At 46.2% G+C, this 66,051-nt stretch overlaps 1 protein-coding gene across 1 annotated transcript; it reads left to right on the forward strand.

The window, feature by feature from the left end:
- The first annotated feature begins 201 nt into the window (after positions 1-201).
- ADGRG5 (adhesion G protein-coupled receptor G5) lies at positions 202-36,649 on the forward strand. The gene is made up of 12 exons (XM_025370876.1): positions 202-478; positions 20,398-20,499; positions 20,726-20,801; positions 21,460-21,616; positions 22,219-22,365; positions 23,579-23,695; positions 25,141-25,293; positions 26,031-26,152; positions 26,408-26,676; positions 29,858-29,975; positions 34,269-34,546; positions 34,900-36,649. The coding sequence occupies exons 2-12, from the start codon at positions 20,436-20,438 to the stop codon at positions 34,998-35,000; spliced, it is 1,602 nt and encodes a 533-aa protein (XP_025226661.1). The 5' UTR covers positions 202-478; positions 20,398-20,435; the 3' UTR covers positions 35,001-36,649.
- Positions 36,650-66,051: the final 29,402 nt, after the last annotated feature.

Below are 66,051 nucleotides of genomic sequence, written 5' to 3' on the forward strand. Positions count from 1 at the left end.
TCCTTGCCATCATCAATATGCCATCGATTGTCGGATCAGAAAGGGATCATTTTCCCTTTTCTATAGGTGGGAAAACTGAGCCCCAGAGGGGCGACATCTCTTGCCCAAGGATGCGGAGCTCAGGTGGGTCTTGAGCACTGCGTAAGGCCATTTTGCCATGTCCTCGAGCACCTCCACAGAGGAGCCGCCACCCCAGGAAGTGCTGCAGACTCTACGGGGTGATACCATCAAAGGGTGACCAGGGCATGACCACCGGCTTGGAGGAAGCAAAGAGGATGCTGTTAGTGAAAGGAGAAGTGAAGTGAGAGTGTGATGCCTGGGCCTGGGGTGGAGGGAGCAGAGAGAAGTGCAGTGGGGGTGCAGGTGTGGGGCGAAGGGAGAGGCCACCCACAGACGCCTCCCAACTTCCTCTTCTTCCTGCAGAAGCAACAAGACAGCAGCCGAGACAGCAGCTGAGACGGCAGCGGCAGCTTCACAGGTCAGCCTCCTCTGGGCCTCTCCCCACTCTCCCCTGCCCGGTTCTCTGTCCTTATCCACAGGCCCCTCAGTGGGTACTGGGCATACCCACACCTAGGTGGGCACAGGCCTGGGGACATCCTGGGTGAGCAAGCTGGGGACCCACCCTCCTTCCCTTTCTGGTTGGCAGCTCCACATCTGGGGGAATGTAGAGAACTATGCTTTTGGAAGGAAGGGCGATTTAAATTAAGAAGTGGTTAGGCATGGGGCTCGAATCTTAACTTCCCCACGAGGTCTGGGACAAGTGAAGGGTGGTTTCTTTTTTGGACCTCAGTTTCTCATCTGTAAAATGGGGTGAGTCTGGGAACCTGCACCGTGGATGGCTGTCAGGGGCTCAGTAGAGGGCCTGGCACATACTTTGTGCTTGGCAGACTGGAGCAGGTGCAGCTCCTTTCAGAGCGACCTAGATTGGATCCTGGGGACAGCATGTCTCAGGGAAATGGCTCTGCTGCTGGCTTGGTCACAGACTTCCTGTTGGGCTCTGGTGGGGGCCTCTCTTTCCCAGCCTGTGAAATGGGGTCACTAATAGCATCTCTTAGGGCTTTTTTTTTTTTTTTTAGAATCTTGTTCTGTTGCCCAGACTGAAGTGCAATGGCGTGATCTCAGCTCACTGCAACCTCCACCTCCCAGGTTCAAGCGATTCTCCTGCCTTAGCCTCCTGAGTAGCTGGGATTACAGGCGCCAGCCGCAACGCCTGGCTAATTTTTGTAATTTTAGTAGAGGCGGGGGTTTCACCATGTTGGTCAGGCTGGTCTCAAACTCCTGATCTCAGGTGATCCATCTGCTTTGGCCTCCCAAAGTGCTGGGAGTACAGGTATGAGCCACTGCACCTGGCCTCTTAGGGCTTTTTTTTTGCAGAGACCACAGGTTGGTTGATTCCTCACCCAGGCCAGAGGCAGGGGCTCCAGACTGTGGTTGGCAGGGGCAGGTGGGGCTGTGTGTGGAGAATGGCTGGCTCAGTAGGCCCTCATGCCGCTGGGGAGAGGTGGGCTTCTGGGGTGCATGGTCAGCTGCAGGGAGGAAGGCAGGGGTTCCCAAGCCTTGTGCTCAGATGTATTCCTGACCAAGGACTTTGGCCAGAGCCCTGGACCTGGCTCAGAGCCTGATTCCAGTAGAGGATCAGGGAAATTGTTGTTGGAGTTTCTCTTTCTGGGAAATAGGTTTCCTTGGCCTCATTTTACGGATGAGAAAACCTGAGACACAGAGAGGTCAAGTGCCTTGTCCGGTGTCACACAGCCTAGGCACTGAATACTGGCACTGGTTATCAGATTCTCATCTTCCAAAGGCTCTGTCCTGTGCTCCACAGCTCGTCATTTGTCTATTGGCCTAAATAGAGTCTTACTTGTCTACACAGCAACTCAGCTGCCCAACCATCTTTGGGAGGCTGCAGTGTGCAGGGGGTAGCGCCTTGGACCCTGGAGGCCTGGGTTTGAGTCCCAGCTTGCCCACTGGCCTGCTGTAGAACTCAAGCAGACTCCTCTGTGCAGTAATTCAGTTTCCCCACCATCAACTGGAACCATTCTGGAAGTCAGGTAAGGAAGGGATTGCTATTTCCTAGAAGGCCCCAAATAATGAATTGCAGGGTGGAAAATGAAATGACTCAGCATGTGAGACGATGGTGAAGGGATGTGGAGGGGAATTTGGAGGTTGCAAGCAGAAGTGAAGACGGTGGTTTGCTCCTGGGAAAGGGGGTGGAAACCACAGCTTCTATCTGGAGTGCCTGGGGGAGGTATCACTTCTGCTTTGGCCTCAATGTCTTCAGTTGTGTAGTAGGGTCAGGCTTGTCTTCCCTCAGTGCCTGCCTGGAACCAGTGTGGGTAAGAGCCTGGTCTTAGGGTCCACACCCTGCAGGTCAAATCCATCTATCTGACTGGACCTCGGTTTCACCAACAGTATAGTGAAGGGGCAGACAAGTTGGCCCAAGATCCTTTCTGTGCTATCAGGTCCTCCACTACTGAGCCTCAGTTATCTCTCCTAAATGATTTCTTTCAGTAGCTCAGTAGCTTCTTTTGCCTCCCCAAATCTTTTTTGTTTTTTTGTTTTTTTGTTTTTAGACAGAGTCTCACTCTGTCACCCAGGCTGGAGTGCTGGAGTGCAGTGTCACAATCACGGCTCCCAGGCCCAAGTAATCCTCCCATCTCAGCCTCCTGAGTAGCTGGGACCACAGGCTCATGCCACCATGCTGGGTTAGGATTTTTAATGTTTAATTTTGTAGAGATGGGGTCTCCTTATGTTGCTCTGGCTGGTCTCAAACTCCTGGGCTCAAGTGATCCTCCTGCTTCAGCCTCCCAAAGTGCTGGGATTAAGGCATGAGCCACCGCAGCCAGCTCCCCCAAATCTTGTCCTTTGTCTTTTCTCTGAGGTTCTGAGAGGGTAAGTAAATAACACAGCCAAATAGCCAAATAAATAAGAACCCAGCCTTCTGTGACTCCAGAGTCTCTATTTCATGTTTAAAATAAACATATATATTAAAAAATTATGTTAAGAAAAATGGGTGACCACCTGGAGAAAAAATGAAATTGGATTTATATTTCCCACTGTACCCCATTATCAATGCAAATGGACTGGAGATTTCAATTTGAAAAATGAATCTATAAAAGGACTGGAAGAAACGGGCAGATTCCTTCATGACATTGGAGTAGAGACCGGGCTTGGTGGCTTCCTCCTGTGATCCCAGCCCTTTGGGAGGTTGAGGCGGGAGGAGGGAGGATCGCTTGAGCCCAGGTGTTTGAGACCAGCCTGGGCAACATGCTGAAACCACGTCTCTACAAAAATAAAAACATTAGCTGGGCGTGGATGTGCCAGTTGATACAAAAGTGCCCCAGTTGATACAAAAAGTTGTATACTCTACATACTATTCTGCATTTTGCTTTTTCACTTGAAAATACATCTTGGAGAGCTTTCCATGTCAATAAGAGGAGAGCGTCCACTTTGTCATCTGCATATTCTAATGTTGTAGGGATAAGCTACGGTTTATTTAACTAGTCCCCTATTCATAGACATTTGTGCTGATTCTATTTATTTGCTCTTACAAACAATGTCGCTATGCTTATATTATTTCTCACATGTGTGAGTTCACCATTTATTTATTTTTCTTTTTTGAGACGGAGTCTTGCTCTGTCACCCAGACTGGAGTGCAGTGGTATGATCTCTGCTCACCTCAACCTCCGCCTCATGGGTTCAAGCCATTCTCCTGACTCAGCCTCCTGAGTAGCTGGGATTACAGGTGTGCTCCACTGCGCCTGGCTAATTTTTGTATTTTTAGTAGAGACAGGGTTTCACTATGTTGGCCAGGCTGGTTTTGAACTCCTGACCTCAGGTGGTCCTCCTGCCTCGGCCTCCCAAAGTGCTGGGATTACAGGCATAAGCCACCACGCACGGCTCTATTTATTTATTTCTGATACAGGGTCTCACTCTGTCACACAAGCTGGAGTGCAGTGACACCATGATAGCTTACTGAAGCCTCAAACTCCTGGGCTCACGTGATCCTCTCACCTCAGCCTGCCAAGCAACTGAAACTACCAGGTGCGTGGCACCACACTCAGCTAATGTTTTTGATTTTTAGTAGAGTCAAGATCTTGCTATGTCACTCAGGCTGGTCTCGAATTCCTGAGCTCAAATCTTCCTCCCGCTTTGGCCTACCAAAGCGCTGAGATTACAGGTATGAGCTACCACGCCCCGCCATTTGCCCATTTTTATATTGGGTTCGACTTTTCCTTATCAATTTCTAGAAGCATTTTATGTAATAGGAAAATCAGCTCTTGTCTGTTATACATAGATAAAAGTATTATATGCAAATAGTTTTCCTAATTTGTTATTTGTCTTTTAACGTTACATATGGCCTTCTTTTGGCCAGGTAGAAGTGTCTTTTTAAACAATTTTTTTTGTTTGTTTTTTTCTAAGATGGAGTCTTGCTCAGTTGCCCAGGCTGGAGTGCAATGGTACGATATCAGCTCACTGCAAGCTCTGCCTTCCGGGTTCACACCTTTCTCCTGCCTCAGCCTCCCAAGTAGCTGGGACTACAGGCACCTGCCACCATGCCCAGCTAATTTTTTGTGTTTTTAGTAGAGACAGGGTTTCACCATGTTAACCAGGAGGGTCTCGATCTCCTGACCTCGTGATCCACCCACTTCAACCTCCCAGAGTGCTGGGATTACAGACGTGAGCCACCACGCCTGGCCTTAAATAATTTTTATGTAATAAAATGTATCTGTATTTTCTCTTTTGGCTTCTGGATTTTGAGTCATAGCTAGAAAAACCTTCCCCACTTCATTGTTTTCTTGTTTTGTTTCTGTTTTTTGTTTTTGAGACAGGGTTTTGATCTGTCACCCAGGCTGGAATTTAGTGGCACAATCATAGCTCACTGAAGCCTCGACCTCCTGAGCTCAAGCGATCCTCCCACCTCAGCCTCCTGAGTAGCTGAGACTACAGGCATGTGCCACCAAGTCCAGCTAATTTTTTGTATTTTTTGTAGAGATAGGGGTCTTGCTGTGTTGCCCAGGGTGGTCTCGATCTCCTGGGCTCAAATGATCCTTCCACCTTGGCCTCCCAAAGTGATGGGATTACAGGTGTGAGCCACTGCGCCTGGCCTGTCCAGATTTTGCATATAATAAAATATATGATTTTTTTTGAGAGAATGGAATTAGATTGTTTTGCAATGTGCTTTCTGTCTTTTATGAGCAATATGTCACTATTATTCCTTCCGTATTGATAGTCACTTGGAGCATTTAAAAATCCTAACTATTAAAATATTTGTTTTTTTTTGTTGTTGTTGTCATGAAGGTAATATGTTGTAAAAAAAATTAAACAATACAGCAAATATAGAAGGAAGTTTAAAAAGAAAAACCTCTCCCCTCAAAAAAGCATTATTAACATTTTGGTGGCCATCCTTCTAGATCTCCCAATATGCTTCAGCATGCATACAAACATAATTTTTCGTAAATGAGATTTCGTGTGTTATTTTCAACCTGCCCTTTCCACTCAATGATATGCTGTGCTCTTCTTTTACTTAGCTTTATTTTTTTGTGTTATTTTTTTGAGACGGAGTCTCGCTCTGTCGCCAGGCTGGAGTGCAGTGGCGCGATCTTGGCTCACTGCAACCTCTGCCTACTGGGTTCAAGTGATTCTCCTGACTCCGCCTCCCAAGTAGCTGGGATTACAGGCGCCCACCACCAAACCCAGCTAATTTTTTTTTTTTTTGGTATTTTTAGTGGAGATGGGGTTTCATCATGTTGACCAGGATGGTCTCAATCTCCTAACCTTGTGATCCGCCTGCCTTGGCCTCCCAGAGTGGTGGGATTACAGGCGTGAGCCACTGTGCCCAGCCTTTTTTTTTTTTTTTTTTTGGAGAAGAGTCTCACTCTGTCATCCTGGCTGGAGTGCAGATGTGCCATCATAGCTCACTGAAGTCTTGAACTCCTGGGCTCAAACAATCCTCTTGCCTCAGCCTCCTGAGTAGCTAGGATTACACATGTGCCAACATGCCTGGCTAATTTTTATATTTTTAGTAGAGATGGGGTTTTGCCATGTTGCCCAGGCTGGTCTTGAACTCCTGACCTCAAGTGATTTGCCCACCTAGGCCTCCCAATGTGCTGGAATTACAGGCGTGAGCCACCACACCTGGCCTCAAAATTTTTTTTAGAGAAAGGGTCTTGCTATGTTGCCTAGGCTGGTCATTAACTCCTGGCCTCAAGCAATTCTCCTGTCTTAGTTTGGGATTACAGGTGCAAACCATGGTACCCGGCTATATGCATCTTTTTTTTTTTTTTGAAAGAATACACATAATTCTTAATAGTGAAATGACAATCTGTTGCATATTTTAACTTTTAATTTTGAAAAAAATTATAAATGCACAGAAGGTTGCAAAAAATAGTACAGAAGGTTTTGTATACCCTTCACTTATTCTCCAGTAGTAACATCTTGCATGCCTACAGTGTAATATCAAAGCCAGGAAATTGTCTTTGGTATAGTTCACAGACTTCATTCTGTATTATAGACACTCATTTATGTATGCTGGTTCTTTGGTAAGTGTGTTTTAACTTTATAAGAAAGTGCCAGACCGTTTGCCTTGCAATTTCATGACATAAAATAAAAGATTCCTGTAAACAGCACCACAATCAAGACACAGAACTGTTCCATCGCCACAAGGATCCCTTGTGCAAGACCTTTAAAGAAACAGACTCCCCCTCCCTAACCCTTTGCAACCACTAATCTATTCTCCATCTCTATCATTTTGTCATTTCAAGACTGTTGCATAAATTGAATCACACAGCCGATTTTCAGATCGGCTTTTTTTTTTTTTTTTTTTTTTGGCTCATGATAATTCCTTTAAGATCCGTCCAAGTTGTGTGTGTCAGTAGCTTTTTTTGAGAAATTCATTTTTTTAACTGCTGAGAATTGTATTTCAGAGGGCAAATGTATCACCATTTAACCATTTTCACCCACTTTGAGGCTATTATGAATAAAGCTGCGATGACTGTTCATATACAGGTTTTTGTGTGAATACGAGGTTTCATTTCTCTGGGATAAAAGCCCAAGAGTGCAATTATTGGGTCATACGATAGGTACATGTTTAGTTTTATAAGAAACTGTCGAACTGTTTTCCAGAATGGCACTGGAGTGTAATTTATTTATTCTTCTATTGATAGATGTTCACATAGCTTTCAACTTTTCTTTATTAACAATACTACTCTAAATATTCTTGTATGTGTATAATCCTGGCTTGCCCTGTTCTTTCCATAGGATAAATTCATAAGAATGAGTTTCCTGGCTCAAAGGATATTCAGAACATAAAGTTCGAATGTGTTGCTAAGCCGCCCCCTTGCAGATGATGCTCAGATCTTAGACGGAGAGTGCGGGAATGTGCCTGTCCCCACAGACTCACTGGTGCTATCATATTTCAGATTTTTGCAGATCCAGTGGTGGAAAAATGAAAACTCATGTTCTTAACTACTTTCCTCTGCCACTGCCATCAAACGGGTGTTTTGAGTTTTGTGGCTCTCCCTCTTTGAAGCCTTGCAAGTTTTCATTGACTTTCTTTCTTCTAAGAGGAGGATCATCAGTTCTCTTGCCCTCCTTCCCCTATTTCCTCTTCTTCATCCTCTTAATATGTTTTTTTAGTTGGATTTCTAAAGTCTTGTCTATAGAGGTATACATACAATAAAATTCACCCTTTTGGAGAGCAGTTTGGTGCATTTTGACAGATGTGTACCGTCATGTATACATGTATATCACAATCAAAATATAGAACATTGTTGTCCCCTGAAAAGTTATCTCGGGCCCTTTTGTAGTTAATATCTTTTACCTTCTCCCTGGCAACTACTGATTTGTTCTCTGATCCAATAGTTTTGACTTTTCTAGATTCCACTTCCATGTTACATTCCCTCCAGGAGTGAATGAGACTTCCAGCTGTTCTGTATCCTCGTAATACTTTGTATTACCAGTCATTTTAATCCTAGTCATTCTAGAAGGTGTGTAGTGATACCTCATTGTGGTTTTTATATGCATTTCTCTAATGACTAATGATATTGAGCATTTTTCATGTGCTTATTTGCATCTATAGGTTTTTTTTTTTTTTTTTTAAACATGTAGGTCCAGCTCTGTCACCCAGGCTGGAATGCAGTGGCATGATCTCAGCTCACTGCAGCCTCCTTCTCCTGGGTTGAAGCAATTCTCCTGCCTTAGACTCCCGAGTAGCTAGGATTACAGGCACCTGCTACCACACCTGGCTAATTGTTATATTTTTAATAGAGATAGGGGTTTCATCATGTTGGCCAGGCTGGTTTTGAACTCCTGACCTCAGGTGACCCACCTGCCTTGGCCTCCCAAAGTGCTGGGATTACAGGTGTGAGCCACCATGCCCGACCCATCTGTACATCTTCATTGGTATAGTGATTGTTCAAATCTTTTCCTATCTTTATTGGGTAGTTTGTCCTGTTATTAGTTGTGTAAGCGTTCTTTATATAGTCCACATACAATTTTTTAAAAACATCAGATACGTGTTTGTAAATGTTTTCTCCCAGTCTGTGGCTTATCTTCTTATTTTCCTAACCATGACCTTCAAAAAGCAGAAGTTTTAATTTTGATGAAATTCAGTTTATCAGTTTTTTGTTGTTGTCGTTGCCATGGATCATGTTTTTGGTGTTGTTTCTAAGAAATCTTTGCATAACCTAAGTCAGAAGGATTTTCTTTTTTTGTTTTTTTCAAGGAGTTTTACAGACATATCTTGGAGATATTGTGGGTTTGGTTTTAGACCACCACAGTAAAACAAATATGGTAATAAAGTGAGTCACACAAATTGTTTGGTTTTCCAGTGCATATAAAAGTTATGCTTACGGCGGGTGCGGTGACTCATGCCTGTAATCCCAGCACTTTGGGAGGCCGAGGCAGGCGGATCACGAGGTCAGGAGATCGAGACCATCCTGACCAACATGGTGAAACCCATCTCTCCAAAAAATACAAAAATTAGCTGAGCATGGTGGTGTGTGCCTGTAATCCCATCTACTCAGGAGGCTGAGGCAGAAGAATCGCTTGAACCCGGGAGGCGGAGGCAGAGGTTGCCGTGAGCTGAGATCGTGCTACTGCATTCCAGCCTGGGCGACAGAGCGAGACTCTGTCTCACACACGAAAAAAGTTATGTTTACATTATACTGTAGTCTATTTAGTGTGCAAAAGCATTATGTCTAAAAATGTACATACCTTAATTAAAGGACACTTTATTGCTAAAAAATACTAACAATCTATCTGAGCCTTCAACAAATCACACACTTTTTGCTGGTGGAAGATCTTGCCTTGATGCTGATGGCTGCTGACTGATCAAGGTGGTGGTTGTTGAAGGTTGGGGTGGCTGGCTATTTCTTAAGACAGCAGTGAAGTTTGCCACATCAATTGACTCTTTCTTTCATAAGATGTTTCTCTGTAGCACGTGATGCTGTTTGATAGTATTTTACTCGCAGTAGAGCTTCATTCAAAATTGGAGTCAGTCCTCTCAAACCCTGCAGGGGCTTTATCCACTACATTTATTTAATATTCGGAATCTTTTGTGGTCATTTCCACAGTGTTCACCATATCTTCACCAGGAGTAGATTCCATTTCAAAAAACCACTCTTTGTTCATCTATGAGAAGTGACTCCTCATCCATTCAACTTTGATCATGAGACTGCAGCAAATCAGTCACATCTTCAGGATCCACTTCTAATTCTAGTTCTCGTTCTATTCTCATCACATCTGTAGTTACTTTCCCCACTGAAGTTTTGAACCCCTCAAAGTCATCCATGAAGCATGGAATCAACCTCTTCCAAACTCCTGTTAATGTTGATATTTTGACTTCCTCCCATGAATCACACATGTTCTTGCAGCATCTAGAAGGGTGAATCCTTTCCAGAAGATTTTCAATTGACTTTGCCCTCATCCATCAGAGAAGTCACTATTTATGACAACTATAGCCTTAGGAAATTTGTTTCCTAAATAATAAGGCTTGACAGTCAAAATGACTCCTTGATCCATGGACTGCAGAATGGATGTTGTGTTAGCAGCACAAGAACAACATTAATCTCCTTGTACATCTCCGTCAGAACTCTTGGGTGACTAGGTACATTGTCAATGAGCAGCAATATTTTGAAATAAATTTTTTTTTGAACAGTAGGTCTTAACAGTGGGTTTAAAATATTCAGGAAACCATGCTATAAATACATTGCTGTCATCCAGGCTTTGTTATTCATTCGTAGAGCACAGGCAGAGTAGATTTAGCATAATTCTTAGGAGACTTAGGATTTTCAGGATGTTAAATGAGTATTGGCTTCCATTCGAAGTCACCAGCTGCATTACCTGCTAACAAGTGAATTAGCCTGTCCTTTGAAGCTTTGAAGCCAGGCATTGATTTCTTCTCTCTGGCTATGAAACTCTTAGATGGCATCTGCTTCCAATATGAGACTATTTCATCCACACTGAAATTCTGTTGTTTAATGTAGCCACCCTCATGCATGATGTTAGCTAGTTCTTGTGGATAACTTGCTTCTCCATCAGCACTCGCTGTTTCACTTTGTACTGCTATGTCATGGAAATGGCTTTTTTCCTTCAACCTCATGAACCAACCTCTGCTAGCTTCCATCTTTTTTTCAGCTTCCTCACCCATCTTGGCCTTCATAGAATTGAGGAGTTAGGGCCTTGCTCTGAACTAGGCTTTGGCTTAATTAAGGAAGTGTTGGCGGAGGGGGCTGGTTTGATCTTCTATCCAGATCACTGAAACGTTCTCCATATCAGCAATAAGGTTGTTTCGCTTCATGTGTTCACTGGAGTAGCACTTTAAATTTTCTTTAAGAGCTTTTCCTTTTCATTCATAACTTGGTGAACTGTTCGGTGCAAGACGCCTAGCTTTTGGCTTATCTGGTTTTGACATGTCTTCCTTACTGAGCTTAACATTTCTAGCTTTTGATTTAAAGTGAGAGATGTGCGACTCTTTCTTTTACTTGAACACTTAGAGGCCATTGTAGAGTTATTCATTGTTCTAATTTCGATATTGTTGTGTCCTAGGGAATGGGGAGGCCCAAGAAGAGGGAGAGAGACAGGGGAACATCGCTGGTTGGTAGAGCAGTCAAAATGTATACATTTATTGGTTAAGTTTGCCATCTTATATGGGCGCAGTTTGTGGTAGTCCAAAACAATTACAATAGTGACATCAAAGATCTCTGTTCACAGATCACCACAGCAGATATAATCATGATGAAAAAGTTTGAAATATTATGAGAATCACCAAAATAGGACACAGCCATTAAGTGAACACGTACTATTGGAAAAATGGTGCAGATAGACTTCCTTGATAGACAGTCTTCAATTTGTAAAAAAACCCACAAGATCTGCAAAATACAGTAAAGCCAGGTATGCCTGTACAGTTTTAGTCTTGTTATTTGTGTCTGTGATCCATTCTGAGTTAAATTTTGTATATACTTCAAGATATGGATTCAAGATTTTTTTTTTTTTGGCGTGAGATATCCAATTGTTCCATCATTAATTGTTGAATCAATTATCCTTTCTCTACTGAATTACCTTTGCATCTTTGTCAAAAATTAATTGACAAAAAATCAATATATGAACAAATTTTTGGACTCTCTATTCTGTTATATTTATCTCTATATCTGTGCTTATGGCAGTAACACACTGTCTTGATTATTGTAGCTTTATAGTAAGCCTTGAAATCAAGTAGTGTGACTCCTCCAACTTCATTCTTCTTTATCAAAATTGTTTTGTCTATTCAAGATCCTTTGTTCTTACATATACATTTTATAGTCAGCTTGTCATTCTCTACAAAATATCCTGCAGTGATTTTAATTGGGATTGGACTATATTCATGAGAGGTGTTGGTCTGTGTCTGTGGCTAGTTTTGGTACTACGGTAATATTAGCCTTCTAAAATGAATTTGGAAGCATTTTCCCTTTTATTTTCTAAAGGAATACATTTAGGACTGTTATCATTACATATTTTGTCTCGTACTTTTTTTTTTTTTTTTTTTTTTTTGAGATGGAGTCTTGCTCTGTCGCCCGGGTTGGAGTGCAGTGGCACGATCTCGGCTCACTGCAAGCTCTGCCTCCCATGTTCACACCATTCTCCTGCCTCAGCCTCCCAAATAGCTGGGACTACAGGCGCCCGCCACCACGCCTGGCTAATATTTTGTATTTTTAGTAGAGACGGGGTTTCACCATGTTAGCCAGGATGGTCTCGATCTCCTGACCTCGTGATCCACTCACCTCGGCCTCCCAAAGTGCTGGGATTACAGGTGTGAGCCACCGTGCCCGGCCTTGTCTTCTATTTTTTTGTAAGAGTTTCTATAGACTTGATATTATAACTTTTTTAAATGTTTGGAAGAATTAACCAGTGTGGCCATCTGGGCCTAGTGTTTCTTTGTGGGAAGGTTTTTAAATTACAAATCTAATTCCTTTAATCAGTGAAGGACTATTCCTATTTTGTACTTTTTCTTGAGTATGCTTTGGTAGTTTGTGTATTTCAAGGAATTTTTAAAATTTCACCTAAGTGATGTAATTTTGCCATAAATTATTAATAATATTCTCCTAATTTTGATACCTGCAGGTTCTGTAGTGATAGCCCCTCTTTTATTGCTGATAACTGGTCATTGTACCTTGTCTTTTTTTCCCTTTTGTCATTCTGGCTAGAGACTTATCAATATTACTGAGCTTTTCAAATAATCAGCTTTTGGTTTCACTGATTTTTCTCTACTCCTTCTGCATTTTCTATTTTATTGATTTATAATTTTATCTTTATTATTTTTCCTTCTGCTTATTTTGTGCTTAGTTTGCTCTTCTTTTTATATTTATTAAGGTGGAAGCTTACATCACTGTCTTGAAATCCTTCATCTTTCCTAATGTAAGCATTTAGTGCTATAAATTTTTCTCTAAGCTCTGCTTTAGCTGCATCCCACAAATATTATGTTGTTTTCATTTTTATTCGGTTGAATATATTTTATAATTTCCCTTATGATTTTGTCTGTGACTCATGGGTTAATAGTGTATTATTTAATTTCCAAATATTTGGAGGATTTTTTGAGACATCTTTATGTTTTTGAATTCTAGTTTAAGTTCCTGGTGGTTACTGAACTTACTTTGTGTGCTTTTAATCCTTTTACATTTATTGAGATTTATTTTATGGCCCAGAATATGGTCTATCTTTGTGAATGTTTCCTGTTGTAATTGAAGAGAAGATGTATTTTGATGTAATTAGCAGAGTGTTCTATATAAAGAAGATAGTTAATAGTGTCATTCATGTCTTCTGATATGGTTTGGCTGTGTCCCCATCCAAATCTCATCTTGAATTGTAGTTCCTGTAATCTCCATGTGTCACAGGAGGGACCTGATGGGAAGTGATTGGATCATGGGGGCAGTTTCTCCCATGCTGCTCACATGATAGTGAGTTCTCACGAGATCTGATGGTTTTATAAGCATCTGGTTTTTCCCTTGCTAACTATTCTGTCTCCTGCCACCCTTTGAAGAGGTGCCCTTCCTCCGTGATTATATACCCAGTCTTGGGTATTTGTTCATAGCAGCGTGAGAATGGACTGATACATCTTCTATATCAATTTTTGTCTACTTTTGTCAATTACTCAGAGAGAAATATTGTATTTTGCAACTGTAAGTGTTGCTTTGTCAATTTCTCCCTTTAGCGTGATCAATTTTTGCTTTATTTTTCAAAGCTCTGTTATTAGGTGCATATACATTAAAGATTGTTAAATTTTCTTGATGAATTAGTCTTTAGCACTGTATAATCTTTATCCCTGGTAAAATTCCTTATCCTGAAGTTTACTTTTTCAGATATTAATATAGCTATTCCATCTTACTTATTGATATGGTTTGGCTCTGGGTCCCCATGCAAATCTCATGTTGAACTGTAATTTTTCAGTGTTGGGGAGGGACCTAGTGGGAGGTGATTGGATCATGGGGACAGATTTCGCCCTTGCTGTTCTCCTGATAGAGAGTGAGTTCTCACAAGATCTGATGGTTTAAAAGTGTGTGGCACTTCCCCCTTCTCTCTCTGTCTCCCCTGCTGCCATGTGAAGACATGCTTTCTTCCCCCTCACCTTCTGCCATGATTGTTAAGTTTCCTAAGGTCTCCTCAGCCATGCCTGTGGAACTGTGAGTCAATTAAACCTCTTTTCTTTATAAGTTACCCAGTCTCTGACGGCTCTTTATAGCAGCGTGAGGCTGGACTAATACACTTATGATTGGTATATCTTTTCCCATCATTTTACATGTAATTTATTGATGTCTTTATATTTGATACGTGTTTCTTGAAGATAGTATATAGTTAGGTTTTGCTTTTATAATCCAGTCTGACAATTTCTGCCTTTTAATTGGAGCATTTAGACTATACTTAATGTAATTATTTATATGATTGGGTTTATATCTACCATCTTGCTATTTGTTTTCTCTTTATTCCATCTGTTCTTTGTTTCTTTTCCTTCTTGTCCTGTCTTATTTTGGATTGAGCAGTTTTCATAATATTCTTTTATCTCTACTATTGCCTTACTAGCTATATCTTATAATTTTTCCTTGTTTGTAATGACACTGTAGGATTTAAATACACATATTTAACTTTCCACAATTTACTTTCAAATAACATTACAATACTTAAAATATAGTTTAAGAACCTCACAACCAAATACTTCCATTTCTGCTCTCCTGCCTGTTGTGCTATTTTTGTGGTATACTTCTACTTCTACATACGCTGTGATCCCCACAATGCATTGTTACTGTTTTTGCATTAAACAGACATTAAAACCAAGGAAATTTATTTTATATTTGACACATTTTTGCCAATTACAATACTCTTCATTTCTTTGTTTAAGTCCAAATTTCCAACTGGCATAATTTTTCTTCTGCCCTAAGAATTTTCTTCAATATTTATTTTAGTGCCAATCTGCTGGCAATGAATGCTCTAACTCCTTGCTCATCTGAAGAAGTTCTTATTTTGTCTTCATTTTTTTTTTTGATACAGGGTCTTTCTCTGTCACCCAGGCTGGAATGCAGTGGCATGATCATGGCTCACTGCAATCTTGACCTCCTGGACTCAAGTGATCCTCCAGCCTTAGCCTCTTGAATAGCTGGGACTACAGGTGCATGCCACCATGCCTGACTAAGTTTTGTATATTTTGTAGAGACAGGTTGAACCCCTGGACTCAAGCAATACACCCACTTCAGCCTCTCAAAGTGCTGGGATTACAGATGTGAGCCACTGCACCCAACCTTGTCTTCGTTTTTGAAAGATATTTTCCTTGGGCATGGAGTTTTAGAATGACAGATTTTTATGGAAAGATATGGCTGCATTATCTTCTGGTTTTGATAGTTTCTGATAAGAAGTCTCTTGTTGTTTGTATCTTTCATTTTCTGTGTACAATGGCTCTTTTTTTCTGGCTGACTTCAAGATTTTATCTTTGGTTCTGCAGCAGTTTGACTAGGATGTATCTAGATGTGTTTTTCTTTGCATTTATTCCATGGGGTTTTGCAGAGCTTCTTGGATCTGTGGTTTGTTGTCTTTTATTAGTTTTGGGGAAAAAGTTGGCCATTTTAAAAATTTTAATTTTCTATTCTTTCTGTTTCTATTTATTCTTCTCTGTTCTCTCTCCTTTAGCTAGGATTCCAATTACATATATACAGACCATTTGCACAGTTCTTGGGTAATCTGTTAATTTTTATTTTCACTCTTCTTACTCTTTATATTTCAATTTGGATAATTTATATTACACTATCATCAAGTTCAAGGATTCTTTACTTTACTGTGTCCACTTTGCTAATAAACTCATTGACAGAATTCTTCATCACTGATACCGAGTTTGTTTCTAACATTTCTACTTGACTAGTCTTAATAGTTTCCATTGTTCTGCTGAAATTTCCCATCTGTTCTTAGAAGTCTACCTTTTCCACTGCACCCTTCAACATATTTATCAGAGCTATCTTGTCTCTATCTGATAGTTCCAACATTTTGGCCATCTCTAAGATCTGGTTCTGTGTGTCTTAAAATCTTTGACTAACTACCAGGCATTGTGTGTAATGGAACAGTAGTAAAGTAAATGATATTTATGCCTAGAAAGAAATTGAAATATTTCTTATGTCATGGCTTTGGTATAGGCCTCAAGTCAATCTAATCTGTAGTTGATTTAGGTTTAAGTTTTATTTATTTATCTGTTTGTTTAGAGATGGAGTCTCACTATGTTGCCCAGGCTGATCTTGAACTCTTTGGTTGAAATGATCCTCCTGCCTCGGCCTCCCAAAGTGCTGGGATTACAGGCATGAGCCACAGTGCCCAGCTGGATTTAGGTTTTGTTGTTGCTATAGTTACCTTCGGTATACTACAGGCTCCAAATTTCTCCAGTGGTGGACTGTCCCTACATTGTGTTCAATGAGGACTTGAGTCCCCCAGGGTCCCCACTCTGCGCTCAGCATTGCATGCATGCAACACAGAGGAAATCTCTCTTCGTGTTTTAGTCCCTTCTCCAGCGGTGGACTGCTGTTACTTGTTGCTTGGTGCAAGGCTTGTGGTGGAGGCAGTGAATTCTTGATTATCCTGCTCTAGCTTCAGCCTTAGACAGTCTTGAGCCTGAGCCCCAGGAGTGGGGCTTTCTTAGTGTTCCTGTTTCTCCTCCAGTTTTTGACAACCTCAGCCTCTTATTCAGTGCAGGTACTAGAATTCAGGCTGACTTCCTCCCCTTCACCCCCGTGGGAACTAAACTCTGCCTTATTGGTTGGGGGATCTCGAGTGGGAGTGAGATGCCTGCTCTTTTCCCAGTAGTAGCAGCAGCCCTCCGTTTTATATCAATGCAAAATCCTGGACACTAATGGGTTGCCTCTTCCTTGCCAGTGTCCAGTGGCTTTTTTTTTGGTTTTCTTTTCTCACTCTGTTGCCCAGGATGGAGTACAGCGGTGCTATCACGGCTCACTGCAGCCTCCAACTTCCCAGGCTCAGGTGATCCTCACACCAGCCTCCTGAGTAGCTGGGACTACAGGCATGCACCATCACATCTGGCTTTTTTTTTTTTTTTTAGAGACAGAGTTTTGCCATGTTGCCCAGGCTAGTCTCGAACCCCTAGGCTCAAGCAATTCGCCTACCTCGGCCACCCAAAGTATTGGGATTACTGGCATGAGCCAAGGCACCCGGCCCTGATGGCTTTTGCTTGGTGTCACTGTAGCATTGTGGTGGGAGGGTCTTCTACTCCTCCAGCAGAGGCAGTCAACATTTGCTTTATAGCAGGTCAGGGACCTGTGGGATGGGCATCTTAAATCAAACCAAAGCCAGGGTACAGGTGTTTATCTCTTGGCAGCAGCCAATTACTACCTTGCACTCATGCAGAGCCCAGAGCACAGATGGGCTTCTCCAGGTACTCCTGCTCCACCCTCAACCCTTGGCACGTCTTGCATGGCTATGTTACCATGGGGCCTCCCTCGGGCCCTGTCCCACTCCACATCATTCTCATGAGTGTCCAGTGGAGGACTGTAGGAAGAAACTGTCTGCGGGTACAGGTTATCCTTGTGTCTGGGGCTCCCAGTAAACTGCCACTCTAGCTAATGCTCAGCCATTAAGATTTCATTAAGGTGTTAGTCATTTTCTCCTTATCTACTTTTGCGGCAACTACCTATTCCTCCATGCTCTGTCAAATGTGAAACAGATCATGTGTTTCATCCATCAAAGATAATGGGTTCTGGTTACCTCCAGAAACCAGTTTGCTTGGTGGCCTGTGACTTCAGCTCTCCAGTAGGCTAAAAAAAAAAAAAAAAAAAAAAAAAAAAAAAAAGATTTGGTACATTATTTAGTTTTTCCATTGTTATGATGGGAACAGTGCTCCCATCTGGCTGTCTACTTTCTAGGTGGAAATCAAAATCATCTTAATACGGCTTTACACAATTAAAAAAATCTCCTGTTTAACGTTTCTATTATGACTATATGCATTACATCCCATATCAAGTCATGTAGCAGCATTTCATTTTCTTGTACAACTTGGTTTTCTTGAAATTAATTGCTTCTTTTTATTTTTGCATTTACAAACTTTCTGTAAGACATCTCAAAAACAGTTTTTCTAGATGTTCAAACCTATTTGGTCGTCTATATACTCTCCTTTTCCTCTTCCTTAATTTTTTCTTGAAGAACTCCCTCCCAGGGCATTCTTTTCTCCTGCTCCCTCCAGGTGGGAAATGCCCTAGTCCTGCTGTTCTTCACAATTTTCTGGGGAGTAGCTTTACCTCTCCCATGGTAGAACACAGGATTTCCTGTACCCTGTGTCTTCTTTCATGATTTACTCTCTCATTTTGTTGGAGCACATCCTCCAGCAGCTTCTCAAGAAAGGGTGTGTGTTTTGAAATTTTCAGTAATCCTTGGTTGACCGTTCAAGAGAGGAGCACTAAAAACCTAATTGCTTGGCAGAGCTTGGTGACTGGTGAAATTTCACTGTAAGTTAGGTCTTGGCCATGACATTGAGGAACACAAAAATGGAAGCAGCTATAGGATACTATTCTGGGAATGGTTAGCTCTTCAGAGACTTTTCTCCTGCCTTGGGACATAACCCTGGCTGCTGCAGTCTTCCGGAATCTGAGTAGGGGAGGACATGGGGAGGGGATATTGTTTAATTCCCCCTTCTGCTCTGATTATGGTGCATCCTCTCTCCAGAGAGTAAACTTTGTGTGGAGCAGGATTGGGATGGTAGGATGGTGAGGAAACTCCTGAAAACTCGAGGTGGCAGGGGAGATCTGGGGACTGAGTTGGACATTAAAGACTTGCAACCAACGAATCTTGTTTTTATTTTTATTTTTTATTTTTTTGAGACAAGGTCTTATTCTGTTGCCCAGGCTGGAGTGCAGTGGTATGATTTTGACTCACTGTAGCCTCCATCTCCTGGGCTCAGGTGATTCTTCCACCTCACCCACCTGAGTAGCTGGGGACACAAGCGCAGGCCACCATACCTGGCTAATTTTTATATTTTTTTGTAGAGTCAGGGTTTTGCCATGTTGCCCTGGCTGGTCTGGAACTCCTGGTCTCAAGCGATCCTCCTGCCTTGGCCTCCTAAAGTGTTTTAGATCACAGGCGTGAGCTGCCATGCCTGGACAAAAATCCCTGTTTTTTTTTTTTTTTTTCTGAGACACAGTCTCACTCTGTTGCCCAGGCTGGAGTGCAGTGGCACCATCTCCGCTCACTGCAAGCTCTGCCTCCTGGGTCATGCCATTCTCCTGCCTCAGCCTCCTGAGTAGCTGGGACTACAGGCGCCTGCCACCACACCTGGCTAATTTTTTGTATTTTTAGTAGGGATGGGGTTTCACCATGTTAGCCAGGATGGTCTCGATCTCCTGATCTCATGATCCACCCGCCTCGGCCTCCCAAAGTGCTGGGATTACAGGCATGAGCCACTGTGTCTGACTAACAATCCCTGTTTTTAGCCTCTTCCTTCATCCCCACTTCAGAAGTTTCTGGTGCCTCCAGTTCTCAAGTGCTTCCAAGGTTGTGAGGCTTCTTGTCTCCCGCCAACACCACACCTCTCCCCACTGCAGGCACTTGGGTTCAACTTTTTTCAGTCTGCTAAATGTCTTACCAGGTGCCACCTACTTGTAGCCTCCAAAGTTTAGCTGACATCTCCCATCTCTGCAGTTGTTCTCTTTCCCATTGCTCTCTCTTTGTGCCTGTTTTCTAGGGAGTAGCTTTACCTCTCCCATGGTAGGGTACAGGGTTTCCTGTACCCTGTGTCTTCTTTCATGATTTACTCTCTCGTTTTGTTGGAGCACATCCTGCAGCAGCTTCCTGAGAGGCTTTGTGCCTCTTTTCTTCCCCATTGTACTGTTTTTCATGCCTATTTTCTTTCCCATTGTTCTGTGGCTTTATGCCTATTTTATTCATTCCCTCTCATGTTAATGGGGCTTTCAGGGGCACACATAAATTTGCTCTATTGAAGCAGAAGTTTATTAATTCATTTTAAAATGGAGGAAAATGAGGGCAGAGAGAGAGACAGATCCTACCCAAAGCCACATGATGAGTTAATAGCAGGGCTGGATGGAGTTTACATGTTGCTTTCTCCCAAACACCTTCCGTCTGGGTAGAAGCTGGTGTCCTGGGGAAGCCCCCAGATACACTGCTTTTTGGGAGGGGAGTGTATCAGGCAGAGCTGCTAATGGCAGCCATTACTTGGTGGTCAAGGATTCTGGAGTCTTAGAGACCTGGCTTTAGGCAGGTTTAAGTAAAGCAAGACCCTTTGCCCATCATCCTCAGCTTCCTCATCTGTGAAATGCAAGAGTGGTGAGGGTCAAATAAGATGCTGCATGTCCTACTATTGGGACATGCCAGACACCTAGAAGTTAGAGGCCGTTCTTTTATCATCATGATGATGGCATGTACCTTTTCCAGGGCCAGAGCCAGTTTTTGGAGGAGACTCAGCACAGGGCATGGATCACTGTGGTACTCTTTTCCTGTGCCTGTGCCTTCTGACTTTGCAGAATGCAACAGCAGGTAAGGGAGCTCTGCTGAACTGGGGGCAGCCCTAGCCCAGTCCTGGGACTATGATGCAAAAGGGGCAGGCATCAAACCCTGGGAGATTGAAAGGGGCCACTTAGGCTTCCTGGGGGCAGCAGGAGCTGCTTGTGAACTAGACTCTCAGGCTGGGATGGAAAGCCCAGAAGTGGTGGGGCCAGAGGGTAGCTGAGACACAAGCTGAGGGGGAGGTGTGTCCCCACAGAGACATGGAAAGAACTCCTCAGCTACATGGAGAATATGCAAGTGTCCAGAGCCCGGAGCCCGTTTTTTTACCTTCGGTGAGTTGGACGTGGCCTTCTCCTGTTTAGAGCCAGCTGTGTCTCCCACTCCAAGCCTGCACCTTGAATGAGTGGGTCAGAGTTGGTCTAGTATAGACTCTTAACTGTGCATTTTTTCAGTACTTTTATTGAGTGCCTACTGCATGCCTGACACTAGGCTCTGCGGATGCAGGGTGGGCGTGTCACTGCCCTCATGAAGTTTATCATTGAGGAATGGGTGCCCTTAATCATGGATATCATGAAACTAAGTGTAGAATTGTGGGTCTCCATGCATTTTCCTGGGAAGGGACTCTAAAATTCTGGCTGGGTTCTCCAGGGTCTGTGACCCAAAGACTGAGCAGCTCTGGGTGAGCAGACAATGCTGAAGACTGGTCAGGGATAAGAGCGGCTACTGGGAAGCTGTGAGGGAGCAGTCAGGGAAGGCGTCCTGGAGAAGGTGACAACAAACTGGGACCTGAACAGGAGTTAATCAAGAGGAGGGGATAGATGGGGTAGGGAGGTAACAGTGTGCCAAGGACACTGTGTATGCAGTGGTCTGGAGGTGGGAGTGGCAGGGGTGTGGGTGGGGAGGCCCTGCCCTCCCAGGCTGTCTAGAGCTCCCTCTCACCCTTACCCCACTCTGGGCTCTGGCCTCCCTGGCCGTCTCTCCGGGCTGCAGTCAACTTCACCAGCTGGAGCAGATGTTACTGAACACCAGCTTCCCGGGCTACAACCTGACCTTGCAGACACCCACCATCCAGTCTCTGGCCTTCAAGCTGAGCTGCAACTTCTCTGGCCTCTCACTGAGCAGTGCTACTCTGAAGCGGGTGCCCCAGGTCAGAGGCTGCAGGTGGTGGTGGTGGGGGCGTGGCCAGCTGCCCCTGCCCTAGAAGTCCTCCAGGGGTTTAAAGTCTGGACTTTCTTTAGGCTCCACCGTCCTCCTCCCCACACCCCCTAGTCCAGGCTCTGCCCTAACTGGCAGTGAGTTACCTCCTCTGTAAAATGGGGCTGATACTTGCTGTGTGAATTGTGGAAAGGGTGGTGCTTTATGGCCCCTCCAGGGCGGAGTCTTCTTCCTGCTTTGGCTGGAGGCTACCCCTGGGGGAGGCAGCTGTGAGAGAGGCCAGGAACCCTGGCTCCTTTTAGGACCCTGGGATGATTGGCTGGATCCCTGGCGGGGGCTGAGCTGGGGCTGAGTGCTGAGGTAGCTCCATCTTCAGGGGCCCAGTGGGTCAGGTAAACACCCCAAACTCAGGAACAGCATGGAGGGAAGGCCTGGGATCTCGGGAAGTTTGGGAGGAGATGCAGCCTGGGGGAGAAGGTTCTGTGGGTGGAAACCCCAAGGAAGGTTTCATGGGGAGTGGGAGGCAGTGAAGGTGTTGGGGTCAGGTCTACAGGTCCTGGTTGCCAGACTCAGCTTATCTGTGACCCTCTGCAGGCCCGGGGTCAACATGCCCGGGGTCAGTATGCCTGGGGTCAGCATGCCATGCAGTTCCCCGCCGAGCTGACCCAGGATGCCTGCAAGACCCGGCCCGGGGAGCTGCGGCTCATCTGTATCTACTTCTCCAATGCCCACTTTTTCAAGGTCAGTGTGATGGCAGGCCAAGGAGGGTGGGTGCCGGCCCCTTCTTGGGATCCACTGCAGGTGCCCATGTCACTGCCTGGCCTCTGGGTGACCAGCACTGAGTGAGACCAACCAGTCGGCTGTGCAATGCAAGCCAGCCATTGTCCCTCTCTGGGCCTCAGTTTCCCTGCCAGCTTTAGCAGAATGGTAGGAAGGCACAATTACAATCTGCAAATAAGACCTAAGAAACCTACTGTGTGCCTGTCGCTAGGCGGGAGACAGACAAGAAGACACTTGTTCCCTGCACTCAGAGAACTCTCTGTCTTCATGCTTAGACTAAGACCTTAGAGGTTTTTTTTTTTTTTTTTTTTTTTTTTTGTCAGAGTCTCGCTCTGTTGCCCAGGCTGGAGTGCAGTGGCATGATCTCGGCTCACTGCAACCTCCGCCTCCTAGGTTCAAGTGATTCCCCTGCCTCAGCCTCCCTGGGATTATAGGCATGCATCACCATGCCCAGCTAATTTTGTATTTTTAGTAGAGACCGGGTTTAACCATGTTGGCGAGGCTGATCCTGAACTCCTGGCCTCAAGTGATCTGCCCGCCTCAGCCTCCCAAAATGCTAGGATTATAGGCGTGAGCCACTGTGCCCGGCCCAACCTTAGAGATTTAATGTCAGCACAAGGTCGATTATAGCCATAAAGATCCAGAGCGATGGATGAGTCAGGGTGGGGTCAGGGCTCTTCCCAGTGGGCAGTCCAGGGGAGCTTCTGGGGAAGGTGCCTTTCAACCTTGGCTTTGAAAGTGTGTGAGGATAGTGGTGAGGTGGAGGGTGTGGGACTGGAATGCATTAAATGAATGGGAGGTGAAGCAGGGGGTGGTGAGAGGACAGCTTTCCACAGGGCAGGAACAGCATATGCAAAGGCTGGGAGGCTGGGAAGGCTGGGAAGGCTGGGAGGCTGGGAAGGCTGGGAGGCTGAGAAGGCTGGGAGGCTGGGACGCTGGGAGGCTGGGAAGGCTGGGAGGCTGAGAAGGCTGGGAGGCTGGGAAGGCTGGGAGGCTGGGAGGCTGGGAAGGCTGGGAGGCTGAGAAGGCTGGGAGGCTGGGAGGCTGGGAAGGCTTTCATGCTGCACACGTGAAACTCTTGCTGCTTGTTCTCATCCAGGGAAGCGGGGCTCAGACCTTACCCAGGGCCTCCCCATTTCCCCTCCACTCAACCCTTCTCCTGCTGCCCTTCCAGGATGAAAACAACTCATCTCTGCTTAATAACTACGTCCTGGGGGCCCAGCTGAGTCATGGGCATGTGAACAACCTCAGGGATCCGGTGAACATCAGCTTCTGGCACAACCAAAGCCTGGTACTGCTGGGGGCGCCCCCATTTCCCCTGCACCCTGCCCCTCTGTGACTCTCCTGTTGAACATTGGTTTGACCAGACCCAAACCTGTGGAACCATCTTGGAAATCCATCACACTTTGAAAATTCCTGCTCAAGAAATAAGAGAGAGAGAAGTTTTTACTCATGCATTTGTCAGGATGCTTTCAGTTGCAAGTGAGAAAAGACCACCTCAAGCCAGCTTGAGCACAGAGGGAACTGATTGGCACACATCAATGAAATGTCTAGGGGTGGTCCACCAGCTTCAGGCACAGCTGGATCCAGGGATGGATCTGATGCCCTCGTGGCTCAGTCTCTCTCCATCTTAGCAATGGTCTCCTGCCTTGGCTGTCCATTCTGTGGCATGATGGATGCTGAAGAGCCAGACTTCCTTTCCTTCTTCCCATCAGGCTCTTCCCCTCACTCCCCATCCCCACCCTGCCCCAGTGCAGATCAGGGTCTCAGGATCTTAAAGGTTCAACTGGGTCATGTGTACATCCCTGTACCTGTCACTGTGTCCAGGGGGATGGAAGGTGTGGATTGGCCAGGCCTGGGTCACACGGCCCAGGGACTGGGGTGAAAGAGTGAGCTCCTAGGGGAAGTGCAGATGCTGATCCTGGAACAAAGAAAGGGCTGCTCATTGGGGGTGGGGGCAGAGTGGGGTGGCTCACAAGCCTCAGTGCCTCCTTTTCTGGTTCCTGCCATTCCTGAAAAGCCCGGAGCCTTTGCTTTCTGCTCCATCTTCCCTTCAGCCTCACCAGGACTGCCCTGCACTCTACATTTCACCATCATCCTTTCCTTTCATCTCTGGGCTTTTGCCACTACGGTTCCCTCCACCTGGAATGCCCTTGCCCTACTCATATTGAAATCCAACACATCCTCTAAGGCCTCAGGGCGCCCACCTCCCCTTCTCCCTTTGGGTCAGCTCTGCCTGCCCTCCATGGTTTTCCGTGACTGCCTGTGTCATTTCCTCCACCTCTCCACCCACGTGACTTGGCGTTAGGGTTGTCTGTAGATGCGTCTCCCCCAACCAGGCATGGGTCTGAGCACATTGCTGTTCCCCACGGGGACGAGGGGAAGGGATCAGCTGGTTATGGAGTGCCTACTGTATAAAAGGCCAGAGCTGGACACTCAAGATTCCATGTTGCCCTTTGTTTTTCCACCGTTCTTGTAATATGGGTATGAATGATCCTATTCTGCAGATGACTAAACTGAGGCGCAGAGCAACTTGGCGTCTTGCCCAGGTCGCTCTGAGAGCCCACAGTGGAGATGGGACTGGAATCTGAGACTGTCTGAGGCCAAAGGCCAGCCAGTGCCTGGTAAAATGTTGGCGAATGGACAGTTGAGTCACCGTTGGCCCCCAGGACTCCCAGACACTGATCTGCAGCCTTTCCTCTGCACCCTATGACTGACTCCAGCATCTCCACCCAGGAAGGCTACACCCTGAGCTGTGTCTTCTGGAAGGAGGGAGCCAGGAAACAGCCCTGGGGCGGCTGGAGCCCTGAGGGCTGTCATACAGAGCAGCCCTCCCACTCTCAGGTGCTCTGCCGCTGCAACCACCTCACCTACTTTGCTGTTCTCATGGTATGTATGCATCCTGAGTGGGGCCCAGAGCTGTAGAGGGCCCTGTGTCTGTGGCAGAGGAGCAAGGAAAAGCTGGTGCAAGGGGCAGAAAACCCAACTTAAATGGGCTTAAGCAAAAAAAAAAAAAAAAAAAAAAAAAAAAGAAAGAAAATTTAAGGACTCATGTTCCTGAAAAGGCAGGGTTAGGCTTCAGGCATGGCTTGATCCAGGGGCTGATCACTAAGATCACTAAGATAGCACTCTATCTCTGTCCCTCAACTGTGCTTGTTCTGTGCTGGCTTAGCCCTCAAATAGGAACTCCTAATATGAGATAATAATATAGCTGGCAGCAGTTCCAGGCTCATGCCCTGCAAGCTTTCAGACCAGTGGAATAAAATCTTTTACCCAGTTCTGCTAGCCATGTGCTCATCCCTGAACCAATCACTATAGGCAGGAGGAGGGAGGGCCCTGCTTGACCAGGCCTGGCGCACCTTTCTGCACAGAGAGGACAAAGTGGTGGAACCCCCCAGGTGCATAGGGAGTAGGGGAAGGGAGGCACTCATAGCAGAAGAGGGAGATGGGAGCCGTGGCGGGGGCAAAACTCACTGTATCTGCCATGGCCTCGTTCAGGCCAGGTCCATGGCTAGGCTTATGGGGAAGGGGACTTGGAGAGGAGGCCTCAGGAGGTCTCTCTGACTGAGGCTGGGAGGGAGGGCGATGCTATGCTTCTGGCCTCCAGCCCCTCTTCCCTCCTGCAGCAATTCTCCCCGGCCCTGGTCCCTGCAGAGTTGCTGGCACCTCTTACATACATCTCCCTCGTGGGCTGCAGCATCTCCATCGTGGCCTCACTGATCACGGTCCTGTTGCACTTCCATTCCAGGTATTCCGCTGCCACAGTGCTGGGCCTGCCCCCAACTGTGGCACATCACCCTTCCTTGTGTCCCATTTAGTCAACTAGAACTGGGTGTGCTTCTCCAGAGGGTGGGGGCCAGGAGGTGGGAGACCAGCCTCTTGGTGCGACTGCTGTGGGATCCCTGCCCCTTCTTCACCTCATTTTCCCCATCGGCATGCACCAGTGGGTAGTGCTGCCTGGATGATGTCCCTGGGCCATGGAGGGCCATGCTGTCACCTGCAGGAAGAAGAGTGACTCTTTAGCACGCATCCATATGAACCTGCATGCCTCCGTGCTGCTCCTGAACATCACCTTCCTGCTGAGCCCCGCATTTGCCATGTCTCCTGTGCCCCAGTCAGCATGCACGGCTCTGGCTGCTGCCCTGCACTACGCGCTGCTCAGCTGCCTCACCTGGATGGCCATCGAGGGCTTCAACCTCTACCTCCTCCTCGGGCGCGTCTACAACATCTACATCCGCAGATATGTGCTCAAGCTTGGTGTGCTAGGCTGGGGTAAGCACAGCATCTCTCCTCTCCTTCTCAGACCTCCGGCGGGCAGGATATTGACCCCTTTTAGTCCTTTCTTTCCCCTCCTCCTCATCATCATAGTGGCCATTACATGACCACTAGCTGTGATCTCTGTCTACACCCACCTCTACTTTCTACATTACTAATTTTATCACTTCTTCCACCTCCATCATCACCATCATCACCTCCTCCACCTCCTTCACCACCATCATCACCTCCTTCACCTCAGTTATCAGCATCACTTCCTCCACCTCCATCACTACCATCATCATCTCCTCTACTTCCGTTATCACCATCACCTCTTCCACCTCCATCACCACCTCCTCCACCTTCATCACCATCATCACCTCCTCCACCTCTACCACCTCCTCCACCACCACCATCATCTCCTCCACCTCCATCACCACCTCCTCCACCTCCATCACCTCCATCATCACCTCCACCTCCATTATCACCATCACCTCCATCACCACCTCCACCTCCATCATCACCATCACCTCTTCCACCTCCATCACCACCACCTCCACTTCCATCACCTCCATCACCACCTCCTCCACCTCTATCACATCCATCATTACCTCCTTCACCTCCATCACCACCTCCTTCACATCCATCATCACCTCCTCCACCTCCATCACCTCCATCACCTCCATCATCACCTCCTCCACCTCCATCACCTCCTCCATCTCCTCCACCTCCATCACCACCATCATCATCACCTCTTCCACCTCCATCTTCACCATCACCTCCTCCATCTCCTCCATCTCCATTACCACCATCATCACCTCCTCACCTCCATCACCTCCATCATCACCTCCTCTACCTCCATCACCTCCTCCATCTCCTCCACCTCCTTCATCTCCTCCACCTCTATCACTACCATTATCACCTCCTCCACCTCTGTTATCAACATCACCTCCTCCATCTCCTCCACCTCTATCACCACCATCATCACTTCCTCCACCTCCATCGCCATCATCTTCACCTCCTCCATCTCCTCCACCTCCATCACCTCCATCATCACCTCCTCCACCTCCATCACCTCCTCCATCTCCTTCATCTCTTCCACCTCTATCACTACCATTATCACCTCCTCCACCTGTTATCAACATCACTTCTTCCATCTTCTCCACTTCTGTCACCACCATCATCACCTCCTCCACCTCCATTGCCATCATCATCACCTCCTCCATCTCCTCCACCTCTATCATCACCATCATCACCTCCTCCACCTCCATCATCACCTCCTCCACCTCCATCATCACCATCACTTCCTCCATCTCCTCCACCTCCATCATCACCATCATCACCTGCTCCATCTCCTCCACCTCCATCATCACCTCCTCCATTTCCTCCATCTCTGTCATCACCATCGTCACCTCCTCCACCTCCATCATCACCATCATCACCTCCTCCACCTCTGTCACCACCTCCTCCACCTCCATCGCCATCATCATCACCTCCTCCACCTCTATCACCACCATCACCTCCTCCACCTGCATCGCCATCATCATCACCTCCTCCACCTCTGTCACCACCATGATCACCTCCTCCACCTCCATCACCATCATCATCACCTCCTCCACCTCCATTCATCATCACCTCCTCCATCTCCTCCACCCCTATCATCACCATCATTACCTCCTCCACCTTCATCATCACCGTCATCACCTCCTCCACCTCCATCATCACCATCACCTCCATTTCCTCTACCTCTATTATCACCATCATCACCTCCTCCACCTCCATCATCACCATCATCACCATCACCTCCTCCATGTCCTCCCCCTCTATCATCACCATCATCACCTCCTCCACCTCCGTCATCACCATCATCACCTCCTCTAGCTCCATCATCACCATCACCTCCATCTCCTCCACCTCTATCATCACCATCACCTCCACCTCCTTCATCACCATCACCTGATTCATCTTCCACCTCCATCATCACCATCATCACCTCCTCCACCTCCATCATCACCATCATCACCTCCTCTAGCTCCATCATCACCATCACCTCCATCTCCTCCACCTCTATCATCACCATCACCTCCACCTCCTTCATCACCATCACCTGATTCATCTTCCACCTCCATCATCACCATCATCACCTCCTCCACCTCCATCATCACCATCATCACCTCCTCCACCTCCATCATCACCATCATCACCTCCTCTAGCTCCATCATCACCATCACCTCCGTTTCCTCCACCTCTATCATCACTATCACCTCCTCCACCTCCTTCATCACCATCACCTGCTTCATCTCCTCCACCTCTGTCACCACCATCACCTCCTCCACCTCCATCGCCATCATCATCACCTCCTCCATCTCCTCCACCTCTATCATCACCATCATCACCTTCTCCATCTCCATCATCACCATCATCAACACCTTCACCTCCTTCATCACCATCACCTGCTTCATCTCCTCCACCTCTGTCACCACCATTATCACCTCCTCTCCCTCCATCACCATCACCTCCTCCATCTCCTCCACCTCTATCAGCACCGTCACCTCCTCCTCCACCTCCATCATCACCATCATCACCTCCTCCACCTCTATCACCATCACCTCCTCTATCTCCTCCACCTCTATCATCATCATCACCTCCTCCACCTCTATCATCACCATCACCTCCTCCATCTTCTCCACCTCTGTCATCACCATCATCACCTCCTCCACCTCCACTATCACCATCATCACCTACATCTCCTCCACTTCCATCATCACCATCATCTCCTCTACCTCCATCACCACCATCATTTCCTCTACCTCCTTCACCACCGTCATCACCTCCTCCACCTCCATCACCACCATCATCACTTCTTCCACCTTCTCTATCTCCAACAGTACCATCACTGCTACCTTCATCACCGTCCTTGCCCCTTTCTTGCTTATTTCTATTTCCTCAGCAGTTCCCCAGTCCTCCCTCCCATTTGCTCCCCACCATCACCGTCCCGGTGTGACCACTCCTCCCTCCACCACTGTTCCATTGTAGAACTGAGCTTCCTCCAAACCACCAGGCTTATTGCTCTGAAGCTGGGGGCTCAGAACAGTCTCCTCCCAGTTGTCCCTTGCCCAGTGGAATTCTGTGTCAGCAGCCCCAGGGACCAAGGGCCAGCCCTCTCCCACATCTCCTGAGCCTTTGTCTCACCTCTCAGGGGTCCCAGCCCTCCTGGTGCTGCTTTGCCTCTCTGTCAAGAGCTCAGTGTACGGACCCCACACGATCCCCGTCTTCAACAGCTGGGAGAATGGCACGGGCTTCCAGAACATGTCCATGTGAGTGCCCTCAGGGCTGAGTGGGCTCCCTGGCTCTGGCAGAAGGGCCACATGGGCCTGGGACTCCAAATGGAATATTCTGTAGGCAAGGCACTGGCTGTGGGGCAGAGAGGGAGCTGGGGTTGACAGGGGAGTTTGCAGGGGGCTCCGTCACATCCCTTCCATGGATCCAGGTCTCCTGCAGAGGCAGCCTTGTATTCGATGCTGACAAAGTCTACGGAGCCACATCTGTTCGCCAACATGCCAGGGCAGCTGGGCCTCCCGTCTCCTCTGTCCTGCCCCGTCCTCCAGTGCCCAGGCCCTAAGGGTCTGGCTCAGCCTGCACTTGACTCTGTTCCCCTGCAGACCACCTTGCTGCACCTACCCAGGCTCCGACTCCTCCCGATCTGCCCTGGGCACTGCCAGGCCTCTCAAGCCCTCCTAGTCGGACAAGAATGCTGTGGGGGCTGGGCTTGGGGGAGGCAAGGAGAGGCAGCGAGGTAGGCCTTTGGGGGCCGGGGGACACGCTACTGCTTTTTTTTTAGCCCCTCCCTGCAGGCGAGGACATTAAGGACACTATTTATTATTATGCAGCATTTCTAACAGCCAGACATAGACTAGCCTAAGGAACCCCTGCCGGCCCGTCACTCACTTGCAGTTGGCTGTGGAACCTTCTTTTTCCTTCTTGGCTGATGAAGGCTCAGGATAGCTGGGGGCTGATTCTGTGGCAGGCCTTGGGTATCAGCCGGTTTCGTTTTCACAAGGGCAAGGGCTGGGTCCTGTTGCCAGCCCTATTTTACAGTTAGGGCCCTTGAGAAACAGGCAGCTTCAGAACTCTACCTGAGGAGCCCCAGCCAGTCAGGGGCAGAGCTGGGACGTGGTCTCTGGCAGGCTGGTCCAGAGCCTGGCCCCCAGCCCCTGAAGCAAGGCCGGGAGACTGCGTGGTACATAGGTGGGCCTGATCCCTCACAGTGAGGCTTGGGTGTATCAGAGGACATGTGACTTCAATTTACATGAATTGTTCTCCTTGACAGCCCATAAGGCAAGTGCATAATCATCCCCATCCTACAGATGAAGAAATAGAATCTCTGGCCTCAGTTTACATACTCTTTGAAGATGTATTTTCTTTCCTTTCTTTCTTTTTTTTTTTTTTTGAGATGCAGTTTCGCTCTTGTTGCCCAGGCTGGAGTGCAATGGCGCGATCTCAGCTCACTTCAACCTCTGCCTCCTGGGTTCAAGCGATTCTCCTGCCTCAGCCTCCCAAGTAGCTGGGATTACAGGTGCCTGCCACCATGCTCAGTTAATTTTTGTATTTTTAGTAGCGATAGGGTTTCAGCATGTTGGCCAAACTGGTCTCAACTGACCTCAGGTGATCCTTCTGCCTTGGCCTCCCAAAGTGCTGGGATTAGAGGTGTGAGCCACTATGCCCAGCCTATTTTCTTATGTAATAATGTGATGAGGACAAAGGAGCTATAGTGACACATCCACAGGACCCACTAATGCACAGATGTTAGAGAACACCCACCTACGAGCCAGCTTCTCCGTGGGTCTCCCTCACTCTCCCCTCTCCTCTCAGGAAACAATTACCTTGGGGTTTGTGACTTTTTTTCTCTTCAATTTAAAACATCTCTTACTATGTATATACACATTCCTAAACCCAAACATCAGTTAAAAACCAAAAACAGGCCGGACGCGGTGGCTCACGCCTGTAATCCCAGCACTTTGGGAGGCCGAGGCGGGCAGATCATGAGGTCAGGAGATCAAGACCATCCTGGCTAACACAGTGAAACCCCATCTCTACTAAAAACACAAAAAATTAGCTGGGCATGGTGGCGGGCGCTTGTAGTCCCAACTACTTGGGAGGCTGAGGCAAGAGAATGGCATGAACCCGGGAAGTAGAGATTACAGTGAGGTGAGATAGCGCCACTGCACTCCAGCCTGGGCAACAGCAAGACTCCAACTTGAAACAAACAAACAAACAAAACACATCCTGGCCAACTTGGAGAAATCTCATCTGTACTAAAAATACAAAAATTAGCCAGGCGTGGTGGTGTGCACCTGTAATCCCAGCTACTCAGGAGGCTGAGTCAGGAGAATCGCTTGAACCTGGGAGGTGGAGGTTGCAGTGAGCTGAGATTGCGCCACTGCACTCCAGCCTGGAGAGAGAGTGAGACTCCATCTCAAAAAACAAAACAAATACAACCCTTGAAAATCATTCAGATGTCCACTGACGGGATGCTGGCTGAATGGACTGTGGTAGAGCTGCCCCTGTGGGGATATTCCCTAACGGTGAGAGTGAGAGATCCCCTACCACACTCATCAGCTCGGAGGAATCCCAAAATAATGTCCTGGGACCCTTGTGACTGTAGGGGCAGGAGCCACGAAGCGAACCTGAGCAGGGGATTGTGACAGTTAGGGGCTCAGGCTCTGGGCCGGGGGCTTTAGGTTCCAGCTTTGCCTCTAACTGGAATGTGTTCCTGAGCCAGAGCCTGAGTTTCCTCATCTGCAAAATGAGGATGATTATGTACTTGCCTTATGGGTTGTCATGGAGATTGCAGGGGACAATTCACATAAAGCACATCATTACTGGTGGGGGGAGTCCAGGTTCTTGGCATCTTGAACAAAGAATTGGACAAGTCTAGGCATGGTGGCTCATGCCTGTAATCCCAGCACTTTGGAAGGCCGAGGCAGGTGGATCTGCTGAGGTCAGGAGTTCGAGGTCAGCCTCGACAACATGGTGAAACCCCATCTTTACTAAAAATACATAAAAATTAGCCGGGTGTGATGTTGGGTACCTGTAGTCCCAGCTACTCAGGAGGCTGAGAGAGGAGAATTGCTTGAACCCGGGAGGCGGAGGTTGCAGTGAGCCAAGATCACGCCACTGCACTCCACCCTGGCAGCAGAGACTCCCTCTCAAAAAAAAAAAAAAAAAAAAAAGAAAAAAGAAAAAGGACAAAGTGTACAGAGTGAGGAATGAATGAAGCAACAAAAGCAGAGATTGATTGAAAATGAAAGCATGTGCAGGAGTGGGCCAGAGCATAGGGCCTCAAGAGTCGTGTCACAGAATTTGTGGAGGTTTAAGTACCCTCTAGAGGTTTCCACTGGTTACTTGGTGTACGCCCTCTGTCAATGAGGAGGATGAAGTAGAGTTACAAAGTCATTTGACATATGCCCTATGTAAATGGAGAGGATATTTCCTGTCATAGCTGAAGTGTTTCCATTTGATTTATTTTTATTTATTTTGAGATGGAATCTCGCTCTGTCACCCAGGCTGGAGTGCAATGGTGCGATTTCGGCTCACTGCAACCTCTGCCTCTCAGGTTCAAGTGATTCTCCTCCCTCAGCCTCCCTAGTAGCTGGAATTACAGGCACCCGCCACCATGCCCAGCTAATTTTTGTATTTTTAATACAGACGGGGTTTCACCATGTTGGTTAGGATGGTCTCCAACTCCTGACCTCAAGTGATCAGCCCACCTTGGCCTCCCAAAGTGCTGGGATTACAGGCATGAGCCACTGCGCCTGGCCTCCATTTGATTTAGTTCTAGGAAGTCCTTATGTTCCTATCTCTGAACCCCATTCTCCTGCCTCAGCATGACATTGTGTCTGACTAAAAGGTGGCATCTGTCTTGAAGGTGTCTTGGGGAGGCAGAGGGTGGAGGCCTCTGGGAGGGCCCGGGATCAGGGCTGGCTTTGGTCAGTTCTCCATGGCTCTGTGCTCAGCCCTCAGTGAGCCTCCTGCTGCTCTGCGTGCTCTCAGGTTGACACTTGGAGGGCCCTTGTCCACAAGCCATGGGTTGGCAGCCTGCCCACTGTCCAGCGCAGGCCATGGTGGCCCCGTCTAGGTGGGGAGAAGCTCCTGGGGAGGGATGTCCCACTGCAGAGATGAAGATGAGGCGGCGACAACCATGTAGTGGAGTGGAAGGGGGAGTTTCCAGGAAAGAGGGCTCTGGGCCAAGCGTCCAATAGAAGATGGGGCACGCCGGCCTCGGGCTGGCCGTGGAAGCAGAGCGGAGTGAGATGTGGAAAGGAGACAGGAAGAATTTTCAGGGTGGTGAAGACACGGGGACATGAGAGAAACCACTGTGGCTGGAAAGGTGGGCATGAGGGAGCTTCAGATCGTTGACCAAGGCGGCAGATGCGTCTTCTGGTGGTGGCCTGGCTGGAAAGCCGGGTGAGGGGCTTCACCATATGTTCAGTCAGGCAAGAAACAATAGAGCCTGAGCCAGGAGACCGAGTGGGGCTTCAGGGAGTGACGCTGTCCTCCGCGTGGGCCTAGGAGCCACCGTGAGCCCGACACATCACCTTCCCCTGCAGGTGCTGGGTTCGGAGCCCTGTGGTACACAGTGTCCTGGTCATGGGCTACGGTGGCCTCACGTCCCTTTTCAACCTGGTGGTGCTGGCCTGGGCGCTGTGGACCCTGCGCAGGCTGCGGGTGCGGGCGGACGCACCGAATGCCAGGGCCTGCCATGACACTGTCACCGTGCTGGGCCTCACCGTGCTGCTGGGAACCACCTGGGCCTTGGCCTTCTTTTCTTTTGGCGTCTTCCTGCTGCCCCAGCTGTTCCTCTTCACCATCTTAAACTCGCTCTACGGTAGGGCTGGAGGGCGGCCTGGAGGAAGCCACCTGGCAGGGGGTGTATGACTGGTGGGATGTTCACTGCCAAAGGGGTTCAGGTGAAGGGGGCGAGTGGGGCACTGACATCCAACCCACAGCCCCATTAGCTAAGCTGGTGGGGACTACATCTGCATGAAGGTACTCTATGGTCTGGCCACAGCAGCTCTTCCAGCTCTGAGGCTCTGCCGCTGCTGGCCTCCTACAGTAAGAGATTGTGGGAGTTGCTCATGGGCCCCAGGGAGGCCAGCTTGCTGCAGCCAAGGAGACCCTGGCCTCTGGGGAAGCCCACGCTGCCCGTAGCACTCCCACCTACCAGCCTTTCTCTTGCAGGTTTCTTCCTTTTCCTGTGGTTCTGCTCCCAGCGATGCCGTTCAGAAGCAGAGGCCAAGGCACAGGTAGAGGCCTTCAGCTCCTCCCAGACAACGCCGTAGTCTGGGCCTCGTGGCCTGGAACCCTCAGCCTCTCTGGCTGCCAGTAGCCTGAGGCCATGGATTCCGCTAGAGGGTGGCAGGCTTGCTACTGGACCCCGGAGGCCACTGTGACCCTCGAGGGGCCTTTTCCACTTCCACAGCCTCTCCAGGCACTGAGGGGAAGGTGTTGCTCTACCTCTCCCTGACATTTTGCTCCAGGGCAGATCTAACCTCACCTGGGGCAGCAAACTTTGTCCTGGCACCTGGGCCCAGCTGGCCAGGGATGTGGGCAGAGCACCAGCCTGGGCATCAAGGAAGCTGAGTTTCAAGACCTGGTTCTGAGTCTGTATGACCCTGGGCCTGCCACTTCTCACCGACCCTGGGTATCCACAGCTGTGACATGGGGGCAAGTGGCTTTGTCCAGCTTAACCCGGGAGCTTAGTAAAGATTGCATAAGACCAGGGGGAAGAGTGTCACTATGGGGTGGGAATTCCCACAGCCTCCACCTGCTTGCTAGGGGCAGGATCTCATCCAAGCTGCCATGGAAGCACCTGCTCGGCCCTGTCATCTTCCTCCTGGGGAGGGCCAGACGGCATCTTGGCTTGGGGCAGGTGGGACCTACCCAGGGTCTGAGACTTTACTGGCCTATGCCTGAGGCCTCTTTTCGTTTAACTCCCTAAATTATGATGACTCCAAGTCCAAGCCCACCCTTCCCAAAGACTGGGAGGTTCAGCCCTTGCCAGAGGCTCCTCCTGCGTACTCCCAAGACTTCTACAGACCATTTGGACCAGTAGCCCATCCCACAGAGTTTTCTTGATGGGCAGAGGAAAACACTTCTTTCTCCTCCTGCTGAATCAGCTGGACCCCAGTGACCTGGCTATTTGGTGATTGGGCAGGATTGAATTTGCCCTGGTAGGCGTGAGAGTGTGGGTTTTAAATCCAAAGCTCAGGCCATAGTTGCAGAGAATCACCCTTACCCCAGACCTGTCAGACCCTGTGGGAGACAGCGCTCATGAAGCCAGTGCGTTTCCCCGGACGAACACGAGGGGGAGCCGCTGGCCAACACTCAGAGGCCCTTGGCGCCAAGACTGCATCTGGAATAGCTCAAACACCTGTTTGCAGACCCCATGCACCAGCTGGAGGGGCCGTAATTGCAGGACTGTGCCTGCTGAGTGACCCGCTTCCCTCCAGGAGGAAAGGCAAGACATGTTTACACGGCCATTTATCTCTTTTCCCAATGCGCCATTGCGCTGTCACTTTTGGGGGCTGCACCCCAGATATAGCTGGCACCAGAGCAGCGCTGGGGTAGGTGCTCAGGGCCCTGCCCCAGGCCATCGGGCAGTTTTGATGACCTTGAAGGTCACAGGCAGAAAATGGGAGCAGGATTTCCTCTGGAAAAGTTCTCCTGGGACATCTTCTGCTCTTCTGTACATTTCTAGACGCAAGTAACTCCTTCACCAAGCAGTGAGTGGCACAGGCTCTGGAGCCAGGCTGCTTGGGCTCCAGTGCCAGCTCTGCCACTTGCTAGCTGTGAGACTGTGGACAAGCCACTCAGCCTCTCTGTGCCTCAGTTTTCCTATTTGTAAAATAGAGGCCAGTGGTACCTATTTTGAGGACTAAGTAAAATAATTCAAATAAAGAGACTTGGCACAGAGTAAGTGCTCAGTAAACGGTTACTGGTATTATCATTAGTATTTTTGCTATTATTACTATTAACAGTGTTGGCTGAGTTTCAGAGGCCAGCCTGTCTAAGCCCCAGGCCCAGCTCTGCTCAACCTTGCAGGCACAACCCCTTCTTAGGCACATCTCACCATGCCTCAGTTTCTTTCCCCAGAGGGGCCTCTACTCCCACCTTGCTGGCTTTCTGCTGTTCTAGGAATAGTCCCCACACAGTGCAGCCTCCAGGCCGTGCCACATGTCCCCCGACCTCCCAGTTCCCCAATCTTCCAGTCTATTGAAATTCCTGGTGGTCATTTATCACATCTTCTACAAAATCGCCCCAGTGGTGGATAGAGAAGGCCTCTTTCCCACGCTAACTAACTCCAGGCAGAATCTCCCCACCCCCACCACCATCTGGGTGATGTGAGCACCCATCTAAGCTCCCATGGTTAAGCCCAGGCTCTCCAGGCCTTGGGGTGGGGGGTCCCCATGCTAATGAGGGTCCCGAGGAATCATGGGAACCTTTAGCTATTCTCTTGGGCAGCTCCAGGGGAGCTGGGGGACACAGGCTCCTGTTGTGGCTGGGTTTGCATAGAGCCCCCCAGCCCAGAGCCTGGCTCCAGACCTCACCAAGCCCAGGGCTGCCCAAGGGAGGATGTGGCCACAGTGACACGGGATAAGACTGGCAGTTCCAGGAAGCAACCCCAAGCTGGACCCGCTGGGGTCCAGGCCCTGGGCAGGGACCACTTCCTGGAAATGTCTCACCTGGGTGTGGGGGAGGGACTGAGGGAGATGGTGTGGAACCAGGGTCCCGTGTCCCCCTTCCTCTCCCTCCCAGCAAAGCCCAGATGGGGCCCGGGGGCCAGCTCTTGGGAGCTTCCAGACTCTGCCGGAGGATGGAATGGGGTGGAGTCTGGGGGCTGCTGTTCAGGGCCATGGACTCAGAGCAGGCACTTGGTGAACGGATGACATGTAAATGTCAACGGGACCACAGATTAGGAGATTTCTGTGTGTGGTTTTGTTACTGTTATTTCAGAAAGGGGTGTTTGCATGTATGTGTGTGCAGGGCTATTGAAAATAGGGTTGTCAGATAAAATACCAGATGCCCAATTTGGAAGACATAGTAAAACATTATTCGTTGTTTACCTGGATTCACATGTAGCAGGGTATCCTTTGTATTGATGTATTTTGATTTTTGCTAAACCTGGAAACTCTGATGAGAAGAGCATTGGCTCAGGAGTCTGGGGTGTGGACTCTTCACTCTCTAAATCCACCCAGGCTGTGCTGAGGGGGCAGCCCCCCGGCCCACTGGATGAGTCCCTCTCATTCACAGCCCACTCAGCTTGAGGTGTTCCTATTGCCAGTCAAAGCCGCCTCCAGAAACCCCAAGGGGTCTGCCTTGGGTGTCCCCACCCCTGCTATCAGCCCTGGTGCAGACCTAGCCTCCATCTCCTGCAGAGGCCCCGTGGCCTCCCTGCCTCCCCACTCCCAATTCCAACTTCATCCAGAAGCTAGAGGGTGTTTTCCATCCTGCAGCCTGCCCGTGTCCACCCCTGCGGAAGCCCTTCCACGGCACCCCCTCTTCATTGCCACACTCCCCACTGGAACTGGAAAGGCTCAGGGTCCGGCTTGTGTCCCCCTCTCCAGCTGTGTCTTACCACTTCTTCCCCCCTCCTCCTCGGTGCTGCCACACTGAACAGCTTTCAGTTCCCTGAACAGGTTCTTTCTCATCTCTGGGCTGTTCTCTGTCTGGAAGGCTCTCCTGTGCGTCTCGTTTGTGGAGTGATGGCGACACATCCTTCAAGTCTCAGCCTTGCACATCCTCATTCCCCTCAGTCCAGACTGGGAAGTGGTCCCTGACCTGCAAATCTAGGGTGGAGCCTCCTTTCAGCCCCACCACCCCCGCCCTCCCCCTCTGACAGACGTTCTTTCTCTGTGTTATGACTGCCCCTGTCTGTCTCAGCTGCCAGACCGAGAGCATTTTGGAGACAGGTGCTGTGTCTCATTGACTCATTCATTCACCCATCACGTAATTGTTAAACACTTGTTATATTCTAGGCACTGCACTAGTTGCTGAGGATATATAAATGAACAAGTCATCACATTCTTGTGGGGAAGGAATGTCTTACACTGAACAGTTTAACAAAGAGACAGACAGGACAGGTGGTCACAAGTGCTGAGAAGAAAAATTAAGGAGGGTGAGGGAATAGAGTGGCCAAGAGCCTGGGTTTCAACAGAAGGAGCTGGAGAATGAACCCAGGGGCGCTGGAGCTGGGGGCGTGGGAGAGTATCAGAGAGCTGGCATGAACTGGCTTATCGCCTGGAGGGGAGGGCTGGTTCCAAAGCCAGTCTTATAGCAAATTTTTCCATTTGGTGATAGTGAACTTTGGAAGAGCTAGGGGTGGGGAAGATGGGAAGTTGAATCTCCTCTGAGATACAACTCTCTGAGGGGACTGAGGTGGTCCTCGGTTGGGGTGCGCCCTGCTACTGGCAAGAGAGAAGCAAACTCAATATGGAGGAAAGCTTCCCTTGGTTAGGCCAGGAGGATGCCCAGAGTGAGATCAGGCAATGGGCTTCAATACAAAACTTACCAAATCACAAGAAAGTAAGCCACCGAGTGAGAGTCAGCAGAAAAGAAGGAAGTAACAGATTTAGACCCCAGGGATGGAATACAGAATAGCCATATATGACATGTTTAAAGAAACACAAGATGCAGTCGCAAAGATGAGCCTATAAATGAACAGGAATGAAGAGAGAGATATTTGGGGGAAAACAAAAGAACTTCAAGAAATAAAATATTATCTCAAGTTGGATATGGTGTCTCATGCCTTTAATCCTAGTGACTCAAGAAGCTGAGGCGGGAGGATCACTTGAGGCCAGGAGTTTCAGACCACCCTGGGCAACATAGCAAGACCCCTGTCCTATAAAAAAAAAAATAGCCACGCATGGTGGGGGCACACCTGTAGTTCTAGTTACTTGGGAGACTGAGGCGGGAGGATTGCTTGAGCCCAGGTGTTTGAGGCTGCAGTGAGCTATAATCACTCCACTGCACTCAAGCCTGAGTGACAGAACAAGACCTTGTCTCTACTAAAAAAAAAATAAAAATAAAAAATACCTCAAAATCTAAAATTCAACTAACAGTAAACAGTTGAATAGAGAGTTAATTAGCCCAGCGTGGTAGCATGTGCCTGTAGTCCCAGCTACTCAGGAAGCTAAGGTGGGAGGATGGTGTGAGCCTGGGAGGCAGAGGTTGTAGTGAGCCGAGATTGTGCCACTGCACTCCAACCTGGGCAATAGGGCCAGATCTTGTCTTTTTTTTTTTTTTTTTTTTTTTTTTTTTTTTTTTTTTGAGACTGAGTCTGGCTCTGTCGCCCAGGCTGGAGTGCGGTGGCCGGATCTCAGCTCACTGCAAGCTCCGCCTCCCGGGTTCACGCCATTCTCCTGCCTCAGCCTCCCGAGTAGCTGGGACTACAGGCGCCCGCCGCCTCGCCCGGCTAGTTTTTTGTATTTTTTTAGTAGAGACGGGGTTTCACCGTGTCAGCCAGGATGGTCTCGATCTCCTGACCTCGTGATCCGCCCGTCTCGGCCTCCCAAAGTGCTGGGATTACAGGCTTGAGCCACCGCGCCCGGCCCAGATCTTGTCTTAACAACAACAGCAACAACAAAAACAAACAAACAAAAAAACAAACAAAAAGAATTAGTAAGCCTGGAGTTATATACATAAAGCGTGCAACAGAGATAAGAAGATGGATAACATGAAAAGAGCTTAAGAGATACAGAGAATAAGAATGAGAAGATCTTATAAGAGTCCCAAAAGAAGAAAATAAAGGGAGCGGGAAAGAGGCGGTATTTGAAGACGAAATGGCTGCATGTTTTCCAGAAGCGATGAAAAAATAGTCTCAGAAGCAGGAAACACGAAGTATCTCAAGCATAATACATAAATCCATGTTTATACACATTTTATTGAAACTACAGGATGTCGGAGAGAAATGATGAAAGCAGGCAGAGAGAAAGGACAGATTGCCTATCAAGGACAACAGAACGTGAGCTGGCTTCTCAACCACCGTGACAAAAGCTAGGAGGTGGGAGTACTAGCTTTAAAGTGATGACAGCAAATAAATGTCCACTTAGAAGTGTGTCCAGCAGGGGCCAGGTGCTGTGGCTCACGTCTGTAATCCCAGCACTTTGGGAGGCTGAAGTGGGCAGATACCTGAGGTCAGGAGTTCGAGACCAGCCTGGCCAACATGACGAAACCTCATCTTTACTAAAAATACAAAATTAGCCAGGTGTGGTGGTGCACGCCTGTAATCCCACCTACTTGGGAGGCTGAGGCAGGAGAATCACTTGAACCCGGGAGGTGGAGGTTGCAGTGAGCCAAGATTGTGCCACTGCACTCTAGCCTGGGTGACAAGAGCGAAACTCCATCTAAAAAAAAAAAAAAAAAAAAGTGCGTCCAGCAAAACTGTTACTGGTGGAAGATACCCAAGTTACCATTGGTGAATCCGTTTGGATCTGCAGTAACCTCTTGCCTCCTCAGAAGAAAGAATTTGACTGAGGGGTATAAGGCAAAAGGAGAGACTGAGCGAAGTTCAGAGCAGGCGTCAAAGTTTATTGAAAAGCTTTAGGGCCGGGTGCGGTGTCTCACGCCTGTAATCCCAGCACTTTGGGAGGCCGAGGCGGGCGGATCACTTGAGGTCAGGAGTTTGAGAACCCCCTGGCCAACATGTTGAAACCACGTCTCTACTAAAAACATAAAAATTAGCTGGGCCTGGTGGTGGGTGCCTGTAATCCCAGCTACTCGAGAGGCTGAGGCACGAGAATTGCTTGAACCCAGGAGGCAGAGGTTACAGCGGCCTGGGCAACACAGCGAGACTCCGTCTCAAACAAAACAAAACAAAAGAAGGCCAAGCGGTTGACCTGAGAAACCGAGTGCACAGCTTGGCCTCTTGACTTGGGGTTTGATACCTTGGCATACGTCCATGATCTTGAAAGTAAGCTGCTTCCCACTCCTGAGATCTTACTGGGAAGCTGCTGATCGCTTGCAGGTGTTTTCTATTAGGAGACTGCCTTTCCCCCGTACTGGCTGTGACCAATTACTTTACAGAAACAGTTAACAACCAACTGACCACCACGTGATGGTCACCCAACACTCCTAGTGTGTGTGTGTGTGTGTGTGTGTGTGTGTGTGTGTGTGTGTTGGGGGAAAGTCCTTTCCTGCCCTGCTCATACCTAACTAGTTACCCACTGTAATAAAACTACCATTCAAGAACCAAGACAAAAAGGAAAAAAAATACATTTAACATATACAGGTAAATAAAAGCTGAGAATGACCCAAAGAAACTCCCAAAGGATGTACCTCAAGAAGGAAAATGATTCCAGGTCAGCCTAAGATGCAAGAAGAAGGAATGGTGAGATTAGAAAATGGTAAAAGTGGCAGGACACGGTGGCTCACGCCTGTAATCCCAGCACTTTGGGAGGCCGAGGCAGGCGGATCACGAGGTCAAGAGATCGAGACCATCCTGGCTAACACAGTGAAACCCCGTCTCTACTAAAAATACAAAAAATTAGCCGGGCGGGCGTGGTAGCAGGCGCCTGTAGTCCCAGCTACTTGGGAGGCTGAGGCAGGAGAACGGTGTGAACCTGGGAGGCGGAGCTTGCAGTGAGCCCAGATCGTGCTAGAGCGAGACTCCGCCTCAAAAAAAAAAAAAAAAAAAAAAAAGAAAATGGTAAAAGGCTGGGCACAGCGGCTCACACCCATAATCCCAGCACTTTGGGGGACCAAGGTGGGACGAGAGCATGAGTCCAGGAGTTCAAGACCAGCCTGGGCAACATGGTAAAACCTCGTCTCTACTAAAAATACAAAAATTAGCCAGGTGTGGTGGTGTGCACCTGTAGTTCAAGTTACTTGGGAGGCTGAGATGGGAGGATCACCTGAGCCCAGGGTGGTCAAGGCTGCAGGGAGCCGTGATTGCGCCACTGCACTCCAGCTTGGGTGACAGAGTGAGACCTTGTCTCAAAAATAAATAAATTTAAAAATAGTAAGTGTAGCTAAAGCCAATCCAAAAATCATCAGTATAAAATAATAATTTTATTTGCGATGTTAAGAAGAAGGAATGTGAAATGTTGGAGAATAATAGTGTATAAATAAGGAAGAGTAAGACTGGAGCTAGTGTCCTAAAGTGTTAGCTGGCATTTGTGGGGAGGGGTAGGGAGGGTGTTAAGATATTGTTTAATATGAGATATTATTAATTAAATACATGTGGTAAAACTTCAATGGTTTAATTGCCTTTAGGTAAAAAAAAAAAAAGCAACTTCAAGGGCAGTAGAGAGAAAAAAGTAGGATAGATAAAACAATCAAATAAAACTCAAAGAAAAAGAAACAAAAAGTGGAACTAACAGAAATCCAAAAGTAAGATAACACAAACATACCCAAATATATCCATAATTATAATAAATATAAACAGACTAAATGGATCAGTTAAAAGGCAAGAGACATTAAGATTGAATGCAAAAACAAAACCCAGGTATATGCCATTCATAAGAAACACAGCTCAAGTAAAAGGACATGGAAAGGTTGAAAGTAAAAAGATGAATCAAGGCTGGGTGTAGTGGCTCACACCTATAATCCCAACACTTTGGGAGGCTGAGGAAGGAGGATCGCTTGAGTCCAGGCATTCATTACCAGCCTGGGCAACACAGTGAGACCTCATTTCTAAAAAAAAACAAAAAAATTTGAAAATCAGCGACACATAGTGGTATGCGCCTGTAGTCCCAGCTACTTTGGAGGCTGAGGCAGGAGGATAACTTGAGCCCTGGAAGTGAAGGCTGCAATGAGCTGTGATCCTACCACTGCACTCCAGCCTGGGCAACACAGTAAGACTGTCTCAAAAAAAGAAGAAAACAAAAATGAATCAAGATATGTGAAGGAAAAAATAAACGAGAGCCTGTATAGCAATTTTGATATAAAACAAATTATGTTTTAAAGCACAATGCACTAATAGAGATGGTCACAACATAATGATAAAGTGTTCAATTAACCAAGAAGGTATAATAAAGTAGCCTTAAAAGGTATAAGGCAAAAATTGGGCCGGGCGCGGTGGCTCACGCCTGTACTCCCAGCACTTTGGGAGGCTGAGGTGGGTAGATCACGAGGTCAGGTGATCGAGACCATCCTGGCTAAATGGTGAAACACTGTCTCTACTAAAAATACAAAAAATTAGCTGGGCGTGGTGGCACGTGCCTGTAGTCCCAGCTACTCAGGAGGCTGAGACAGGAAAATGGCATGAACCTGGGAGGTGGAGGTTGCAGTGAGCCGAGATCACGCCATTGTACTCCAGCCTGGGCAACAGAGTGAGACTCTGTCTCAAAAAAAAAAGTATAAGGCAAAAATTGAAAGAAGTTTTTCAAGCTCGAAATAATTGGAGAGTTATGCCATATCCATGGATTGGAAGACTCAATATTGTTAAGATGAGAGGATTCTCTAAACTAGGGAGATTCAATGAAATCCCAAGCAAAATCACAACAGACTTTTTTCCCACAAAGGCACAAAGGCAATTGAATGGAGGTAAAGGATAATCTTTTCAACAAATGATGCTGGAACAAGTAAGCATCTATATGCAAAAAATATGAACCTTGACCCATATCTCACACCATGGACAAAAATTAACTAAGTGAATCATAGATCTAAACATAAAGTACAAAGCCATAATACCTCTAGAAGAAAACATAGGCAAAAATCACTGTGACCGTGGTTAGACAAACATATCTTAGGACACAAAACAGGCAAAAATAGATAAACTAGACCTCATTCGTAGAGAAACCAGACCTATTTATCAAAAATAGATAAACTAGACCTCACCTCTGCTCTTCAGAAGACACTCTTAAGGAGAAATAAAAGGAAAAACTAGAAGAAAAACTTTGCAGAAATACATACCTCACAAAGGACTTATATCCAGAATATGTAAGAACTCACATGCTGGGTGCGGTGGCTCACACCAGTAATCCCAGCACTTTGGGAGGCCGAGGTGGGCAGATCACCTGAGGTCAGGGGTTCGAGAGCAGCCTGGCAAACATGGTAAAATCCCATCTGTACTAAAAATACAAAAATTAGCCAGGTGTGGTGGTACATGCCAGTAATCCCAGTTCCTTGGGATGCTGAGGAAGGAGAATAGCTTGAACCCGGGAGGCGGAGGTTGCAGTGTGCCAGATCGCGCCACTATACTCCAGCCTGGGTGACAAGAGTGAAACGCTGTCTCAAACAAAAAAAAAAAAAAAAAAAAAAAAAGGAAAAAAGAACTCTTACATCTAAAAAAAATAATCAAATAAAAGATAGACAAAAGGTTTGAACAGACATTTCACCAGTGAAGGGATATGGATGGAAAAGAAGCACATGAAAAGATGCTCAACATCTTTAATGATAAAGGAGATGCAAATTAAAACCACAATAAGAATATGCTATACATCTATTAGTAAACTACATAAAAAACAAACGCAAAACCCCAAATTGACTATGCCAAGTGCTAACCAGGGTACAAAGCAGCTGTCACTGTCATATACTGCTGGTGGAAATACACATGGTACAGTCACTTTGGAAAACAGATCGACAGTTTCTCACAAGTTAAATATACACCGACTTTATGCTCTAGCAATCCCACTCCTAGATATTTATTCAGACAAATAAAAACACATGTCTGCACTGATACCTGTATGATACCTGCACTGATACCTGTATTTAAAGCATAACAGCTCTACTGAGACATAATTAATATACCATAAAGCTAACCGTTTAAAGTTTTCCGTGTAGTGGTTGCGGTTGTAAAACCGTTACCACTATCTAATTTTGGAGCTTTTTCATCATTCCGGAGAAAGACCTCATACTCATTAGCAGTAACTCCCCACTTCTCTCTCCTCCCAGACCCTGGCAAACTATTTATCTACTTTCTGTCTCTATGAATTTACCTATTCTGGACATTAATTATTCAATATAAATGAAATCACATCTATCACAAGTAGAATCTTTTGTTCGGAGATTTTTTTCTTAACTTAGCATGATATTTTCAAGGTTCATTCATGTTGTAGAATGTATCAGAATTTCATTCTGTTTTCTGGCTGAATAATATTCCACTGTGAATATACCACATTTTGTTTAGCAATTCATCTTTTTTTTTTTTTTTTTTGAGACAGAGTCTTGCTCTGTTGCCCAGGCTGGAGTGCAGTGACGCAAACACGGTTCACTGTAGCCTCGACTTCCTGGGCTCAAGTGATTCTTCCACTTCAGCCTCCCAAATAGCTGGGACTACAGGCACATGCCACCACACCCGGCTAAATCTTTTATTTTTTGTAGTGATGGGGTTTCATCATGTTGCCCAGGCTTGTCTCAAACTCCTGGCCTCAAGGGATCCCTCTGCCTTGGTGGCCCAAAGTGCTGGAATTACAGGTGTGAGCCACCAAATCCAGCTGGGACTTTTTTTTTTTTTTTTTTTTTTTTTTGAGATAGAGTCTTGCTCTGTCCCCTAAGCTGGAGAACAGTAACACAATCTTGGTTCACTGCACCCTCTGCCTCCCAGGTTCATGGGATTCTCCTGCCTCAGCCTTCCCAAGTAGCTGGGACTACAGGCGTGCGCTACCATGACTGGCTAATTTTTGTGTTTTTGGTAGAGACAAGTTTTGCCATCTTGGCCATTCCGGTCCTGAACTCCTGACCTCAGGTGATCCACCCGCCTCAGCCTCCCAAAGTGCTGGGATTACAGGTGTGAGCCACCGCGCCTGGCTGAGACTTTTTAAGCTATTAAAAATATAATATATTCTGAGAGTGGTGGTGATTGCATAACTATATATATAAAAACTCACAGAACTGCTCATTTAAAAAGTAAATTGTACTGTGTTTAAATTTACTCCAATAAACTTGACTTCTAAAAGTTGATAGAGGCCGGGCACAGTGGCTCATGCCTGTAATCTCAGCACTTTGGGAGGCTGAGGTGGGGCAGATCACAGGGTCAGGAGTTTGAGACCAGCCTGACCAACGTGGTGAAACCCTGTCTCTACTAAAAATACAAAAATTAGCTGGGTGTGGTGGCACATGCCTGTAGTTCCAGTTACTTGGGAGGCCAAGGCAGGAGAATTGCTTGAACCTGGGAGGGAGAGCGGTTGCAGTGTGCTGAGATTGCGCCTTTGTGCTCCAGCCTGGGTGACAGAGTGAGACTCCATCTAAAAAAAAAAAAAAAAGATAGAATAGGGAGAAACTGACAAATGTACCACCAACGTGGCATATTTAAAATGCTTCTCTTAATTATTGATAGCAAAGCTGAAAAAAATAGCAAAGATTTCAGCAACAAGATTAAACTTGATCTAATGGACAGTGATTCAATCCCACCTTCCACAGTTAGGCGCTCCCCAAGCAATCACGGACCATTTACAAAAATTAATTGTATGCCAGATTAGAAAGCAAGTTCCAAAACATTTCAAAGAAGAGGTACAGGTCAATTATCCCTTACCCATAATGCTTGGGATCAGAAGTGCTTAGGATTTTGGATTTTTTTTTTTTTTTCTTATTTGGAGTATTTGCATTGTATACGTACTGGTTCAGCATCCCTAACCTGAAAATTTGAAATCCAGAATGGTCCAATGAGCTTTTCCTTTCTTTTCTTTTCTTTTCTTTTTCCTTCCTTCCTTCCTTCCTTCCTTCCTTCCTTCCTTCCTTCCTTCCTTCCTTCCTTCCTTCCTTCCTCCCTCCCTCCCTTCCTCCTTCCTTCCTTCCTTCTTCTCTCCTTCCCTCGCTTCCTTCCTCCCTCCCTCCCTCCTCCTTCCTTTCTTTCTTTCTTTCTTCCTTTCTTTCTTTCTTTCTTTCTTTCTTTCTTTCTTTCTTTCTTTCTTTCTTTCTTTCTTTCTTTCTTTCTTTCTTCCTTCCTTCCTTCCTTCCTTCCTTCCTTCCTTCCTTCCTTTCTTTCTTTCTTTCTTTCCTCTTTCTTTATTACCTTTCTCTCTTTCTTTTCTCTCTCTCTCCCCTCCTTCTATCCCCCTCTCTCTCTGTTTCTTTTTTTTGGGGACAGAGTCTTGCTGTGTTGGCCAGGGTGGAGTACAGTGGCACTATCATAGCTCACCGAGTATACTGGGCTCAAGGGATCCTCCTACTTCATTTTCCTAAGTAACTGGGACTACAGGTGTGCACCACCACACCTGGCTAATTTTTAAAATTTTGCAGAGACAGGGTCTCACTATGTTGTCCAGGTTGGTTTCGAACTCCTGGGCTCAAATGATCCTCTCACCTCAACATCCCAAAGTGCTGGGATTAACGGCGTAAGCTACTGTGTCCAACCCCAATGAGCATTTGAGTGTCATGTCTGTGATTTAAAAGTTTTTAATTTTGGGCCAGGTGTGGTGGCTCATGCCTGTAATCACAGCGCTTTGGGAGGTTGAGGTGGGCACATCACTTGAGGTCAGGAGTTCGAGACTAGCCTAGTCAACATGGCAAAACCCTGTTTCTACTAAAAACAGAAAAATTAGCCGGGCATGGTGGTGCACACCTGTGGTCCCAGCTACTCGGGAGGCTGAGGCAGGAGAATCACTTGAACCCAGGAGGCAGAGGTTGCAGTGAGCCGAGACTGTGCCACTGCACTCCAGCCTGGGCGACAGAGTGGGACCCTGTCTTAAAACAACAATAGCAACAAACACAACAAACAAAAAAAAATAAAAGTTTTAAATTTTTGAGCATTTTGGATTTTGGATTTTCAGATTAGGGATACTCAACCTGTATTTGATAGAGGACATTCTTAGATCATAATGCAATGAAGTTAGAGGGTAATAACAAAAACACAATTTAAAAAATCCCCATATATTTAGGAATTTGTCATACGGATCAACAAACTGACCAAAGAAACAGAGAAGAAAGCCCAGAAGAAGATGCAGGCAGACGTGGAGCTCTGAGCTCTGCCAGTGGGAACACGTCAGATCAGTGTGCAAGAGCAACTATTCATTACTCAGAGTGGGTAAAGTTGGTTGTTCATGTGAGGGGAAAGTGCAGTTGGATTGCTACCTTATAGCATAACCAAGACGCAGTTCCAAATGGATTAATAATAGAGGTACAACTTTAACACCGTTTGGAGACAACATAGGTTAATATCTTTCTGCCTTCAGGGAAAGAATTCTTAAATAAAATACACCAAAAAGCATTAACTGTGATACAATAATTGATACAATTAAAAAATAACAATTTTGTTTCCCCAAAGATACCATTAAGCAAGTGAAAACACCAGCTAAATCTGCGAGAGACATATACACATATACATGTATGATCAGGATTGGTATCAAAAACCCCTATGGACTAGCAAGAAAAGGATAAATGGGCAAAAAAATCATGAACCAGCATTTCACCAAAGATGAAACAGCTATGGCCAAAAAAATATGACGAGATGCTTAAGCCCACTGGCGATCAGGCACGTGGAAATCAAGACCACAACGAGACATCATCTTCCACACGTTTGATTGGTAAACATTATGATGTCTGACACCGCTCAGTGTTGGCGAGGACGTGGTTCAACAGGAACTCTCAAAATTGTTGGTGAGAGTGTAATTAGTTCAAGCACTTTGGAAAAGCAGTTAGGCATTTCTCTTTGTATAGAGCAGGGGTCCCCGACCCCCAGGCTGTGAACTGGCTGGGGAGAAATCATTATCACCTGAGCTCCGCCTCCTGTCAGATCAGGGGCAGCATCAGACTCTCATAGGACTGAGAACCCTATTGTGAACTGTGCATGCGAGGGATCTAGATTGTGTGCTCCTTATGAGAATCTAATGCCTGATGATCTGAGGTGGAACAGATTCATCCTGAAACCATTCCCCGCTGTGCACCCTGAATCTGTGGAAAAATTGTCTTCCATGAAACCAGTCCCTGGTGCCCAAAAGGTTGGGGATTGCTGCTATAGAGGCACACTGGCACACCTATGCTCTGGCAAATCTACCTCCCTAATATATCTAAGGGGAAGCCTTGCAGTGTTCCTAGAGACACACCTGAGAATGTTCATAACAGCGTTGTTAGTAATCACAGAAACAGCCCAACTTCCCCTTGATAGGAGAGTGGCCTTGTGGTATCATCACAGAACAGAACATTCTAAACCTCTAAAGCGAATGGACCACAGCTACCAGCCACAGCGTGGGCGAAGCTAAGACACATAGGTGTTGATTAAAAAAAACAAACAAAAAAAAGTCCCAGAGACTACAGTTTCATACCTTTAAAAATTTTACTTATTTTACTTTTTTTTTTTTTTTTTTGAGACAGAGTCTTACTCTATTGCCCAGGCTGGATTCCAGATTCCAGTGGCATGAGCTCGGCTCATTGCAACCTCCACCTCCTGGGTTCAAGCAATTCTCCTGCCTCAGTTTCCCAAATAGCTGGGACTACAGGTGCACACCACCACGCTCAGCTAATTTTTGTATTTTTAGTAGAGATGGGATTTCACCGTGTTGGCCATATGATCCTCCCACCTCAGCCTCTGGAGTAGCTGGGACTACAAGCACACCCCCACACCCAGTTATTTTTATTTTTTATTTTTTGTAGAGACGGGGATCTCACTATGTTGCCCAGGCTGAGATTACAGGCATGTAATCTTGGTGGATATGCCTTTTTTGTGTTTTGGAGACAGTGTCTTGCTCTGTCACCCAGACTGGAGGGCAGGGGTGCAATCTCGGCTCACTGCAACCTCTGTATTCCAGGCTCAGGCAATTCTCCTGCCTCAGCCTAACAAGTAGCTGGAGTTATAGGCGTGTGCCACCATACCTGGCTAATTTTTTGTATTTTTAGTAGAGATTGATTTTCATGATGTTAGCCAGGCTGGTCTCAAACTCCTGGCCTCAAGTTGATCTGCCTACCTCGGCCTCCCAAAGTGCTGGGATTACAGGCGTGAGCCACCCGCCCAGCCCATACATTTTTAATAATGGTTTAATGCCAAGAAAAAGTAAGTAATACATATCTAAACACTTACACTGCACTGAACTTTACAGACAGAGCTGTAAAGGGTACATACAAAATTCAGGATGCCTCTGGGGTTGGGGAGGGGAGGTAAGGAAAGGTAGGGGAGACTCAGGAATTTGGATTTTATTTGCAGGCAAAGGAGGGAGCACTGTTTCTAAGATGAGTGATGATACCACCGTATTATTGAAAAATGATGAAAGAGAGCGTGGGGGAAACGGCTGTCTTCCATATTCAGGCTTTTTCTTCTCTGAGCCCATTTCCTCCCTAGCAATGATAAGAGGAAAACACTCCCGGTGAGTCAGATGCTCTCTAAATATGGTTGCCTGTTGAATGTTGACACCAGCCCTGTGTTTAGTGTCATCCTGGGAACACGCATGAGAAGCTGAAGCACAGACAGGTTAAGTGGCTCGCCCAGGGTCACATAGGTACTCAGCGCTGGAGCTGAGATCACACCAGGCTCTGCTTCCCCACCAGAACCGTGAGAGGTTAGGAGTGACCCTACTGGACAGGGATATCTGAGGTGGGGGGGCGCTGTGTGTGTGCTCATGCTGAGGCCGGCATGCTGAGAACATCAACCTCAATTTTCCTCCCCACAGGGTCCGGCGGGGAGGCAGGTTGCAAGGTGGTTAAGGATGGGCAGGGTGAGGGGGGGATTCCCTGACAGCCTGGGTTCTGCCCCTCACTCGCTACAGGCCCACGCAAGCCTCTTGGCCTCTCTGAGGTTCTGTATTCTCACCTGTCAAACGGGGGTTGTCCTGGGTGTTACTTCAAGGGCTGATGAGAAAGGGGTGAGTGTCCTGGCTCACTGCCTGGCGTGACAAGCAATGCATAAATGTATGCTGTATGAGTCACCTGTCCACGGTGGCCCCAGCAGCTCTCTCTAGCAGGGTTTGGCCAAGACTAGGTCCTTCAGAGTGCAAGCAAAGTCCTGGTTTAGTGCCTAGCACACTATAGATGTGGCAAACTGTGTCCAAGAGTGTTTTGATGGGAACCTGCCTGAATGACAGAAGATCAGAGTGTTCTGGAAGGTCCCACCCTTCCCAGCTTCTCACAGCCCCTACGGCCCCCAGCAGCCAAGCGAGGCTCTGGGGTGATCATTCCCATAGCAACCACCAGGGGTCAGGCTGGCCACTTCTGCCTTCTTCCCTTGTCCCAGCACCTGTGGGTGGCGATGACATCCCTGCCATCTATGAGGAGGAGCATTTCCAACAAGAGCAGATTTGAGGCCCTGGCTTGACTTTCCCAGTCCTGTTAAAGAAGAACATTGGTAAGTGTGTCCATCCATCTGTTGGACTATCTGTTGTTCTAACCCATCCATTTATACTTCTGTCCATTCATCCATTTATCTGTTCATTCTTTTGTCTGCCCATCCATCCGTTATCCCTTTGTCTTCTATTTCCTCAGCTATCCATTCATCTCTTCCTTCATCCAGCCATTCATCTGACTATCTATCTGTCCATTGTCCTCCACCCGTCATCCATCCATCCTTCCTCCTTCATCTACTCATCTGTCCATCTGTCCATTCTAATGTCTGTGCATCCATCTGTCCATCCATCCATCCATCCATCCTTCCTTCCTCCTTCATCCGCTCATCTGTCCATCTGTCCATTCTAATGTCTGTGGGTTTACCTCTCCATCCATCCATCCATCCATCCATCCATCCATCCATCCATCCAATGTTCAAACACCTGTCCATCTACCCTCTGTCTATCCAACATGCAGTGAGACCTTCTGTTGAGCCAGGACTTGCTCAGCTCCAGGGTACCCTATGAAGGAAGGAGACCTGGTTCCCGCTTCTGCCACTTCACTCCCCCACCTTTGGCTCACCATTTGCTGGGGCCTGGAGAGGTATTAGGCAGTGCTAACATAGTGAGATGTGTGTGGTCAAGCTTGGGAGTGCAAAAATGTCATATTTCTTTATTATTTTTTACATCACATTAGACTCCAAGGCCTTCCATCCCCTGCATGGGTAGGAAATTCAATTTGTCTTTTGTGGAGAAGGCCCTTGGGTTAAACAAAAATCTGGGTGGCTTAGGTTGCTTGCTCCTGGAAGGAAAACGGGGAAAGGGCCTGGGGTTAGACTTCGTGGTCTCATCGTGGTTCTCTGCACCCTCCAGGCTTGGTCCAGGGAAAGCTTTGCTAAGGCTGAGAAGCCTCCTTCTCAGAAGCACCCCGGACCTGCTTTCATGCTGTGCCTGGCACAGTGGGAGTCTCTGGTCTCAGACAGGCCCTGCATTTGTTCCCTTACCCAGGAACCCAGGCTGCAGGAACACAGACCTCTCTGGAGTGCCTGGAGCCTGTGGGCTTGGCTGCTTCCGCTAGTGGGTGTTAGAGTGGGGAGAGAGGTGTCAACCAGCCTGAGTCAGGCAGTGCAGGGCAGGAGGGTTTCCTATGGAAGGTGACTTCTACACCAAGACCACAGTGTTGAATAGGGTTAGGCAGGAGAAAAGGGAGGGGAAGTGGCACAGGCTTGCGGTTGGGGGTGATTGGGTGAGAAAGAGAATGCAGGAGAGTGGGCTTGGTGAGCAGAGTGGCGGTGGGAGGAGCTGGAGAGAAACTGGAAAAATAAGGAAGGGCCAATTATGGTGCTCGGGAAGTAAGGAGATACTGAAGGTCTTTGACCAGGGGAGTTCCTGATCCAAGTGGTGTTTCAAAAAGATCATTGTGGCAGTGGGTGGAGACAGGTTGGAGTGGCATCCAGGGAGGAGTAGCTGTCCTAGATTGTCCTTGAGCATCAGCAGCAGATGATGGTGAGCCACCCCACCTGGGTCATGCTGCCACCAGGAATGAAGGGAGGGGTGAGGCTCTGGGAGGTGTTGGGAGGTAGAATCCACACTGCAGGTCAGGTGAGGGTGGGGCATCATCAAGGCTGAAGTCTTGGACTCTTGTGTAGTTGGGGTGGCCTGTCTGTAACTAAGGTGGGGAACCCAAGGGAGGGAAGAGAATTGGTGATGTGTGTGGGTCGGTTTGGTTGATAGATTGATGGATTTTCAGAGACAGGATCTACTCTGTTGCCTAGGCTGGAGTGCAGTGGCACAATCAGAGCTCACTGCAGCCTCAAACTCCTTGGCTCAAGTGATCCTCCCATCTCAGCCTCCTGAGTAGCTGCAACTACCAGTGTGCATCACGATGCCCAGCTATTTTTAAATTTTTCTGTAGAGATGGGGGTCTTGCTTCGTTGCCTTGGCTGGTCTTCAACTCCTGGCTTCAAGTGACCCTCCTGTGCAGCCATCCAAAGCATAAGGATTATATGTGTGAACCACCATGCCTGGGCTAGTTATTTATTTTTAAGCATTAAAAAATGGTGAACTATGCAGAATACACAGGATATACCCATAGTTTAACAAAAATGATAAAGCAAATCCCTATGTAACTACAACCCTGGTAAAGAAAGAGAACATTGCCACCACCCCAGAAGCCCCCATCCCCAATCCTCCATCACAACCTCACTGTGCTGCAGAGGGAAACACTATTCCAACACTTGGAGGAATCTCTCTCTCACTTTTATTTATGATTTTACCACCTGTACAGTTGTAAACAATACCGTTTTAGCTCTTTCGTGTTAGTTTTGAAACAATACAGTTTTAGTTTTGCTTATTTTGGAAGATTACGTGAATGAAACCCACCTTCCTTTACTCAACGTTATGTTTGGAAGATTCATCTGCATTGCTGTATGTAGAAGTAGTTCATTCCTGTTCATTGCTGTATACTATTCCAATATGTGAACATACTCTGATTTATTCATCCATTCATTTCCTGATGGATGTTGGGATGTTTGCAGGTTAAAGCTGTTATGAACAATGCTACTATAAGCATTCTTATAAGTGAGTAGGTACAAATATGCATGTACTTCTGCAGGCTATGTATCTGGAAGTGGACTGTCTGAACCACAGGTCATGAGCATCTTCAATGTTACTAGATAATGCCTGCTTTCTAAAGTGGTTGAACAAATTTACAGCCCCACCTAGCCATCCTCTGCCCCCTCCTAAGTGCTCCACAGAGCCACACTCTGTATGGCTAATTTGGGGGAAATCTCATGGGTGTGTCGCGATGGCTCATTGTTATTTTAAATTGTATTTCCGGCATGTATTTATCGGCCAGTTGGATTTCCTCTTTTGAAGTGCCTATTCAAATGCTTTTCCAGCTTCTTATTGGGTCATTTGGCTCTATAGCAGACACATCTGGGGCCAGCATCACTCTGATTTCAGCCTCCATGTCATGGAGCCTCCCACTGCCGGAGAGTCAGTCTTTCCACATTCTACCCCAGGGACTCCTCCAACCATGTGGGAAAGCCTGGAATGGTGGAGAAATGCTCCAGCCTCCTGACCTTCATGGAAACAACCCTGGAACTCTCAGGGGCCTTGGAGGTCCCAAAGGAACCCAGTCTTCAGTACCTATAGCAGTGACCTTGACAATGCCTGTGAACTGGGTTTCTACCTCCCTCCCCCACCAACTCCTGCTCCTGGCATGACCTTCTAGATATACTGCCTGTACCCAAGTCTTTGTCTCAGGCTCACTCTTCATTTCTTCCTTGTCCATTTGTAGGAGGTATTTATGTATTCTGGATAGTACTCCTTTGTCAGTTATATTATTGTCAATATATTCTCCCATTCTATGAATTTTCTTTTTCACTTTTTTTCCCTGCTGTCTTTTGACAAACAGACATTCTTTAGTTTAATATATTCTAATTGATTAAACTCTTACTTCTGGTTAGTTTATGTTATGGCCTGGAAATTTAATAGCTTTTCATTCATAGTTCTTTAATTGATTTTGGTGACTGGTACGTGCTAGGGTCAAATTTCATTTTTTTCCCATAGGGATACCCAACTCTTCTAGCACCATTTATTGAAAAGTCAACTCTTCCTTCAATGTTCAGAAATGTCACCTCTGTCATAAACTAGGCAGCCACATATGTATTAGACTACTGGTGAGTGCCCTAACTTGTATATTTCTGCATGTCTTAAATTATTTCTCAATTCAGTTTTAGAATTTTATCTGGGTTTTGCACATTTCCATTTAGATTTATTTCTCAGTACTTGATATATTTTGAAGTATTATAAATGATAGTCATATTAGTTATGGCCATGTAACAAATCACTCCAACACTCAGTGGCTAAAACAACAAATATTTATCTCCCCATTTTTGTGTGCCAGGAATCCAGAGGTGGCCTAGCTGAGTGGCTCTGGCTCACGGTCTTTTATGAGGCTTCAGTCAAGTTGGAGGACAGGTCTGAGGTCTCATCTGAGGGCCTGACTGTGGAGGTGATCCACAGGGCTGCCTCATGACATGGCAGCTAGCTTCACCCAGAGCAAGTGATCTGAGAGAGAGAGAGAGTACTAGAGAGAGAGAGAGCGAGAGAGAGAGAGAGAATCCAAGATGGAAGCCACACTCTTTACAACCTAATATCAGAAGGGACATCCCATGATTTCTGCCATATTCTATTCATTAGAAGTTAGTCACTAAATCCAGCCCATACAAGAAGATGAGATTACACAAAGGAGTGAATACCAGGAAGTAGGGTTCACTGGGAGACTGCTTTAGAGGCTGCCTATTGCAGTGATTTTTAAAAATTTTCATTTCCTAATTCTTATGGCTACTATATAGTATTACATAATTATTATTATTTTTGAGATACAGTCTCACTCTGTTGCCCAGGCTGGAGTGCAGTGGTGCCATCTTGGCTCACTGCAACCTCTGCCTCCCAGGTTCAAGTGATTCTTGTGCCTCAGCCTCCCAAGTAGTTGGGAATACAGGCACATACCACCATGCTCAGCTAATTTTTGTATTTTTAGTAGAGATGCCATTTCACCATGCTGGCCAGGCTGGTCTCAAACTCCTGGCTTCAAGTGATCCACCTGCCTCAGCCTCCCAAAGTGCTGAGACTGCAGATATAAGTAACTATGTCTGGCCTCATAATGATGTTTTAATATTGATTTTTGTATTCAGCAACCTTGCTAAACTCTCTTGTTGAATCTAATAGTTTATCTGTGGATTGCTTTGCATTTTTCATGTACTCATCATATCATCCATGAATGATAAAGTTCATTTTTATCTTTCCAATCCTTGTATGTTTTATTTTATTTTATTTCTTTTCCTTGGTACACAGGCCAGGTCTTACAGAACAAGAGTTTAACAGCTGTGGTAATGGTGAGCTTCCTTATCTCGTTACCAATCTCCAGGGAAAAGTTTTTAACAGTTTCACCTGAAAGTATACTATCTGCTGTAGGGTTTCATATACCCGTATATTTAATCAGATATTATCAGATTTAGGGAGTTCCCTTCTGTTTCCAGTTTGCTAAGGGTTTTTGTTTGTTTTAAAATCATGAATGAATGTTGAATTTTGTCAAACATCTCTTTGCATATATTACGATCATTATTAGAATTTTGATATTTTAATGTCGTGAATTACATTAATTTTTTTGGTAATGTAAACTATGTGTTGCATTTGTTAAACCTAACATTATCCTTTTATATGTTACTGGATTTAGTTTACTAATTTTTTAAAAGAGTTTTTGCACCGATGTTCTTGAGAAAGAGTAGCCTGTAAGTTTTCTTTCTCATACTGTCTTGTTGGCTTTTGGCGTCAAGAGTATGCCAGCCTCATAAAACGAGTTTGAGTCTTCATAAGAGGTTGGGGCCAACTTGGAATTATTTTTTGTTCCTAGAATGTTTGGTATAACTTGCCAGTGGAACTGTCTGGTCTTAAGTTTTCACTGTGGGAAGATTTTTGAGTATAAATACAAATCCTAGAATGTCTAGGACTGCTCAGAATTTCTATTTCTACTTACATCAATTTAGGTAAGCAATGCTTTTCTAAGGCTTTTTATAAATTTTAAATTTATTGGCATAAAATTGTTCATAATATTATCTTCTTATATAATTATGGTCATAAGAATGTTCTCCTTTTTCTACCTGACATAGGTTATTTGTGCTTTTTTTTCCTAGGGTCTTCGTTATTTCTCCAGAGGTTTGCCAATTTTGTTAGTCTCTTCAAAGAGCCAATTTTGATTTTTGTTCATTTTCTTAATTGTATGCTTACTATTTTGTTAACTTGTGCTTTGGTCTTTCCTATACTTTTTGGGTTGAATTTACGATTATTTTTCTAGGTTCTTTGAAATGGATGCTTAGTTCATTAATTTTAAGTCTTTATTCTTTTCTAATATATGCTATATATTTTCTTGTAAGTATTAACTTTAGAAAAATTTCCTACCAGCTTTGATATATATATTTTCATTATTATTCACCTCAAAATGTTTTCAGTTTTTAATTGTAACTTCTCTGTGATATATTATAAAGAAGTATGTCTTTAAATTTTCCACATTATGGGGATTTTCTAGTTATTTTTTATCGATTTTAGCTTAATTATATTGTGGTCAGAGCAACATTACATGAATGGTTAAAATTCCTAGAAATTTATCAAGATTTGTTTTAGGCTCAGAATATGAGCCAAATTTATAAACGTTCTGCTTGACACATGTATCTTACAACAATTGTGTGCAGTGTTATACACATGCTCATTAAGTCTAGTTTATTAACAGAGTTCTTCAAATCTTTTATACTCTTTTGTCTTGTTTTTAAAATTAAACTGAAAAAGGTGTCTTAAACTCTTCTATTATGGCTGTTGATTTTTCCATAGTCTTATTAAGTTTTGCTTATATATTTTGAGCTTATGTTGTAGGCACAAATTTAATATTGTTATGTCTTCCTAGTAACGTTTGTTATCTTTACCTCTGGTTTTTGCCTTGAAGTTTATTTTGTCTTTCATGAATATAAATACATCTGCCTTTGTGTGTGTGTGTGTGTGTGTGCGCGTGTGTGAAATAAATTGTGCGTGTGTGTGTGTGTTAGATTCAGGGAGTACATGTGCTTGTGTGCTACATGAGTATTACGTGTGTAATGGTGCAATTGGGCTTCTGGTATGCCCATCACTCAAATATTGGACACTGTATTCCATAGGTAATTTTTCAACTTTCTCTTTATTAGTATTTTTACCTTATTACTTTAAACTTTATTCTTATGCTTTAAATGTATCTTTTCTTTTGTAAACACCATAATTTCCCCTCCCCCCATTCCAAATCCAGTCTGAAATTCTTTGCCTTTTAACTGGAGCATTTAGTTCATTTATATTTAATGTAAATGTATATGTAAATGTAAACATAGTGTATACTTTGTAAATGTTTAGAATTAAATCCATTACTTTATCTTATCTGCTTATTCTGTTCTTTCTCTCTTCTTTCTGGACTTAAAAAATTATCTGCAAATATTTTATCCTTTAATTTTGTCTCTTAGCTTGTTTGAAATGACATATTGCTTCTATTCCTTTAGTACAGGGGTTAGAGACCTTTATTCTGTAAAGGGCCAGATAATATATATTTTAGGGTTTGTGGGCCACAGTCAGTGGCTTTTATTAGGGTCTGTGGGCCACAGTCAGATTTTTTATAGCCATTTAAAAATCTAGAAACCATCCTTAGCTTGCAGGCTATATAAAAACAGGCTGCAATCTGTATTTAGCCCATGGGCCATAGTGTGTAACCTCTTCTAGTGTTCACTCTAGAAATTATAACATGCACACTTAACTTATCAAAGCCTACAATTAATGAAAACCTCTACCCTTCTGGACGACACATTGATATTAGAACATTTTGAGTCTATTGCCTTCCTAACCCCAATTCCTATGTTATGTTGTCTGATATTTACATTTTTTTCCAAACTCTACTAGATATGATCATTACTGGATTTGTTTGTTTGTATGTTTGTTTGTTTGTTTTTTTGAGACACAGTCTTGCCCTGTCATCCAGGCTGGAGTGCAATGGCACAATCTCGGCTCATTGCAACCTCCAAGGTTCCAAGGTTCAAATGATTCTCCTGCCTCAGCCTCCTGAGTAGCTGGGATTACAGGTACGTGCCACCACGCCCAGCTAATTTTTTGTATCTTTAGTAGAGACGGGGTTTCACCATGTTGGCCAGGCTGGTCTCAATCTCTTGACCTCGTAATCTGCTACCTAGGCCTCCCAAAGTGCTGGGATTACAGGCATGAGCCACCATGCCCAGCCGATCAGTACTGTTTTACGCAGTCAATATTTGTGCACATTTGTCTGCATATTTACCACTTTCTCTGCTCCCTATTCTTTTTGTGACCTCTGACCTTCTATCTGGATAGGGTCCCTTCCACCTCAAGTACCTGTGTTAGAATTTTCTTTAGTGAAGGTTTGCTGGTGGTGAACTTTCTCAGTTTTTATTTGCCAGAAAGTGTCTGTATTTTGCCTTCATTATTGAAAGCAGGATTCCCAGGATTCTAGTCCCAGCTCTGCCATCATAGCTGCTGTGTGACGATAGTCTAGTCCTGTCTTTTTGGAACTCAGGTTCCCCACGGGTGAACCAAGAGGAAGGGCTAATCATCTCCCCTCCTGCCACCAGCTCATGTGACCAAGTCCCAGTGTTGTGTCTGTACTGGGAAGTCTGTTATCAGAGTTGCTGAAGTTACTCAAGGCCCCTGAAGAGCTGGGTGATAGAGAGTGAGCTGATGAGATGAAGCTGCCTCCCCAGAAGCCACAGTCTTCAGAATCTACTGCCTCTAAAGTTACCACAGCCATAGCACCTAGGTAGGTGTTACCCAATATCTGACTTGGGCCAGCAGTTTCTCACAGGGATGGATGAATAATTCTAGGTGAGAACTTGCTGCTCCCCTTGGGCTGGACAAACTCAAGAAGGCAGGCTTCCCTTTCTTGGCCTCCAGGCCCACCTGAGACCTGCCTTCCCTGAGCCCAGGCAGGACACCCGGGTTCCAGCCTCTAACTCTGTACCTCAAACCAGTCCCTGTCCTTCTCTGGGCTCCAGTCCTCCCCACCCCCTCAGTGAAATGGGGTAAGGCACAGTTGAGATAAGTCTCAAGGGCCCCTCCTGCCCTGCCCATCAGGCAAAGGTGTGACGGTCCCTCCTAGTGTGTGGCCCTGATCTCTGTCTGCTCCCGCGGGGGAAAGGGCAGTGCTGAGTGTGGGCACTGGGGCAAGGACGTGACCACCGAGCACTCCTCACCTGTGCCTGCAGGTGGCAGCAGCACTCACCTGGCAGACCCTGCGGGATTGCAAGAGCTAATTTGCACAGGGCCTGGGAAAGGGTCAGCTCAGTCATGCAAAAAGTAATTCCCAGCCCACCGATGCCCGCTTCCTGCCTCTGCCAGGCCCTTGCAGGCCCCTTGCCTCCACCCTCAGAGGAAGCCAGAACTGGGAGAGGCCTTGGCCAAGGCGTTCCAGAGTAGGTGCTGCAGGCCCTCTGTGGCCAGAGCCTCTGCTCACCCAAATCCTGCCCTGCTTCTAGGCCAACCCCCGAATCCATTCTCATTTAGTTAGGGCTGCCAGCCTACAGGCAGTTAACTGCTCCCACTGGCAAAACTTTAACGAGGAGTTAATTAATAAAACTCATGACTGCCAGCCCCACTTCTTTCAGTGAGGACTGATTTTATTAACTACTCAGTCATTGGGGCAAAGGCTGATATCCCTGTGTTTGTATCCTTCAGGATCCTAGGGCAAATGAAAGGTGACTGGTTATCATTTCTGGGAAATGTGCTTTATAAACCACACTTCTTTCAGTCCTTACAATGAGGTACTACTATTATATCCATTATACAGATGAGAAAACTGAGGCCTTTCTGTTTACTCTCTTCCCCAATGTCACCTAAGTAGAAGTGAATCCCAGTCTGTCTGACTCCAAAGGTATTTTCCCCTTGAGTGGCCCCTCAAAAACCACTCTGTTTCCTTTTATGGCTGGAAGGTCCTAGAACCTATGAGCTAAGGGGATGTTTCTCTACCTTCTCATGGCCTCGCAGGGAGGGATTGTGTAGACTCAGGTTTGTTCCCAAAGCAACTCCTTTGCTTTAGTGATGAAGGGAGCCCTCACCCCTTAGCTCTGCTGAGACAGCCCTTGTGCCCCTCTGCCTCCCCTCTAACCACCAGCCTCCAACCTGAATGAAGTTCCAGATTCTTCCTCTGCTTTTCCCTTACCTCTTTCATGTCTGTGGTTGCCCCCTGAGGCAGTATTCATATGATTTCAGATGGCACAGAAGATTCATTTTTCATTTTACATCATCACTAGTCCTTTGTTAATTACGGCATGTGCCCTTCATCATTTAATGGGATATTATATTTTATTTTAAAAGTGATCATTTTGAATTACATGTAGAAAGACCAATTGATCTAGAAGAAAATATTAAGTAAATATCTGGCCAGTTTCTAGACTTGTTGAAAACCACTGGAACAGAACTTGCCTACCTGAAGTTGGGGAGACCTGGTTTGGGTTATCCCATTTCTTCTTAACCAAACCAGCCCAGGGAGGAGTTTGTCAGCCTCAAGAGAGAAGTCCTGTCCCTTAGGGGAAGTTGGCCTTCCTCCTCAGCCAACAAGCTCGTGCTGCAGCTGGGTTATTTATTTCTCTGACAATGTTATCAATGTGTTACACACGTGTGGTTTCAGATAATCGTGGTTGCCTGGGGTGGAAGTGGAGGGGAGGTTGACTGCAAAGAGCCCCAAGGGAACTTTCTGGAAAGATGGACGTGCTCTGTATTATTTGGTTGGTGTGTCTGGTCCAAGAGTGTACATGTTTGCCAAGTCATCAGTCATCACCCTGTACACTTAATATGTGGAAATTTTATTGTAGGTAAGCAAAGTTGTTTTGAAAACAACATCAAAACCAAAGCCACAAATATTAACTGATGTTGGGAGCCACTCATATTCATTTCTGGTTCTGAGTTCTGAGCTGCAAGGTGAGCTCTGGTCAGCTGCACTGTGGCATATGCTCGCTCTCATTCAGCCGACATTTCAGCTGCTCCCAAAGTCAACATTCATGAGTCCCGCCATGTGCCAACCACAAGAAGAATGCATAAAATGACAGAGAGACGCTTTTGACAAAGGGACATCACAAGTCAGGCAGGAAAGGGTGACTTAATCGATAAATTATGTTGGGACAATTGGCTCTCCATTTAGATGCAAACAAAATTAGATCCCAGTAGGGTAACTATAGTTAACAGGATTTATAGTTTATTTCAAAATAGCTGGAATAGGAGATTTGGAAGGTACCCAATGCAAAGAAATAATAAATGCTTGAGGTGATGGTTATCCTAATTATCCTAATTTAATCATTACGCATTGTGTGCATGGATCAAAATATCACATGTACCTCATAAGTATGTATGACTATTATTTATCAATTTTTAAAAAGACTCACCCCACAAAAAATTAGACCCCTACCTCACAACATGTTCATGCACACAAACATTTCAGATGAATTAAATGTTAAACAGATACTATAAAAGTATTAAAAAGAAAATATAGGAGAGTATTTTTAAAATAAATTCCAATCAGAAAAAGCCTTTTAAAGCAAGACATGAAAACCAGAAATCATAAAGAAAGACTACATCTAACTATAAAAATGCAAAACTTTTCTATGACCAGTGACACCAAGAATTTAGCTAAAAGCATGCAGAAGACCCTGGGAAAATATTTGGCTCATATGTGTTAAAGAATTAAGGTTTCTAATATGCAAAGAGGTCCTATGAATCAGTAAGAAAGTGGCAAAAAGCCCAATTAAAAATGCGTAAAGCAGGTGCCCTGCGTTGCCCAGACTAGCGAACAATACAGTCAGGATGGCTAAAGATGACCTCCAAGAAACCAAAAGGTGAGATGTCTGGTTATGCCTTTTTTATGCAGATGTCAAAGAAGAACACAGGAGAAAAACCCAGAGGTACTTGTCAATTTCACAGAAATTTCCAAGAAGTGCTCTGAGAGGTGGAAGGCAATGTGTGGAAAAGAGAAGTCTAAGCCTGATGAAATGACTGAGGTGGATGAAGTACTCTATGATTGAGAAATAAAGGATTATGGACCAGCTAAGGGAGGCAAGAAGAGGACTCTAAAGCCCCCAAAAGGCTACCATCTGGATTCTTCCTGTTCTGTTCAGTATTCCACCCCAAGGACAAATCCACAAACCCTGGCATCTCTATTGGAGATGTGGCAAAAAAGCTGAGTGAGATATGGAACAACTTGAGCGACAGTGCAAAGCAGCCTGACATCACTAAGGCAGTGAACTGAAGAAGTGTGAGAAGGGTGTCACTGACTCTAAGTCTCAAGGAAAGTTTGATGGCGCCAAAGTTAAAATTGCCTGGAAAAAGGTAGACGAGGAAGAGGATGAATAAATAAACCTGTTTATCCCTCTCCTTGTCAATATCTTAGAGCAGAGGAGTGTCAGAATTCAGGGGTCCCCAACCCCTGGTCCATGGACCAGTACTCACCTGTGGCCTGTTAGGAACCAGGCATCACAGCAGGAGGTGAGCGGTGGGTGAGCAAGTATTACCACCTGAGCCTCCTGTTGGATCAGCGGTGGCATTAGATTCTCATGGGAGCCTGAACACTGTTGTAAACTGCGTGTGAGCGGGATATAGGTTGAGTGCTCTTTAAGAGAATCTAACTAATGCCTGATTATCTGAGGTGGAACAGTTTCATCCCAAAACCATCCCCCTTGCCCCCACCCCTGGCCCCTGTCTGTGGAAAATTTTCTTCTGTGAAACCGGTCACTGGTGCCAAAAAGGTTGAGGACCGCTGCTGTAATTGACTCATCTCTTATTTGAGAAGTATCTGTTGCCCTCATTAGTTTTACTTACAAAATTTGATCACGATCATGTTGTAGTCTCTCAGAGCGCTCTAGAAACTGTCAGTGGTTTACATAAAGTGGCCATGGGTGTCCAGAGCACCCTGAAACTGTATCAAAGTTGTACATAATTCCAAACCTTTTTTTTGTTGTTTGTTTGTTTTTTGAGACAGGGTCTTGCTCTGTCGCCCAAGCTGGTGTGCAGTGGTGTGATCTCGGCTCACTGCAGCCTCCACCTCCTGGGCTCAGGCGAATCTCCCACCTCAGCCCCCCCCAGTAGCTGGGATTACAGGTGCATGCCACCATACATGGCTAATTTTTAAAATTTTTGTAGAGATGGTATTTCACCATGTCACCTAGGCTGGTCTTGAACTCCTGGGCTCAAGCCATTCACCATTCGCCGGCCTTGGCCTCCCCAAGTGCTGGGATTACCGGCATGAGCCATGATGCCCAGCCTCCAAACATTTTAAAATGAAAAGGCACTCTCATATTCTCACTCTGTGCACTTTGCTGTTGGTGTGACAGGGCATTTAAAGATGTTTCTGGGCCGGGCGTGGTGGCTTACGCCTGTAATCCCAGCACTTTGGGAGCCTCAGGTGGGCAGATCACCTGAGGTCAGCAGTTCGAGACAAACTTGGCCAACATGGCGAAACCCTGTCTCTACTAAAAATACAAAAATTAGCTGGGCGTGGTGGTGCATGCCTGTGGTCCCAGTTACTTGGGAGGTTGAGGCACGAGAATTGCTTGAACCCAGAAGGCAGAGGTTGCAGTGAGCCGAGATTGCGCTACTGCACTCCAACATGGGGGACAGAGCGAAAAAAACCAAAAAAACGGGAAAAAAAACCAATAAAAAAAAAAACCGTGTTTCTGGGATTTTTATAATTTGTAAGATGGTGTTAACTATGTGGTTATTGGCTAGAAATCCTGAGTTATCAACTACATACGTCTATAGTTTGTAAAAAGAATAAAACAACTGAGGCAAGCTCTTGATGCTTCTTGTCTGGCGTTGAGGCTGTGGGGAAGGTGCCTTTTGGAGGGGCCATAGCTCAGGGCATGCACCGTGACGCTGGACTGGTTGACTGCAGTGGGCATTCATTTAGCTTCAGGTTGTCTTGTTTCTGTATATGGTGACAGCTTTCTGCTGCCATTCTTAGCTAGGGGAAAAGGTGGGGGGTCAGCTGGCATGAGAAGTGTTTAGTTTTTGTTTTGTTTTTTAGTTAAGTGTGGTGGCTTTTAAACAAACTCTAGAGCTCTTCATTGTCAGTAAAGCAAAGAGCCACTGCAACGAAAGTTCAGGAACCTTCTGTCCGTAAACACGATTTGCAACATTCTGTTATTATTATTTTTTGTATTTTTAGAATGCTGAAATGTTTTTGAAGTTTAATAAACAGTACTACTTTTTTTCAGTTGGGTAAAGGATATAAACGTTTGTTTCACAGGAGAAGAAATAAAAATGGATGATGAAGTTACGAAAATATGCTCGGTTCCACTCAGAATTACAATAGGCACACTAAAACAATTTTTTGCCAATCTAGAGAGATCACCTCCACATTGGAATGGAAATGGTGGGACTCTAAATTGGTACTACTTTTTAAGGGGGGAAATTTAGCAGTGTCTATGCCTTTTTATTTTAGACAGAGTCTTGTTGTGTCACCCAGGCTGAAATGCAGTGGTGCCATCATGCTCACTGCAGCCTTGACCTCCTTGGCTCAAGTATCTGTACAATTTTTAATTGCACAATTCTATAACCTATTAATCCCTCTTTTAGGTATCTATCCTTTAGAAATAGCCACATGTGTGCCAAAATATATATG

Source organism: Theropithecus gelada, chromosome 20, assembly GCF_003255815.1.
Source record: "Theropithecus gelada isolate Dixy chromosome 20, Tgel_1.0, whole genome shotgun sequence".
NCBI classification, from domain to species: Eukaryota; Metazoa; Chordata; class Mammalia; order Primates; family Cercopithecidae; genus Theropithecus; species Theropithecus gelada.

Bases quoted from the DNA above. Each gene is read 5' to 3' on its own strand.
- ADGRG5 (XM_025370876.1), top strand. From the start codon at position 20,436: ATGGATCACTGTGGTACTCTTTTCCTGTGCCTGTGCCTTCTGACTTTG. The intron at 26,153-26,407 runs GTATTCCGCTGC...TGTCACCTGCAG, and splicing joins CTGTTGCACTTCCATTCCAG to GAAGAAGAGTGACTCTTTAG. The intron at 29,976-34,268 runs GTGAGTGCCCTC...CTTCCCCTGCAG, and splicing joins GGCTTCCAGAACATGTCCAT to GTGCTGGGTTCGGAGCCCTG.